At 47.5% G+C, this 60948-nt stretch overlaps 1 pseudogene; it reads right to left on the bottom strand.

Annotated features, from left to right (window-relative positions):
- Positions 1 to 13876: 13876 nt before the first annotated feature.
- Positions 13877 to 15817, bottom strand: LOC149358368 (glutamate--cysteine ligase catalytic subunit pseudogene; annotated as a pseudogene).
- Between the last annotated feature and the right edge of the window lie 45131 nt (positions 15818 to 60948).

Genomic DNA, 60948 nt, shown 5'->3' with positions numbered 1-60948 from the left:
ATCATCATCGTTTCAGAGAACGTGTATAGCACAAGACAAGCCGAGTACGGTGGGGGGGAAGTGAAAAACTAGTCTAATTTTGTCAAGCAGGTGGACAGGACACGCTGATCCTGCTGCAGCAGCTACTCTGCCGACGAAGCGTGCTATCCACACCGTTCTTTGGACAAGATCCACGTGCGCCAGAAAAAAAAATGAAACCGTGATCATTATCATCACTTCAGAGAACGTCTGCATCACAAGACAAGCCACCGCCGCGGTGGCTGGATCAGTGGTTATGGTGCTCGGCTGCTGACCCGAAAGACGTGGGTTCAATCACGGCCACGGCGGTCGTATTTCGATGGAGGCGAAATGCTAGAGGCCCATGTACTGTGCGATGTCATTGCGCGTTAAAGAACCCCACGCGGTTGAAATATCCCTCAAGAGAAAAGTATATAACATATACATGTATCTTACCGGTACTTAGCTGTGGGGAAGAAACGTGAAGGCTAACGAAAGAGGGTTCAACGACAACGAATCAATTAAGTTATGGGAAGCAAAAATGATAGGTGTAACATTAAGAGACAGGAAGAGGGCATAGAGGGTCAGGGCTCGAACACGGGTTAACGACATCCTAGTCGAAATCAGGAGGGAGAAATGGGCTTGGGCAGGGCATGTAATGCGAAGGTAAGGTAATCGATGGTCCTTAATGGTAAAAGACTGGATTCCATGGGAAGGCAAGCGTAGCAGGGGGCGGCAATAAAGTTAGGTGGGCGGATGAGATTAGGAAGCTTGCGGGGATAGGGTGGCCGCAGCTGGCACAGGACAGGGCTAATTGAAGGGATTAGGGAGAGGCCTTTGTCCTGCAATGGGCGTAGTCCGGCTGATGATGATGATTGTATTGAGGTCTTGGTTGAGTGTCATAGTAAGGGAGTCCAAACATTTATCCGACGACAAGAGAGCGGTATCATCTGCATACAAAATACACCCAGAAGCCGTCGTTACACACGTAGGTCGATCTTTGATAAATATTAAAAATAAATGAGGGCCAAGTATCGAACACTGAGGAACACCAATATTAATAATCTTCTTGTCTGAGGGGACGCCAGAAATAGTAAAAATCAGGCAGATGACGGGACTAGCAGTCTGTCGAGTAGGCGCGGACAGAAATGTCAGCCACTTCGTCCCGTAGGTCCGTCAGCTGTGCTAGTTCTGTAAAGCTAAGATATAGTTAGCGGTGTTAACATAGGCGCACTGCTGCCGCGGCCACATTCTTATGAAGCATTGCTATACAGCTGATGCTCTTGGGATCACGAATGTCCTTCCTGCGCAAATCGCTGCTCTGTTGACAATGAGCTTCAACTCGAGACAGAAGCTTCCATACAGAGAGTTCGCTATCAAGTTTGGTTCCTCCGCGTCAACCAGCACGTAGGTTTCGTAGTTTTGTTTCGTCCTTCGAATGGGAGCCCGCTTCCGTTTTCTATTTTTGCCGCTTTTTTGTTCATTTCAGGCTGTATCAACGTGGTCGTTATCAATCACCAACTGATTATGCTCGTCCAAGTCTTATTGTTTGTTACAAGGCTCTCAAAATGCTTCCTTTTTAGATACATATGCTTAAGGTGCGTATAAAGTTGCCCTTATTTCGCAAAGCGTTTTTTTTGTTTGTTTCTGCATGCTATTTGTCAGATTGTTAAAACTTTTCATATTGTAGCTGAATCTCGTAGACAGCACGTCGACAACCAGAAACCTGAATGTTGTTCATATCGCCCACTTTACTTCTTTACTTCTGTCTTTAAATGCTATTGATAAAGCAAAGGCAAGTAATGAAACCTGCGGCTTTCTTCGTCTAGATCTCTCAACGAACAGACCTGGATCAACAACCAAAATCTAACTTTTAAACCTCACCTTGGGGCAGAATTCTAGAGAGAGGCTCAACTTTGATGCCTGGAGTAAGATGAAGCATGAAACAACGCCTGCGGGTGTAGTATATCACTTGAGCACTGCTATTCAAGCGCTTGCTCGCATTTAGGTTCGTTAGGGTGGCAGGCACAGCATTTTTTTTTTCGGTACAGACCAGCAGGATATATCTGCGTATGAATGCGCTTTAGAAACTGTTTTTGAAGTGTTCTTGAGAGAAAGAGTTCCGTGTAGGGAAATTTTTTCTCGACACACCCTCACGGACCGCGTACAAAAATAATTCATTGGTGCCTTCAAAAAATTTCATAAAACATCCTTCCCGCGATAATCATTTGCACCGGGAACTGTAGAACAGCTCGAGAGCTTTTGAGGGGACCCACTCTAATTTTAGAATCGTTGTGCGCAGGGTAAGAACAGTTCGATGAGTCGGCTGGCGGGAAGAAATGCTGCTCCGACTTCCCCACCGTGCCATATCTGAATTTCGCGGCCCTGCTGTGGAAAATCCATTTCAGCGGTACTGCCAGACATCTCTTGCCAGTGAGTCGCGATGTCCAGTTGATCCTTAACAATGACATGGTAACAACAATTAGGGCCGAAGTTCGTGATAAAAATTTTAGTGCGAGAGCACTATTCCAGACGTACCGACCCCGAGCAAGAATCTTCTCTTGTGCAGTATTGTGCGTCTTATTCAACCCCGAGCAAGTGTCTTGTCTTGTGCTCCGAACTTATCCAAGTTACTCGGGTAAGCTCGGATGAGTTCGGACGGGTGTCGCGCAAGCTGCAGCCAATGGGAGGAAGCTCGGGTAAGTTGGGAGAAGCGTCGCGCCTGCTGTAGCCAATGGGGGGAAGGTGGCAGTTGAAGTAATGACTGGTGGCGAGAGGTTGCCCGGGAAGAGCAACTTGGGTCGCACAAACTCTACCGGTGGCTGATAGAAACAGCCGCCTGCCAGTCCTGTAGCGCATTGCCTAACCGCTGCGCCACTGCGCTGGTATAGTGGGACAAGGAATAGCCGCGATCTACTAATGTTAAGTAGACAATGACCAATTCTGCACATATGGGCATTAACCTACTGAAGCCCTCAAGGCGAGCTTAATTGTCCCCTGCCTTTGCACGTGTACTCGGTTTAACTGCAATAAACCTCTACCATTTTCTGTTGGTCAAGAAAGGACCTGGGGCCTGTGGTTTATCGCGGCCACCCCTTAGGAGTTGTTCTGGCAGCGTGAATACGCGCGCAACTCCACTCCGTCGAGGTTCGCGCGTTCGGCAGCCGCGCTCCTTGGCAAGGGACGCCGTCTGTAGGCGGCGTGGCTCACTCTGTCGCCAGAGGCTACACACGCACCCGACTGTGCGCGGGGAAACCATATCGAGACTGCTCTCCTCCCTCCTCATCTCTTTCTCTTTTATCCATCTTCGCTCTCCTCTCCCCGTGATTTCTGTCTTTTATTTGTTGCTGTGCGCGGCTGGTTTCTCTCTTAAAGTACTCGCCACCCCTCCCCCTCGTACTTCGTATTTGATCGGGAACCGCCTCCTCCTCCTTACCAAAGGCGGAGGAGACCTCGCGGGAGCAGGTTCTACGACACGCCACAGAGAAGAAGCATACGGAAGGTATGCGACAAGCTCTGTACGTAGAGCTGCTGATAAGGGGCCGGATCCTTGCCGGGTACGACGCTGGACATAAATTGTGCCTCGGTAGCCGCCACAGCCGGGCCCGTCCACAGACGCGAGCCCTCCGCGGCGCCGCATCTTAGTCGTGCTGCCTGCTGACCATAGCCTCGCTGCTCCTCTGTGCGGAATTTCAATTCAGGATGTTTCTCTACGCCGATTCATGTGCACGCAAGCAGACAGGCAGCAACGCACGCACGCACACACGCTGAACACGAACCCGAGCGTCGAGTGAAGTTCACAAACTCTTCAGGATCCATGTCAAGACCATTGCGCAAGCCTCTCACCGGTAGCGTTTGCGACGGCGTGGGAGCGGAAGACGGAAGGCGCACACGCAACACCGCTACCGAGGAAAAGAATCGCAGATACACACCCGCGAAACGCTTGCTGCAACTGCTACTGAAACGAGTTCCCATCGACAGAAGTTTAAGTATTCCAATAAGACTGTCTTCTTCTCCGAAGATATGCCCTACTGCTTTTTCTCTCTTCGTTAAATCTCTCCGGGATGACATGAATACCATATCCTCCTAGCTACGCGGATATGTATATGTACATGCAGTGTACGCTGTAGCGTGTACACGACTATGTGTACTTTACACGTTACTACAGAAATTACCGCACTTTATTGCTAAGCAGGTGCGATTGGATCTGGACTGCTATCCAAAGAGCTCTGTTTGCGGATGGAAAGGGAAGTCTGCAATCTCTTGATTGCAAGACTTGTAATTCATTTCTCCATTAAAAAAAATGATATGAAGTGCCGCCTACTTTGTATAAGAACTGCTGTTCCATTAACATAGCGCAGAGAGTCCGAGCATCTGTCGCCTCTGTCTCCCCCTCCCTCCCTCCCTCCCTCCCCATGCACGGTCTTCGTGAAAACGAACTCTCCAACGTGTTGCGTAACAAGAGGCTACCTGAAACGACTCCAGCGGGGAAGAGTCCGGGCAGCAACTGGGCGAACCTAATGCCAAATGCCGGGTGTTTCTTCAAGACATGCCCTGAAAGAATCAAGCGATTGATTCCGAAAAGCTTCTCATATACGTTAGATAGTGATCAGGGAATTGAATGGAAATCGTGACAGCACAAAATAAAATTGAGATGGGTGGAAGGCCCAGTCAACTGACAATTCGCTCACAATAGTGAGCGAATCGCGCTTCTGATGGTCCCAGTCCCAGCGCATGGCGGATTCCGCAGCCTTCCGACAACGGAGCACCGCCATCGTTTAGTATCACCGCAATTAGGACAGATCACAGCTTCCGCTGGTGTCAATTCCACATTTCATTTACCAAAAGAAATAGCAGAGGAGAGGATAAACGAAGCAAACGAGAAAATAAACTTTAATATTGAATTTCTAAACTTTCTCTTTTTCTGAAGTTGCTATCACTCATGCCTTCGGCATTTCGCAACGAATGATGATAGAACGATTATGTTTTTTGACGCCAATCCTGAGACACTGAGGAGTGAAATAAGCTCTCAATTTTTAGTAATTTTGCAAGAGACCTTCTCATGCAAATATGCATGCTGGAGTTTAACTGTTATTTTCAGGAGTACTGGGCTATTATGCTTAGTGGACAGGCTGGCACAAAAAACATGCGCACTTTCTTTGTATTTATTAATGCCCATGGAATAACTTAGGAGCGTATTAACAGTAACTACTCAGTAACTATGAACCTAACTTAAAATAAACTGAAATTATGAAATTTCCCTAAGAAGCTGCATGTTTGTGTCATTCCGTATATTCAGTATTCCGTATATTCCCATATGGATTATATGAAGTCAGTATGGAGTGCATGGACTCGGCATGGACTTTATGGAAAATGCCTATGGAAACTTACCGACTCCTTATGACGTCATGAAGATTTTACAGAAGTTATCATCATAATCCTGACTACGCCCACTGCAGGGCAAAGGCCTCTCCCATGTCTCATCAATCAACCCTGTCCTTCGCCAGTTGCGGCCACCGTATCCGCGCAAACTTCTCAATCTCATCCACCCACCTAACTTTCTGCCGCCGCCTGCTACGCTTGCCTTCTCTTAGAATCCACTCCGTTACCCTCAAGGACCAGCGGTTATGTTGCCTTCACATTACATGCCCTGCCCAAGCCCATTTCTTCCTCTTGATTTCGAGAAGAAGAAATGAAGGAAGAAGTGGAGAAGTTCTATGAACTTTTTATAGGAAGCTTATAGGCTCCATACAGAAACGTATAGATGTGCATATAGTCTTCCACATCATCTGGACTCCATATTCCGATAATTCCATACGAGCGACTTGAACGAAACGTTTCAGTAGGGGTGCGCATACAGCGACGCTGTCATGCGAGAATGTACACGTTCAACATACTCGTCTGAATTTTTCCGCTATAGACAAGCGTGAGCGAAAAGAAAGAATTACTGAAGAACACTGCAAAAAATTAAAAAAAAAAAACAACCCAGAGAGCCTTTTTCTAAGGCTGCTAACGCTGTGAGCCAGGCATACCGACACGTCTACGCGCGTCTTCTTCGGCCTTGAGCCTGTTCATCGGTATGCCCTGTGTCGAATCAACGACGCGCTCTTCGAATAAAATTCCAGCCGCCTCCTTTCTTCTTCTTCGTCCCTCAATGACGCCTTTCGACAGAGCCAGCTGCTAAAGCTGCCGCGGCCCGTCGCCACCGCGAAGCACCTCGAGCAGCGCGCCACGAATTCCGCGCAAGCGTACTCGCATTCTGAATTATGCCCGTTAAGTGCGCCCAGCTGAATTTTTCCAGCGAAACCGCTGCCAGCTATGCCCAACTTTCCCCTTCCGCGTTAGAACTCACACATAATTAGTTGGCAGCCGCATATACGGTGCGCAGTAAAGACGTTTACCGGTGTCATCCGCGGTCTCGCAGATTATGGAGTAGCCATTTTGGGCACTAAAACTTGCTTGGACATTATGATTTACTACAGAGTAACTTGTATTATTGACTCATGCTCAGTGTAGCACTCATCAATTTCCAAATAAGCGCATCACTGTGCCCATCAAATGAGCTTCTTCGGAAGCCAGGTTACCTACACCATGATATCATTTGGGTGTTGTAGTGGCATTCACTGAATGTTCTATCTAAGCACTCTGTGCGTAGTCTTCATGTGCCCGGGAAATACCTGTGTGATTTCCTATATTTTACTTCGCATAGTAAAAATGTGACGGAAATTAGCCAACCAGTACGAAACTCGAGAATTGAAAAAATTTCTGCCGACCGAATGACCGAAACCTCGCAAGTGACGTTTTGCCCCCTGAGCCAAGGTTATGGAGTGAACGGTACGGCGTAAGCGCGGCTTTGGAATAATATCACTCTGTTGAAAACTTGAAATCGAATAGGAGTTGAATAGATTGGGGCAGGAATGGATTGTAAATGAAATTATCTGGTAAATAATGTTAGTTCTGTTTTTCCGAAAACTCTATGTCACTGAAACTGGCGAAACTTGCGTCTACGCTCTTCATGCGTTACTGATACACGTGGCTCGCATCACTGCGGCAGCAAGTTCGTCTCCTTTTTTTTTATGAATATATATTTAATGTGTGACATACAAGTGAATAAAAAATGACTGCGTCGCAATACTGCAGGTGAAAAGTAGCCCACATTCTGCACACCGATGAATTAAATACATTTTTCCGCATTTTCCTACGTGCTCGAAAGGAATTGATGCCAAATAGCTCGACCGCAGAGCATTTTTGGAATCGGAAAAGCTCTGCTATGTTGTGAGCTGGATAGAAATTTAAACTTAATATGGAGAGAAATCTGACGTGGAATTTCTAGCCAACATTGTACTCTCCACCAGCGCTATGGGCTTAAAAGCTCAAAAATAACTGCGCCTCCCCAGGTTCCTTTTCTTTGTTTTGGAGACTAAATCCCAACATCGTTGTATTTCTTGTCAAGAAAATGATCTTAATTTTCTACATTTCTCGTAACCATAAAGGTTCCTTTTATCGAATAGCAAAGTATTCTTCGGGCCTTGCATGTCTTCCTTGAAGTAGCGCTCCAGTAGAGGGGAAATTTTTTAACACACCTGATGTCGAAGGGATCCAAAAGTTCGAAATCAGGCGGGGTCGAATTATCGAGCGTCAACTGTCCTCCAGTGTAATACTTTCACTTACCTCCGTGTTTTCAGCGCCCCCCGACAGAGGGAGGCAGCTTCCTGGCTCTCGCTTTCCACGTCTTCGTTGAAACTTCCTTCACTGCATGGCACCGATGAACGCAAGCAAAGAGTTCCGCCAGGGGGTGGGCGCGCCGTTTGCGGATTTTCGCTGACCTCTTTAGAGGTCACTTAGTGGAGTAGACAGTTTTTGTATTCAGTTTTTTTTTTTATTCATAGAGCGAATATGTGTGCATCTCGTACGTTTTATGATAAGGAAAGTCTAGTTCCTGTCATGGCAGACACCACGTACAGAGGTAGAACTCAAGCATTCGGATCAAGCATAGACCCTCGCCTCTATGCACAACAGCATCATGTAGCTAAAAGATCGGACGCATCCGATCAGTGTTTTTTAAGGCTGTGGCTATAGGCGCAGCCTTTGTAAAAAGTTTAGGGCCCAAGGGGGCTTGATTTTCGGTCATGCCGTGCAGCTCGTTATGCACCCCCAGCATTAAAAGCTTCTTGAATGGCCCACTGCTTGGCTTAGAAGCAAAACACCCTGGACTCTAAACTTTTGGAAAAGGCTTTGCGTCAGAAGGACCGACTACATTTTTTTCCCGAGTACGTGGATATGGCCAGTGTTTTTAAGTCCGCCCATTTGATTCTCTCTAGGCGGTCTGTTCGATTTTGTCTTCATGACTCTCCTTTGGATGGCCATCCACGAGAATCGTTGTTGCAAAAATATAAGCATACGTTGAACTACATGTTAGCAAACAGAGTATTTTATTTATACTTGCTTATGTGCACGCTTTATGTCTGCAACACCTTTAGTAGATCGATCCGTATGTGTGATTCAACCATAAGAAAACATTGAAAGCGAGAGCGAAGTTGAAAGGATATTGATTGCTTGTTGTTGTTGATGTCCAAGATATGACGGCATCTCGCTTGGCTTTGTTAAAAATTCATGTCAAAAAGTAAAGAAGAACGCCGACCAGTTGTTGGCGTCTCTTTTGCAGCTAAATGTACAGAGTTTCCTCGTATTTCGTTCCAGTAATTTTACATTATGCCTTAAGTTTTCGCTTGCCACTCGCTCCTCACGACATGGCCACGAAGGTCAGAGGCAGGCAAGTGCGTACCTGTAGGCACGACTTCCTTGAAGATTGTAATCACTGCTTGGAAGCAGCGTGCAGGCGCCTTGAACCATGCAGCGTGTAGCAAGCGCGGGGAAAACCGGCAGGTAAGCAATCTCTCAACAGTACAGTGATAATCAGAGAGCTCTTTCAAGATATGAGGCATTTGATTTAACGTACCGACGCGCTACCGCCCACCGCAAGGGACTCCTGAATCTCGCCTGCTGTGACACTGCCATGCGCTGTATCTCTGTGATGAATTTTCTTTTTGCATTATGTCGCCTGTTTGTGTCATGATTATGTTTGGCTTGTCATGAAATATTTGCACACCCGAATTCTGCAGCCCTCAGCGCACACTCCAAACACCGATACACCTGTATGGGAGTGAAAAGAGATGTTTTCTAGCTGTACACGTAGAGGACAGCTAAAGGAAAGAGAGGAACTGTCACCCTTTTATAAAAGGGTGTGCGCTACACTCTAAACAGAAATGAATAAAGAGGGAGTAAGCTGTCCTCTAGCCCACTCTCTTCTATAGAAGGGTGTGCTCCAGAGGACAGCTTACTCCCTTTTAACACCCATGTAGGTGTATTCGTCTTTAGAGTGTAGAGGATAACTTATCCCCCTTTTAATCGTTTCTTTTTAGAGGGAAGTGTTTTCGGAACCACGCATACCTAAAATTTGCTATAATAAACGTGATGGGAATGCTAAATCTCATATACCGTACTAGTCAACTTTTTAATTGTTGTCTAATGTCCAGTTATTGCCATTTCCTTCCTGGCTTTAGAAAAGAGCAGTGGCTTTAGTCAACAGAAGAAAATCACACAAGTTCTCGCATTGTCACGTATTTGACCGCTGCAAGGGTATTGATGGAGTCTCCATTCACAGCAGTGTTCGAACACGAGGCAATGAGGAAAAAGCTGCTTACCAGAAAGCGACGCATAGCCGCAATACAAGTCTGTCACCAGCACGTTTGGTGAAATCACGGCTTCATCGTCGGTGTCGATGACTGCGCACTCCCCGCACCATGCACCGCCACCTACCCCAAACCTCATGACTGCTTACTACAGCTGGCTATTCCAGAAATTTCAGAAAAAACGCGTTCTATGGCTTACAGGAGTGCTAATGCGAGTGTAAAAACACAAACGTAACACAGATTCACAATCTTGAACTGATTAACTAGACATCCCGACTGGCATAAGCACGCACATCGCGCCAAGGCACAGCCAACGTTGAAGGTCTTATTCGCACATTGGTAAACGCGTAAATGACCGGAGAATTTTTCCCACGCTCTCGACAGGAAGCTGTCTAATTGGTTGCCTTGGCTGCAGGTAGCAAAAACTTCTAAAGATAGAAGACGTGTTCAAAGCAACTATCCGAAACGAAACAAACGGCTAAAAACGTGTGGCAAAATCCGTTTTCAGCTGCTAGACGTCTTAAATCTGTCATATAGTTCATCTTAAGTCCGGGTCAAAAGACGATGAAGAATCTGTCTTCAAGGCCTCATCAAGAAACTTCTAAAAGTTGCTTACAGAGTACCTCTTCCAGGCTTCTAAAAAAAAGTCTACAAGTGGGCAATTGCAAGACCTAGGCAAGCTAAAGGCTACGGTAAAGGTGAGTCACAGGCACGGTAAAGGCTACGTGCGCACGCAGACGTCCACAAAAATAATTCCACAATGAGCAATGTACACAACACGAAGCAGGCCTGATGCAGGAGCCCGCAAATATGGCAGGGCTGCCGCCAACTAACAGCGGCTAGATAACCGAGTGTGCACTGAGAAAAACACCTATCCGAGACAGTCCGCCAGAATTAGAGGCCTTTTCCACAGAAACTTACATTCGGAGGTCGTGGGTTCGGATCCCACCGGCGGCATGTGGTTGTTTTTTCTTCTGATTTTCTAATCAATTAGCTTTAAGCGATAACATATTCAGTAATGTTCTAAATTGATCAACACCACAAAATAAATAAATCAACTAAAAAAAAATCCCCTGTGCCCCTTGGTTTCTGTGGCTGTTGGCTTCTTTCATATTTATAACGAGCCCCTCATTCCCCTTCCCTTGTTTGCTTAATTGCTTAGCGAGGGCCTCGGTTCTGGCAGCCTTGACGCCATAGGAAGCATAAGAGGGTTCTCACGCAGCTTCCACCCTCTCCGTTCGATGACGTTCTACGTCACACCTGCGGTAACTCAGGACATTCTACGTCCGCCGCTTATGAACGTGGGTGGCGCTGATGAACACTCTCAAGGTTAGGTTACTTGTAAACATAAATACCCCCGAAAACAGAAGATTTGACAGCCGTCGCCGTAGCTCAGAGGTAGAGCACCGGACGCGTAATTCGGAGGTCGTGGGTTCGGATCCCACCGGCGGCATGCGGTTGTTTTTTCTTCTGCTTTTCTAATCAATTTGCTTTAAGCGATGACATATTAAGTAATGTTCTAAATTGATCAACACCACAAAATAAATAAATCAACTAAAAAAAAATCCCCTGTGCCCCTTGGTTTCTGTGGCTGTTGGCTTCTTTCATCGTCTATTAGACGTCTTAGAGAGGACAGAAACAGAGCCCGTCTTCGATCCCGTATTCACTGCAAGGCCGAAAAGCCCGCCAAAATTAGACGTCGTTTCCGCCGGAAAGTCTATCCCCTATGTCTTAAACAGAATAGAGAAAGGACCGTTCTTCGAAAGCCCTTTTTTAACCGTACCACTAGGAGGACAGATTGAATCCTGGCGGTAAAAGACCACTTCGAAAAGTTTATTTTGGGGGAAAATTTGTTCTATCCTACCTAAATATAAAGTAAACGTTTAAAGACCTCGCGTGCTACCTGGGCAGGAGCTTCATCGGGAGGTCCTTGCCGTTCAATTCTTGCACGCGTTATACGCGGCCGTTTTTAAACAGGCGGCGTCCGCGAGCAAATATCGATAGCCGAAAATAGCCGAAAGTACACTCAGTGGAAAAACTGTAAAAAATGATTACCGCGACGTTATACTACCACGCCTTGCACAAATGCCCATCGACCTCCTCAAAAGCAACTCGGCCCCTGACAGCCTCACAGTTACTCTGCGTCGGCGTTGAGGGCGCTGAACGCTGCCTTCCAATAGAGTTACTGAATAAGTACCTAGAGTTGCGCGTAGGTCTTCAGAGTGGCTGCGGAAATCATCCAAGTTATGCGGCAAAACCGCAGAGCGAGGCAAACTTTCAGAGATTTTTACGCGGTATAATTTTATAAATCAGCACTGTTCACGGTAAAATATGGGGAATGGGATCGCCGAAGGTAATCGCTCGATGATTTCCCCGTCCAAGTTTCGTCGTATTGCGTCTCCTGCAAACGCGAAATGTGGCTTTGCCGCATAACGTGGGTACTTTCTGCGGCACTACGCGGAACTACGGCAGACCTACGGCAGACCTACGCGTAACTTGACGCTTATACAGCAACTCTACCCTCCGATGGTACAACCCGAACATTGAAGGTTGCCTTATACGCCTGTGCTTCTGAGGTCGGCGCAGGGCTCCGGAGGCACAAATTCTGGTGTTTTCTTGCTCACATTACAAGTAGCCCGAGGTCACAGATTAGTTGGTGCGCGAAGCAACCCAGCGAGTACGCATTTTGCTCGTGTACGCCTATGTACTGTGCGTCGCATCTCCTGCCGCTGTCGCATGCATGCAACTTAGTGCGAGTGACGGCACTGTGCTCGCCGCGCACAACCGGACGTGAAGACGCCGATCGGTGCCATCTTTGGCAGTGCTGGGAGTGTTTCACTACGTGTGGACATAATCGCGTGCGTTCATGAATACGGATTCTTCGTGCATGTCAGTGCCGTTTAAGAAAAAAGTGTCGCATGACGAGTGCGGTCGAGCTAGATATGTTTCGTTATTGTCGCATTGACTGAGCGACAATAGGAGATGTAAGAATGGGCGACCTTCTGTTTGCAGCTCCTGGAGAGACGCGAATGTGGCGTGCAACTTGCATCTATACGTACACTTCGCGGAGAAGAGCGCGTAGCAAGCAACACTGACTGAAATCTGAGGCTGCACTGCTTGCAAAGGGGGCTGAATGGCTGTAACGCGGGCTGCAATGCTTGAGGCAACGATAATGGCTGACGTGGACCATGGTCGAGAGAAAGATCATTTCTTTTTCCATTCTTTTATTTCTATCCACTGAGCGTCCAAGAGGCGCTAACCGCTGTGCAGACGGGAAAGGGGGTTAAAAGTTAAGGACAACGAAGAAGTAGGTCGAGGGCTAAGAAGTAGAGAACGCTCCATTATTTCGCCCAGTAAGCGCAGAAAGTTTAAGAAACTTGCAAGCCTAACAACTGCTGTGAAACGATGTATGTCGTTGATAAACGATGGAGGTACATGCCTCCTACAACTTAGTGCTTACACTGCCGACGAAATTCAGGTGTTGTGCCGCATTGCGCGATGGAGCCGTAAGAGAGGAAAAGATCCATTTATTACTGTACGCAATCCTGTTCGGTTGTCTAGTATTCGATCAGAAAGATGGAGGTAGGAAGTATAGGAAAAAAAAATGAATGGGGGGCCCCTAGAGGCAGTTGTCGGGCAATCAGCTATGTATTTATTCAAGAAAAGAATAAACTGTGTCCTGTTTGCGGAGGAGGTTGAAGATTAAGTAATAAAATGAACGGAATTTTCATGAACGCGAGCGGATATTTAAGACAAATTATGCTGATTTGCACACCCTAATACGCCCTCATACTGCAGCAGAGCTGGGAGTGCGTACTGATATAAAGGTGATTGACGTGATATGAGTGTCGTCATTTGTTCAAAGCTGAAGAGAGCTAGAGGAAATGTGTCGTGTGAATTTTCAAGCGAGCAGTACAATTCCGAAAACGCACAGCGGCGCCGATTTGAGCGACAGATCACCTCTTTACCTCTTGCTTGATACATTTACGCCCCTTTTTGCGGCAGTGACTATAACTAGTAAATTCGATAGGTGTGTTTACACAAACCGCAGCAAGTGGGAACATCCGCAGGAATTGCAATAATAACTCCGTCAATTGATCCGCACATTTTCTTATTGCTTTCGTTAGTAAAGAAAGTTTTGCCCGTTTCTTGCCACAATTCGTTGGTCTCAATGGGCGCCCAGTAGCTCAGCTAGAGAGCGACGACGCGGAACTGCGTCGGGCCCGCTGCTGTTCGTCGTAGTCGCGAGAAGGCGAAGACGTTCCCGACGTGGTCGGAGACGCGGGAGGCGTCGCCGTCGTCCTCGAAGCCGGCATGCCGATCAGCTCGGGGCAGCACCAGAAGTTGTGCTGCAGTCGGTTTATGCGGGCCACGAGGTCGTACGCGATGCCCTCGCTCACCACGGAGTCATTCTTGTACTCCGGGTGCGAAGTGACGAACCGGCGAATCCAGCGCGCCGCGGTCATCAGCTGACCGGAGGCGCGCCTCTCGATGAGGCCCAGGTACTGCTCCACAGTGCACCGGGTGGTCACGTCCACTTCCTCGACGCCGTTCAAGAAGGTACGAACGAGAGGCACCAGGCCCGGGTAGCCCACGCTGCTTTTGCCGTTCACAATCTCGCCGACGGTCATCCGCACTACGCTCGGCTCCGTGGCGCCCTGCGAAGACGAAGAAGCCAGGTCTTCGCGGAACCAGAACGTCTCGTTCAAGACTGCGTCCACTCTTTGGGCGATATGCATGTTCTCGTCCACTTTGGAGATTGGGATGACGAGGTCTAGGTCGAAGGTCAGGATGGCCCGGGTGAGGAGCACGAGGAACACGACGTAGGCCGCATTCTCGAATTCGGTCATATTCAGCTCCATGGGCCGGAACTCGACGCGCCATCCAATGTCTGTGTTGGGTGGTGGCGGCTTGAAGCGCAGCGAGTGCCAGCTCGTGGACTGAAGGTTCTCGAAGTGGTCGTAGTCGTTGTCCTCACCATCCCTTAGCTTCTCCTCAAATAGCGACAGCGAGTCCTTGGCGAAGACGTGCGACAGGTGCATGGCGAGACCGTGGCCGACGTCCTCGGAGCGCAGGAGCCGGTAGACTTCAGCGTTGTGGGCGAGCGGCACGTCGTTGAAGCGCTCGTTGTCGGCGCAGATGAAGCAGGGGATGCTGGAGTAGCGCGGCCGCACCGTGGACACCTCGGCGTCTGTCCGGTCGTCGACAGACATTGCGATGACGTCAAACCGGCAGTCCCTGTCCACCAGGTAGCCACGGAATACGGGGCTGCTCGCGCCCAGCGCCAGCATCACGGGACACACGTTGGCCAGCTGGTCGTACAGCCTCATAGCCTCGGCCATATCGCACGCCTGCAGGGTCACCTGGAGGCAGCAGTTGCCCATGCCGAACCCCATGGCGTCCATGTACACGTGGTCGGGCAGAGCAGCGCGCAGGGCCTCGGCGTCCGCGCCCAACTTGGTGAGGTCCTCGACGAAGGGCTGGGGGGTGCTCACGTCCCGGAAGATGGGCACATTGATGACGACTCGCTTGCCGCGCCGCATACGGATGTTGCGGGCGAGCGTAGCGAAGCGCGGGTGCGATGGGTAGATCATCTGCTCTGGCACGAACAGCGACGGCATGACCACCGAGTCAAGTGAGGGCTCGTACGAGGGGTGGGTGAAGGCGCTGCAACCGAGCCTCGGGAACACGGTCATGCACATGATCTCTTCGTCGGGACCCAGCAGTGAGCTCACCTCGGCGCGCCGCTTGCGCATGTTGCATTCGACGACGTTGCAGTGCGCAATGGTGTCCCCGTAGGGCAGCACGGGAACAGCCTCCATGGCGTACGCGCCGAACTCGGGGTGCCAGGAACAGAGGCCCGCAGAGGCGGGCGTCTGCAGCTCTCGCTCGTTCAGCTGGCGGATCATCTCAGCGCCCCGTAAGAGTAGCTGGACACGGCGGCGGTCGTGGTCGAATCGCACCAGCATGTACTCAACCTCGTCTCCCCAGAGCAGCCGGTCGTTGCGGCGGTGGCGCGTCTCGTGGTACAGCTTGATGAACTGCAGGATGCCGCGGCGCCGAACGTACTCGGAGCGACGCTTCGTTTCCTCCCAGGAAAGCGGCGTACCTTCGGATAGAAGACCCATGACGCGGACTGGGCGGCTCGCGTACCTGTTCGTCTCGCGGGTCTCGTGACATCTGCATCTTCGTTGTCATCCACCGCGAACGTTGCACGCTTGAGCAGAAAAGCAACTTCCAAGAATCGTCTTCTTCGAAACCTTTCGACACTTTTGTGTAGAAATAATGCAATAAGTAGCAGGGACGCAGCCAAGGAGATTTCAGGAGTCTTCGAGGGCTCAAGCCCCTCTTCCTTGAAATAAATTCGATAATATGGCTCCCCCGCGTTCCTGCTTGGAGTAGTGCTGAATATATTCATCATCATCAGCCTGACTACGCCCACTGCAGGACAAAGGCCTCTCGACATCTCTCCGGTAAACACTGTCCTATGCAAGCTGCGGCCACCTTATACCCGAAAACTTAATCTCATCTACCCACCTAAGTTTCTTCCGCCCCCTGCTAAGCTTCCCTCCATTAAAATCTAGTCTGTTACCCTTAAGGACCATCGTTTATATTGCCTTCGTACTACATGCTGATACACAATGTCCATAGTTATGGAAACAAACAAGCTGGGAAAGGGGGGGGGGGGGGGCAGAAGATGCCTGAGACAAATTTCGAAACCAAACAAGAAAAGGAAAGTGATGGGAGGGTAGATATGAGAAAAATGATGCCAGCGACCATGACCTGCACCGCGTGCGACAAAGTGCCCTGCTCGCCGTATCTGAACGCGTCTGTGTATGAGGCACGGAAGCGTTTCTGAAGGTAAGCATATTCGGTAGAGTCTGCTTGGTCGCGTGAAACGTTATGGGCGACAGGGACTCCATATGAATATTTTCAAAGCGTCGGCGATTTATTTTAACGCTTCTGCCCGGCACAAATACGAATCGCACTATTGAAGACGGCGGAAAGAGCAAAGAAAAAGCTATCATTGCAGACCTCGAGCGGAATGGCTAAATCATCAGATTTTATAAGCCACGTCAGGCGCCCTGTAGGGACCATCTCTTTCGCTGGGGTCCTCAGAAATATTTTCGCTGGGGTCTCCCCTCCACCCCACTCTTAATTCACGTGGACACCAAACCCGTCTGGCCCCAAACTGAGGGTCGTTCTTAATCGTGTTCGTTGAAAGGATTATCGAGCAGCTCCCGAGTGTGCTTAAAAAGCAGGATACGGGAACGTAAGGGTGATGCAGTGACCATGTGGAGAAGTATTAACGTTCATTTAAGTGTGAAACCGGAGCTAGCCGTGAAGTTAAATTGCCTAAATTTTCATTGCACCGAAGTGTTCAGGCTATTATCGACCGCAGAAAGGTTTCTGTACTGACGAAGGATCTCTACTGTTGTCTGAAAGGGCCAGTGTGTGTTGTGTGGTTATGCTCACTTTTGTGTTGAATCTGTTCAGGTATACACAACATTTCTGTTGTCACCCTCCCGTGCATCTCGTAGTGTAGCGGGAAGTCCTCTTTTCGACTTGAGGCTGAATGTCTCGCGAGGAGACGCAACGCAATGCAGTAAAGAAGCAGGAAAGTCTTATTTATTGCATTGTCATACGAATACATTTTTTGCGTTAAAATTAAACAGAACACTGTGTCTTGGTTTAAATCCAGCATCGTCTGAGTCATTGAAAACTTGGAAGCATATTTCGTTGGACCACACGAATTTCGGTACTCACACAGACACAGTACGACTTCGAAACTGCACAAGGTCTGAATTAATGCGCACGTAACGAGGAGACTCAGTTGCGTTAAATTTTGGCGCCAGGCCTGTTCGTCTAGATATGTTTGCGGAACAGGGCTGTACAACCTGCCCTCAAAGGATGGAGCGCTGACGAAATAAATAGCAGCTCTGTGCATCCACGAGAACACGGACCAACAACGAAGCGAGGGCTTCTCTGCCCGTTTGCCTGTGCTTCTCTTTTATATCGGTTATGTTCAAGCAGCTGCATGGCGCGATCGAAGGCTCAATGTCGTCGCTCCGTCATTTCAGGTTAGGTTATCCAAGCCTGTACCCCTTTACTCGCATCCATCTGTCTCACTGCTCTCAATGCCGTCGGCCTCGTTTTCAGTAAACCAATACAGGGGCATCACCCTGGGGTCAGGTTTCGCTCTTTCCCCCGTTAATAAAAACGTTAATCCATCCGTTATACATATCGCCTATCTCTTTTCGCGCCACCATCAATCCTTCTTCGTTGGCTAGATCCGCATCTCAGTAGTTCCGCTTCACTGCCGACAGCATGCAGCTTGTAGGGGAGAGGATGGAGACTCCGGACGAAGAATGACTCAGGAAACAATTAAAATGATTACGAAGAAAATTATTCAGAAAAAAGCAGACCTACGCGCCAAGTGGACAGTCTTCGGAAGAACTATCTGTGCAAAAATAAGGATTGGGGGAGCTATGCCTCCTCGCTTTACTCGGGAAGAGCAACCTGGGTTTCAGAAGCCTCATCGATGACTGTGTTTGAAAGAGCCACCTGCCAGTGCAGTGGCGTATCGCTTGACCATTGCGTCCCTGCGCCAGCAGCGCCGGAAATACAGTAAAGTTTTTATTCATTATTCATTCGTTGGTATGAGGACTCTCCGCGACCTATAAATTTGACACATTTTGCGTAGTTGCGTAGTGTGAATTGGAATAGAATCAGAATTGGAATAGATTGACGTGTGAAGACTAATGCTATATTTCCTATCCATTAATCCAATTGATCGCCCCTAAATCTCTCTCCCCCCCCCCCCCCCCCCCACCCCCCGGCTAAGAGGCTACACCCGTACTTTTTCGTAACAGGAAACAGCAACAAATAACAGAAAACATAAGTAATAACGAAAGACCTTGTCGTTTATTTTGTGCTTGTGCTGCAGTTGTGCCTGTGCCTGGAAACGGGTGCAGCGCTCGGACGGCAACAGATGTTTTTCCAGGTTTCTAATTTTGAAGATGCGGGGAAAACCCTGAGGAGATATATGTATATGTGTGCGTGATAGGGGGGGAACATAGTGAGAAAGTGGGCAGCATTCCAGAAAAATTTAGCGCTTGGCGGGGAAGGTATCATTCAGGCTGTATCTTGGGACTGTTATAGGTGGAATTAGATGCGCAGGACATAAATCACAGAACGCCTACACGAGCGGAAGTCGTCGGTCCAGCAGAATTAACGAGTTAAGCACATGCATAGCCGTGCGCGGGTCGGCCGTGGGGCGCGCATCGGCAACTTTCGGCAACCTTCGGCAACTTTCACTCACGCGACCCGTTATCTTATTTGGACGCTAGCGCAAATTGCGCTTCTTGGCAGCGGCCACAGCGGCGCGGAACTGAGCACAATAGAAAGCTGCCGCTTCAGTGCGCCTTGAACCTTGTATACCTTTGCCCCCTGGCGGCGGGCGGCGGCACTCTTTGTACTTGCCAGACGCAGCCTCCTCATCGCTCGAAGATATTGCGCGCTTTATGCAATGCAACTCTTACGCTACGAAACCTTGCCGGCACGAGAAAGTTGTCCTTATTGTATTAGCTTTCAAAGAGATAATAAAGCAAAAGGAAAGCAAGATAAAAGCCAGGAAAAACTTAAGCCTAATGCCCTCGCAAACCAACAACGCCTGAAGAGTACGTGTGTGCTGAGAAACGCCACCGGAAACGTTGTGGAGCACTCGAGGTGGTCGTAAACCTCGTCCTTATGCGAACGGTCACAGGCTAAGCGGACGTCAGGTCTCGGTATCGCCGCACAGTAAAGGTCGTTAACGATGCCTTGCTACATTCTTAGCTTGCACTTGCATCTCTTGTTCGCCTCAGGGTTTGGGTCACTAGCGTTCCTGCGTGCTTCGCTCTTGCATCTCCTACGTGTTGTACTGAGCTCTTCCTTCTTTTATTCCGCCCCACTGCGATGGCTCAGTGGTTACTGCGCCCGACTGCTGAATCCAAGAAGGCGTATTGAATCCCAACTCACGGCAGCCGCGTTTCGACGAAGGCGAAAACGCAAGACACCCGTGTGCTGTGTGATGCCAGTGCCATTTAACTACCCCTGGTGGTCGAAATTAATCAGAAGCCAACTGTCCTCTGAGGAAGGAGACAACGTGGCGCTGAATAAATATGTTCGTATCGCTGACTGCCCGAGCCGCATTTAGTTCTGTCGTGTGATCCATCAGTCCAGATCATCAGGTGGTTAACAGCTCAGATTTCAATAAATTATGCAACTCTAAGGACGTCGCCGATGCTATCGCGTGTCACACTCATTAGGCAGCATGTCGAACACGTTTCGTTTTGCAGCAATAATTCTTAGGGCTATCTCAGGAAATGACACCGCGATCCCGTCCCTTCTGCATTCGTCCTCCAGCTCTCACCTATAGATTGTCTTTCTGGTATACCTACAGTCCCCAGAAGCATTTAAATAAAAGGCCTTTAGGGGTACGCAACGGATCATTCGGAGTCCCATCTCTGAGAAGACGAGAAAACGAGAGACAAAAGGCTTTTGGACCTTAGCGACGGCAGCCACAAATAAATTATAATGACTGGACGTGAGGGAAACAACAGGTAAAGTAACTGTCTCAGTCGCGGTTGTCACCCGCATCACACTGCGAGGGAAGTGATGGAGAAGGGAGTGAAATGAAGGAGAGAGAAAGAGTCGTTATAATATGGACAGCTCGATCAATTTCGACCACCTGGCGTTCTGTGCTTCGAGCTCGCGTCACACAGAACGCGGGAGTCTTTGACATTTCGCCTCCATCGAAACGCGGCCGCTGTACGCCGGGAGCCGATCCCGTGACCTCCGTGCTAAGCAGCTGAATACCGTAACCACTGAGCCATCATGGTGGGTCCGGCAAGGTACTTTGAAGTGTGCAGAAGCGGCAGCTGAGAAGAGTCTCATTACCTCGGGTCGTAGGAAGCGATCACGCTGTGCTTTACTGACCGTAGGAAAACGCGCCTTTAACAGATTTGAACAAAGTAAAATAAATTTCGCTTACACGCACACATTACAATCGTTTCATTTCTTTACTGAGTGGTTAGCCGTTTAAATGCCGTAAACCGCCGGCTGAGCGTCATCTAGCCCGTGGAGAAGCATGCAGAATTCACGCATCCGTTCTGACCCTCATTGACTTCATGAACATTTCACAGAACCGATCGCATCGGCTCTATTCTTTGTAGTAATAGCCATACACTTTACTTGATAGCGTAAGTGTCCTATAACATTTTTCTTCCTTTTTTTTTAATGCGGCGGTAAGTATAGTTCTTCGAGGCTTGCAGCCTGGGCGCAAGGAAGGGAACAGCTCCCCGTGTCAGCTCTTATGACAAATATAAACTCCGCTTATCGGGGTAAGGACAAGTATATGCATCTTATCTTGCACCATCGCATTATACTTATACTCGCACATTTGCATCTGAAACGTTGCCAGAAGCCGATCTTCTCAGCCAGCGCTGTTCCGAAAATATCGGAGAGCAAGCCAAAGCAGAGGAAAGTGGAAAGCGTGTGTGAATGAGGGGAATTCGTTAGAGCGCCTCCGATCGCTTTGTGACCAGGAATTGAGCTCGCGCTTTGCAATGCAACATCCGCATGCCGAAACGTATAAAGAGCGAGAGGGCTTTTTCGGAAAACGAAAATAAAAAGAGACACAAAATAGAATAAAAGTCAAGACTGACCATAATGTCATCGCTAGTGGAGTCCGGTGAATAGTCGAACTCGAACGATGGACTGACAAGGTCGTACGAAAAGGACGTTAAGGTCGCCCTTTTGTAGGGGGACATTTACTCATGTTTTCACTGTATTTCACCGCTGCTGTGGCCGCAGCATGGCGCAAACGGCGACAGTTGTCACCTTTTGTTCTACCTTACGTGTGCAGAGCAGGCAGGCTTAGTGGTGTGGCGTTCGTTGAGTGAAGTTACGTTATGTTACGTTAGTTAATTTTAGGTTATGTTATATTACATTAGGCGATGCTACGTTAAGTTAGGTTAGGTTATGTTACGTTGCGGTACGTTAGGTTAGGTTACGTTATATACTTTATGGTGTGTTAGGTGATGTCATGTCATGTTATGCTGTGCTATCTTCAGTTTAACGGCCCAAGCTGCGCGTGGGCTAAGAGAAATGCAGAAGCGGAGGCCTCACGATTAATTTCGACCACATGGGGCTTCACGTGCACTGACATCGCCGAGCCAGTTTTTACATCTCGCGTCCATGGATATGCGGCTGCCGGAACCGGCATCCGATCCTGTGACTTTGGGCTCAGCAGACTAACATCATAACCACTAAGCCAACGCGGCAGTTGTTCTGTCCCATACTTTTGGCGATTTATGCTGTCGTAATGACCTCGGAGTAAATTCACGTTTTGGAGACGGGTCAAAAAGATCATGGAAGCAGTAAGAAACGGCACAGCAAGAGATTAGGAACATATGATTGAGTCATTCAGCTGTATAATGCCACGGCACCTAAGAATTCGGTATGTAGACGTAGAATATGAGATCTTTATTTATATATACTGCGTTGGTTGACAAGTCCAAGGAGCCAGATCATAGAATATCGTAGATCGTAGAAATGACCAGGTAGAACTTTCTCGGCGCACATACACATGCATTCACCGGGGGTGTGCTGGTCAAGAGCTTTCCAAAAGTCAAGAAAGGGACCTCCCCCCTTGCCTCCCTCCAGAGCGTTGAACATAACGACGTCTCTCCCCTATGAGGCCCGGTATTAAAATTTCATAAGCCACACGCCTGATCACATAACAACAGGTGGTGACGTCAGTGATACTCCCGCGATAATAGGTTCACTACTACAACTAGTACTAACACCAAGACTACTACTACTACTACTACTACTACTACTACTACTACTACTACTACTACTACTACTACTACTACTACTCTTAGTACTACTACTACTACTACTACTACTACTACTACTACTACTACTACTACTACTACTACTACTACTACTATTGCAGATGCTAATGTTCGAGGCTGAGCTTGTTGCAGTTACTGGTGGGGTTAGCCTTGCGAATTCTGTCGGCAGTTGTTCAAGCGTAGCGACACTTCAAGGCTAAATACGGTCCACAAGGCAGGCACATACCTGAGATCTGACTGATCTGCATGGCTCCAAATACAGTCACCTATAACAGTCAATAGACAACTGCGGTCATCATCTGGAGTCCAAATCCGAGTCCCGGGGGAACTTTAAAAGAAGGCGTGAAGCCTCTTTTCTACATGACTGTTTTCCGCGTGGGTAGACAATGTTCTGAAGGGAACTGCGAGGGGCTGAGAGGCTGAGGGGCTCCAGTATTCTTGATGGGAACGAACAACACACACCTTTGCGCGTTGTACCCCGGACAGCACATAAGATCATGTTCTATATCACCGCACACACCACATGTGGAATACAGCGGATACGATTCCAGACCCTTCTTATACATCCACACAGGGGCGCGAGCAGAGCCCGTGCGAATGCGGTGTAGTAATGTGGCACTGTCACTTCGACTCCTGTTGCTACTAGTGCTGTTACTGTTAGTAAAACTTCATACTACTGCTGCCACATCTATTGCTGCGGCTACTTCTACCGCTGCAACTGTTTTTGCTTCGGCTCCTGTTACTACAACTACTACTACTACTGCTGCTGCTGCTAGTCTGTTTACGCTGTTAAGAAAACCTGAAGCGCTGTAAGGCATTGTGAATTACTTCTACAACCACTGCTACTACGACTACCACAAACACTATACAGCTATTGTTACTACGCAGCTACAGCAACAATGCAAGAACAAACCGATGGGGCTGGCGTTCCGTTTAGGCATCCGCAGTTTCCATTGAACCGCAGGAATGTCCGGCGCCAAGCCACTCTCTGTGCGCAAGGCCGCGTGTGTAAATAATGAGTCTGAACGGCTCGCCCTTCCCTCCTCTCGTATACGCGAGCCAGCCGACCGAGAAAGAAGAGGCGCGCGCGGTGCACAAAGAACGGACTACGCGCGGGGAAGGCGCTTACGAGCGCCGCCAAGCAGGCCCATAAATGAGCCGTGACGTATCCGCTGCATCTCCCCCCCGCATCCGGTATAGCGGCCCTGTATTCCCCACACAACACTTGCCTGGAGGCTACGTCGACGGCTGGCACGCTGATGACGCGAATGAACGGTTTCTAGGATTTTCGCCCATGCAGGCCCTTCGATTGTGATCATACGCGTCCACGGCGTCGTTGCCTTACTTGAAGGGAGTAAACTTAGGCCCTTCTTGAGACGAATGCGTAACAGATGGAGCGCATTGAGCGAGAAACGCTCTACAAGTTTCCTTTTGAGGAGTTGCGACGACAATGCTGTTAAGGGAAAGGTGCGTTAAATAGACAGTGCATTATTCAGAACGAAATGCACAGGAACACGCAGTAGCAGTGGAGGTAACCATTATTTTTTAGGTTTGCCCGAGGAGCAATAAGGTTGGTTTAACATCCCGCCGAACACTGGGTGTCTTCTGTATCTAGCCCGGAAGTCAGTGAAAATATGACCAAGCCCGCAAGGAATACAGCGGTTTTTGTTTTTTTTTTTTTGGTTCACGTGGAAAACTCGTACGTGGCCACTAAGGATCACTGAAACCCACACAAGGAAAATTAGCGCTTGCCCTGACTGAACTGTGGATATTAGGAGCAACCGCACTTATAACACAGACTAGATAAACGCAGTGCAAAAACGAAGGAGTATAAGCGTGGTTGAATATCGGAAGCCAGGATATCTCTTATTCTAGCTGGTTCTCTCAGGAGACATCGGCGCCCAGTACACGCATGAACCTAAAATACCACGGAATCAGCGCTGCTAATTTATCACAAGACGCTAGTTCAGCGGAAAAAGATGATTCACACGGCATGCGTTCCGCGGCGTGGTTGCGTAAGGGCATTCCGTACCTGATAGCCGATGTCATCAGGTGTGGAATGCCCTTATTTCAAGGAAGCTGTATAGTACATGACATAACTGTACGAGCCGCCAAGGCCGCGTCACCATTTACAGCGCATTGTGGGCGGGAAAAAATCACTAGCGCACGAAAACGGGCGGATTTCTTTGCCCTTCCTTCCGGAATACGGATGCTTAGGCGATACAACGTGGATGGGCGTGACATCCAGGTTGCACGCAGAATCGTCCATGGTAGGACACAACGGAGTGCAAGGCACAGGAACAGAGGTAATGATATTATCTGCAATATTTGCTTTCATTCCTCCCTGTTTATTTCTTGATACGTCGATTTTCTCCTCCACTGTGCAAAAGAACGGAATACTATATGTGGGAGCAGGTTTGCGAATGAATGGAGCCAAGAAGAGATCAGTGGTGGCGTATCTGTGCCACTTAAGATTCTTGTTTGTTCCCTGGGCACAGTCTGAACGAGACAATTATTTAAACATCGAACAAAACAATACTTGTTGCGCTCTCAAGCACTCTGCCTCTTAGTGACACCTAGAAGCTTGTACCAAATCTGTTTTACGGTACCGATGCGGGAAAAGCAAATAAACAAGGTCAGTTTTGGAAGAGATGCGAGTGCAACAGCCAGCGACGAAGCGATGGCAACTTCCGTGCCGGACGGCTGCGGAGTCGTTTCCGTCAACTGCGAAATGGCACATATCCACCGCGGGGGATCGGGCAAGACTCGGGAAGCGGCGTCTTAATACTCAGGTACATCTTGCAATAATCTGATTGAAAGTGTGGGACCGGCTTATTAGAGTAAGTAGTGGATTGATTTTTGTGAGACATGTATAGCCAGATGAGGGAAGAAGGCCTTACATGCGTGAAATGAAAAAAAAAAAGAAGAAAATTTGAAAAGGAATGAACGCTGCGAGGACAACGGCACATGAAAGCGGCTTGCCCGTTTAGAGTCACTGATGTCGCACTGAATGCAATAATGAATAAAGCGCTATGCTCCAACAGCGAATGTTCGCTAATCATATACAGTAACATGCTGCGGATTGTTTGAACAAGTACTGTTAGTTAGCACAAGGACGGACAGATGCAGACGCGTCTATGCGTAGCACAAGCAATTAAATACCTTCGACCAGACGCGTACAAGGAGAGTGGACGGTTCCAGACAGCCGCCACACAAAGCTGTGGGCGCATTTCGCGTTCATGAGAAGGCAGGCCACGTACGACTTTGGAGAAAGAATGCAAGACGTATCGCTCGCTCATTCTCTCATTATTGCGCTGTAACTTAGCTTAGCTGCATAGGTTTTATAGCACCGCTACTCCGAGCTAGGAAAGTGCTATTGAATTCCGTCTTCGCCGGTCGCATTTCCATCGAAATGTATGGACGACCTTTACTCGATACTTGTTCGACATCAGGCGCGTGACAACCTCCGCGTATGTTCTCGCCGCGACCGGTCAGCTCGCCGGTGTGGTCCACCACCGCACTCGTGCTGCGCTCAAGGTTGGCGGTGTAATGAGGTGGGGAGGCGAGACTTCTCTTTCCTCGGACGAGCCCCGTTCGGCTGCTAGGTAGGCCTTCACTTTTAAAAAAACCGGCAACGCGTCGCGCTCAACGGATGGGACTTTCTGACCCAGATGCCGCTCTTTCGCAGCGTCCGGTGCTTTGCCGTCGCGGCCGTGACGGCGCTGTCCGCACCGCTCTCGGCCATCGTGAAAGAACGAGAGTTGGGGGCATGCGGTTCGCGTTCCGCAGTGTCCACGCAAGACACACGCAAAAAACCTGCACAGATCGTATTTTAAGGCGAAAGCCTTTAAAGGCTCATACTTTCGTCCGTTAACAAAGCAAGTCACACGCATTTAACTCGGGAACTAAAAAAGATAGAAGAAACCCAATAGTTGCTTCAGATAGAGGAGGAAATAATGAACCAACAAGCAAAGTTTAATGACTGTAGATTAATTAGTTAATTAATTATAAGCAAAATGCCGAAATTTCGTCGAAATAGCGCAGACGTCGATATAGCCACGGAAACGGTGTGATGTCACATCCACCGGAGGTCGCCATGGCATAGTAAAAATTGCGACAGAATGGTCGGGAAAACGTCGGATTTGTGCCAAATTAGATGGAGAAATGTGTAATTAAGCGTAATTAACACTTAAGATCCCCGAAGATATACAATTTGGGTATCGATACACCACGGGAATGGTGTGACGTCACATCCATCGGAAGTCGTCACGGCATAGTGTCCTCGGCTTTCGCCTCTCAACATTTTAGTTGCCAAAGTGTCCTCGCAATTTTTGTGCATCTGCAGTATACACTCTCTAAGCTAGGACGTCACATCCGCGGCTGTCATCGGAGATCAACGCACACTGCTGCGGCAATATTATGACAGCGGCTCATGCTCTTTGCCTGGCCTCGCGGGTTTAGATGTAATGCTTTAAAATGGCAGGTTGAGCCACGAAGAAAGCAAACTCGCCTAAAAAAAAACTTAACCTTAATTGTCACTTAAGTACGCGAAAACCATTAAACCACACGTGTAGTATCCTATCTTCCGGGTACTGTTGTCACGTACAATTTATTGAGGGAAAGATACTGAATTTTGAGAAAAGTATGCTTGTATTTGTTGCCTGTCATGAGTGCTCACCCGTACTTCCGGCTCAGAAGGGGATTTTCCGAGCATCTCCACTAATTTCTTTGCATCCTGAAGGGCACGAAACGTTATTAATGCAAGTGGTCACAAAAAAAAAGAAACAAGTAAAAGTACAACAGATAAATTATTGATAAACCCAAACAATCAAAGAACTAATGTAATGTTTAGTAACTAAGGCACTTTTGAAATGCAGGTAGTCCTTCGCACGTACACATGATTCTGGGAGGCGATTCCACTCCTCGAATGTCCATGCACGAGGAATGACTGAAAGAAATGCAGCGTTTGTTCTAGAAAATGGCAAAGTTACTACAGTTGGTGCGAGATGAAACACAGTGAGGAAGCAAGATTAATCGCCGGGTAGGTGACTATGAAGAGAATGTTTATCAAGGAGGCAGAGACAGATGAGTTTGCAGCGAGATTCGGAGGATAGAAAGCAACGTCTGGATTTTTTGGCAATTCTCGGGATAACAAAGTTCAAACCTATTTAGACGGAGATGCTTTAAACATTTACGTTGGTGCATTGGGCTAACTTAGTTTTCATAATAAACAGATGCGGAGTATTAAAGTTCGAAGCAAATTATTTTTGTAACGTATTATTTCAAGTACGAGCATGGTATAGACAAGTTGCGACAGAGAAATCCCCGCTTATGGTCGTCGTTACTAGGTATACGTCGGTGGCGCTAAGTCGTGACCTTACGTGCTTGCAGTTATTCGCTATGAACACCAAGACGTAGCAATTGTCGGAATACGTGAACGCATCTAGTTAATATTAGTCAGTCAATAGACTATTCTTGACGCACGGGGAAATATACATTTGCTAGTGTTTAATCCGATGCCCCGTATTGCGCACAGGAAAAAAATTACTTTAAGATTACATCATAACATGTAATATAATTGGTGTATAAGGCCAACCCCAAAAGGAGATATATAAGGGTATATACAAGGGTTATATAGTGGGGATGTACAAGGCCGCCCCGGCGTCAAGAAGGAAGCGCCTTACGCGCCTGCATGGCATTTGAAAGCCGTACGAACTATGTATGACGTCGCTCGCGACAAAATATTGTAGCACCTCAAGACATCTGCTCAGTTCAGTACCTGCACTTCCCCCTGATCTCCGAGCGCATACTAAGAAAATAGATGAACCCCCCGAGCACTGGTGACCTACATATGTCAGAACGTAATTGCTACTAGAGCACGTTTATCTATCTTATAACTTCAAGGCGAAATGAAAAAAGCGGAAAAAAAAGTGACCGTAAAGAAAGATGTGCAGCTCTTGGAGGATTCACACGTTTCAAGCCGTAACGACCTTGCTCGGACTTGCCGAACAGCACTCGCCGACGCACACTGCGGACAAGAAGTAAAGAAAGTTTGTCGTAGGCTACCATCTCGAAAGCAAGAAGAACGCGAGCAAGGATGGATAGAAACAAGGAAAAAAGCGCCTGCCCTGAAAGGGGCACGTTTCAAAAGAGAGGGCACGTTCTAAGATGCGCACGTCCAGTGCGACTGGGGCCAGTTGAGAGCGGCAAAGCGTGCAGTGAGGTTGGTGGAGAGGTGGCGGAATGTCGCTGCCGCGACGCGGTGGTGATAGCGTCGGACCGAGGCGAAGACGTGCCACAGCGTGCGGATTAACACCGGCTCGTCCCCGGTTAGAATTGCTAATGGCCACGAATCAAGGCTTATCGAGGGACGATGCCGCACGCGTTGTCGCCCGTGTGCCAAGTGACGGATATTTTTCCCCTCTTTTTCCTTTCACCGCTACTCGGACGTTAGCGAGGGCCTCCACAGGACGAGTATAGCGGTAGCAACTGTGCAACGGTTCTCCGGCGAGAAATACAGTTTTTGCGTTTGATCAGACTCAACACTTGCGAAAACTGCCTTCAAATTGCCGGCATCTCCTGCGTTTAGTTCCCGAGCACTAGCTGATAGCAGCGCCACCTATGAGTGTAGCTCAGTTATCGGCTGCAACCGCAACTTTTTATCTGTTGTGAACAACTGACGATACGTATATCTTGAAACTAGAGCTCGCTTTTCTCGAACTTCCGGTTTATTTGAACTGATATTGCCGCCGCGGTGGCTGAGTGGTTATGGTGCTCGGCTGCTGACCCGAAAGACGCGGGTTCGATCCCGGCCGCGGCGGTTGAATTTCTTTGGAGAAGAAATTCCAGAGGCCCATGTACTGTGCGATGTCAGTGCACGTTAAAGAACCCCAGGTGGTCGAAATTTCCGGAGCCCTCCACTACGGCGTCTCTCATAGCCTCAGTCGCTTTGGGACGTTAAACCCCATAAACCAAACCAACTGATATTGCGATCCTGTCCCGCGTTTCGTTGAGTCTGAATACTTGCGAAAATTGCATTCAAAATAGCAGCATCTATTCAGGCTAGTTCCCGAGCTTTAACTGATAGCAGCGCCACCTATATGAGTGCAGCTCAGCTATCGGCTGCGACTGCAAAGTTTTAACTGTTTTGAACCACTGACGATAGGTATATCTTGAAACTGGAGCTCGCTTAACTCGAACTTCCGGTTTATATGAACTGACGCTGCGATCCTGTCGAAATCGGAGTAACTGAATCAGCGAAAACTCGCGGTCGGGCAATACCAACGTAGTACTATCAGGCTGCTACAGGTCGATCACTTACCCCAGTGCTCTACGGCCGCATACGTGTGAAAGTGCCGAGTATGAAGGGATGCACGTTCAGTGCGATTACCCGCAGTGAATCTGCCCCCTGTTCCGATCGAGCTTCCTTTAGTACAAATTCTGCAAAATTATTTAAAAAAAACCTCCTGTTCTAATCGAGGTTTAAGGGTCATAACTCAATTCCGCAGCCGCAGGAGACGACGAGGTGGTGCGCAAGTTTTCAAATTTTAGAAAAGTCAGTGCGATGAGTATGGCCAAACGAGTTCTGTAGAGAGTTCAACGTCTTCTGCTCTAGAGGAGTTCAGCTCCGCATTATGACGGAAGCCACGATGAAAAACACTATGAGCAGAAGTGCAGAAAGCGATTGTGCAAACGAAGATAACAGAAGGCTTAAAACATGTCTTCTTGGCTTAGGCATTGGATTTTGTCTCCTATCGGGAACTCAACCAATGGTGGTTGTTTGCTTTGCTTGTTTCTTGATACAAGCTTGCAGGTTTTTCTCCGATTCAAAAAAGATTTTGAGCTCATTAATCACCTTTCCTAGACGTGAAACTGCTAAGTGCCCGCATCACTTCTACCCTTCAGCCAGCTCGTACAATACTTTTGCCGCTTCGAACTAACAAACGCAGTTTGGTCAGTGTGGTCACTATCTGCTTGTATTCTCATCGACATAATGCTTGCCGATGGCCGTATGAAAATTTCTTCGGTCGAGAAAACGCAATTTGGAACTATATCGGGAAGAAAAAGAAGAAAAAAGGAATCGTTCCTCTTCTGCTACGTGGTTCTCAGATTCTAGATAACCTGACGATAACCTCCTACACGTACTTCAGAAGGCCGTCCTTGAGTGTCTATTTCTTACACATACGAGACCGGTCCGGCAGGAGAGTATATGTAAAACAAGCAACAGCTCGCCGCTTCCGATGACATAGTCGATGAACGAGCAGGAGTCAACGACTAGATTATCATGAGTTTCACTCATTATCCTTATCTACCAGGATTGGTAGAGCGAATGAAAACAGTTATTAGCAGTGGCGATGAAGAAATGGGGCATATGTCAGCATATGTAAGATCTGCTACAGGCGCCGCAGCCCACTCTCTGCACTGGTCGGCACGATGTTCAGCACAACAGCTTCTTTTTTCTTTGTTCGGCCGGTCCCGTCCTTTCGTTTCTAACGCAGTCTAACCGCTCTGCGTATACCCTCTGTTTGGCAACAGCTCTCAACAAGCACTATGCCGGCTAACTTTGCCAATATCAACGGCTGCGATCCTTCGAGTCACTATCCTCTCAAAAGAATGAATGGTTCTATCTGAATGAAATTGGTAAATGAAAACTAACGTTTGCTGGCCTCTCCCCTGCATGATTAGTTAAACGACGGATGTAGAGTTACGCGTCGAAATGATGCGCTTGAAGTAATCCTCTATTTGTCTAAGTCTGGCAGGCGAAAAGCAGTTAACACTTATAAGCAGTCACTACAGGAAAATATATGCGATTAATGTGTTGGGGCCGCCAGCCGAAAACGTCGACGACGACAAAATGGCAGCAGCACGCTTTCACCGCTCGTGCTATGCTTAATTATTATAGGACGGGCTATCCTGGGCTTCGAACGGCACCAGCCGTCTTCGTCATCGATAAAAACGTATCGGCATTCTCGTAGTCGAAATAACAGTTGCACAGAAGCTATAGGTTTACACCATCTTGTATATAATCGAGGGTCAGTATCACATGAACAGAACGTTCTGCAGTATATTGCGCTTCCCAAGGCATCTGCACCTGTCACACTTGCTGGCCGCCATTTTGGTGGACCAGAAGCACAGACGACAGCCTCTTTGTTCACTAAATCCTCTTATCGCCCCTCACTATTAGGCGCCCCTGACGTGACGTGAAGTGTGTGAACAGTGCAGATGTTGTATCTTGAGATGAAAGCGAAAGGGGATCACACCTTCAGTCGTTCGTGACTGGACAGTCTGCACTGTACAACTCCCCACTGATCAGCGCAGGACTTCTCCACGGGAGAAATTCAGGTGAGCGAACAAAAACATATGGGAGAGCGGTGATACCATGCCCTCCACGAACCGGTCACGCGAACATCGCGTTCAAGAAGGCGCTACCTCATGCAAATCAAACACGCCTGCCATGGCCCCCGGTTAGCTATCGTCCACTTTAATCCAGATGAGCAAAGAGCGCCCCCTGTCGGCTCCCGCGAGGCATTAATGACATTCTGCGTGCAACTAAGCAAGCGAGCAGGCAAGCCTGCATCGTACACGCATGTGTCGGAAACGCGATCCCGCTTATAAGCCCGCGCCCGCTCGAAACTCGTAAAACTAGAACTCACGCATCTCGACCGGTTACCACGCGATGAATCGAGGAAAGTGAGTGAAAGGTCAGCATGTGCAACAACTGGACGAAGCTGAGGGTCACGCAGGCAGGACCCCGTGCGTTACAGTTAGCCGCCTACTTTTCGGCGTGTTCGTTTATTTTTCTGTCTTTTTTTTTCTTTTTCGGACGCCGGCGGGGTCACCGGGGGACGATGGGTCTGGGTTCTCTCGGCTCCTCTTTGAGTGCGCGGTGAGGGTAAGGACGATGCAAATGATTGCATTGTTAGAAAAGAAGAAATAAGCGAGGGTGGTCAGCTCATGCACGGTGCGAAGATACACGAACAGTATATCTCTTTCACGCGCAACAGCTGAACGATCAGCGGCTTTATTGCTAACCGGTGGGCAGTCAGGTGTGAGCACGCTAGTGTCCTCGTTTGCACCATACACGCTATGCTAACGACGGTAGCGACCTTGTGCCGTGCACGACCAATTCTTCGCTGAGTATATGTGTTCTTGCCGTTATGGACGCCTAACTATTATTCGGGCTGCAGGATGTTGCTTAAAAGGACACTAAGGACACACTGAAGTTAGTTTGTAGGGAAAGATGACCGCGTTCTAGTGACAAAGGCGCTATTATCAGTGACGATGGAGCTATTATAAGCTAGGAGGAAAACGAAGAATGAGATACAGGTTCAGCTGCTGCAGGCAGTTGTCCCGAGCAAACTGCAGGGGATGTCAAGACTGTTTTTATATCTGGTTCGTGAGGCTAGGCGCCATTCACTTCAAAAGAATGCCGCCGCGGTGGCTCAGTGGTTATGGTGCTCGGCTGCTGACCCGAAAGACGCGGGTTCGATCCCGACCGCGGCGGTCGAATTTCTTTGGAGGAGAAATTCTAGAGGCCCGTGTACTGTGCGATGTCAGTGCACGTTAAAGAACCCCAGTAGGTCGAAATTTCCGGAGCCCTCCACTACGGCGTATCTCGTAGCCTTAGTCGCTTTGGGACGTTAAACCCCATAAAACCAAACCAAATAAACTTCAGAAGAATGATCACTGAGTCCTCTTCGGTCCTGGCGTCACGATTCTGAATCGTGTGACGGAGGAAAAAAAATGCTACAGTTGCAATTGAAACCAAATATTATCGCAACCAAATATTATCAGCAATTAATGCGCTTTTTTGCTGCCAAGCAAACACGAACATATAAAAAAAGCCATACAACGGAGTTTTACAAAACAGCAAAAACTAAATGTATTTGTCCTCAGCGTCCCTTTAAACTTATGAGGACGAAATATGTTAACTCATTCTCACTGCGCGTTTCATCTGATGTCAGTCAGGTGCAAAAGCGGTCGCTTTCGCTCTCCGTTTTGATCCCGTGAATCGCGAGATGTATAGCGCTGACTCGGCTTGCACGAGTGCACGGCTTCACACGACACGCCGTGTCGTGTCACCTCTCTACTTGTGCTGTGCCGTTGTGGGCGACGCGCATCACTTTCTCTTAGCGCGTCCGTGTTTTCGTGACAAGTGTCAGACATTGCTGCGCTATATACCTGAGGAGGTGGAATCTTCACAATGTTTGACGTCTGGGCGTGTCGTTTACTTATGTTCAAGGCGTATAGCGCGGTGTAGGACTGGCACAAAAGAACGACCACACTCGTGCTGTGTGTCTACATCTGGTGGCGAAGATGGCCACCGGACAGCGTCGTTCTTGCTGTGGTACCGCAACGATGATACAATTCAAGAACGAAGCGACAAATGCCCCTCTAAGGAGCACCTCCAGCCAATGGCGTCGACCGATTCTCCCCCTGGACCTCCTAGCGCTCCGTAGCTATCTTTGGCTAATGATACCTTTGCGCCATTGAGATCAGTTCGTCGCCTTCATCGTTTTCATAATAAGTGTCCGCGCTGTCTTGGGAACCCTCCAAAAACTAGTTGCTTGTTTGAACAGTTGCTTTTGAAGTTTTTTTGAACTTCTGGGGCAGGCGTAGGACACACATTTTCCTTTTTATTACTAGACACAGTCGGATAAATTGCCGACATTCTAAGGCTAATCCTGTCAACACCTTTTCACCACCACCACAGCAGCAGCGACGGCATCGTTGCGAAGTTCCAGCATTATGCCTTCATTGTTTAACAGGCACGATGCCTTAGTAAACCCTGCGTGACTATCGGGCCATAATGGCGTAGCTGCGCTTAGCGGCGGCAACGAAGGTCAAGCGTTACCGAAGTGATTCCAACGTCGACGCGCATTGCCGACTCGACGGTGAATCATTGTTGTCGCTGTACAGGACTGCGAACTGACGAAAAACACTATCTAGAACAGCAAAAAAAAAAAATTAAAGCAAGAGCTGCGGCATCCGCCGAATGCTGTCGATCGCATATGTAGCACGCGAAAGAAGTGAAAAAGTACATCCTGCCGCGCAGATGGCCTAAAGCGACCTGTGTCGCTGTATATTTTTTCTTTTATAGATCTCTATGGCTGGACACTGTTAACCCTTCCCTTGTTCTTTTAGCCCTTACGCGTCATCGTGCCATTTCCACGCAATAAAGTTCATTGCTTCCTTCCACTTCCTTCCGTACGTGTGGCTTAGGATCCTTCTGTGACGGATATAACGAACTTTAGTGTATTAAGCTTGGATATACCGAATCTAAGTATGCATCTAAGTATGTATATGACGAAATTTAATGTGCTAACCGCGGATATAACGAACTTACGTGTCTGGACCTCGGATGTAACGAACTTAGTGTGTCAACCTCGAATATAACGAACGTTCGGCTGCTAACGCATTCAAAAGATCCGCAGACGGTCGCCTAAGAGCGTTATTTATCTGATGGTACGGTTAGCTCAGATTAGGGCCGTTACAAGGTGGATTCATTTTCACATCTTACAGTGAAACGCACTAAAATTGCAATTGCACGTATATTCATACATTTATCCCAAAGATCTCGATTGAGAAATTACATAAAGAACGGGCATTTTCCAGTAAACAAAGAGAATAAAAAAGTTTAGTAGCGATCAACTAGAGTAATACGGAGGAAATGCGATAACACGCTTCTTTCACTCGCCAATCTGATCCAGTCTTGATTCTATTCCAATTCTGAGTTTATCGTCTTTCACCTTCCAGTCTATTCTAGTTCTGATTCCAATTCCTTCTATTCCAATTCCGACCGCACAACTACGCAAAATGTGTCCACATTCAAAGATAGCAGGGAGTCCTCGCATCACTTCCGGCGCACCACAGCACTGGCAGTTGGCTGTTTCAAACAGAGCCGCCGGTAGGGGTTGTGGGACCCAGGTTGCTCTTCCCGGGAAATGCGAGAAGGAATAGCTACCGCAAGCTTCATATTCACACCTATAGTTCTTCGGGAGGCGGTACGCATTGCACGTTGGCCTGCTGTTGTATCGGTCACTTTCTTCTTAGTCATTTTCATTTTTGCTGAGCCATTCTTCGTCCCTCTCCCCTACAAGTGGAGTGGGGTAGAGGGATGGGAGGAGAGGACGGCTGACAGGTGGCAGGTGAAGAGAGGCAAATCGCCCTGACCTCGCAGGTGGAGGCTTCACACAGACGACGCCGACGCCAGACAGTTTTCCCTGTTATGGCCTTTCTAATGCTATCGCATATTGGAAATCAAGGTGGGGTTTTTCCAAGAATCCGCGTGAACGTTATTGGGTTGATGATGGTGGGAGCTTTGACGGGCAGGCAATCCCAGTGTTTCGCTGTGCGCAGGGTAAATGTCTCCTGAAAGTTATGAAAAACACTGTATTTGAGTGTCTGGCGAGGGCGATGCGGTGGGCTGTTTTAATGTAGTGGCTATCAGAAAGCGAATATTGAAAGTGGAAAACCAGCGGAAAAACCACGTTCACAAGCAGAAGTACACAGGACACTTCTCCTGCTTGTGAACGCGTTCTTTCCGCTGGTTTTCCACTTACCATGCACCAACTGGCCAAACAAGCTACGCTTCTTCGAATAATGAAAGAATTTATGGAAAAGGCGAAAGGCGTCCTATACGGCACGAAGCAAGGGCATGTAAGTATAGCTGAGCTTTTAAAACTGAAATACCCTAATTCTAGGGACAGTTGGAAGGGACGAATCTGGCAGCGCGGTCCTGAACTTGATCGGGAGTGTTAGGTTAGCTTTATGCAGGTTATAAATTACTAGCCTACTCGGGCTAAGGTTGCACCAACATTTCGAAGCCAAGTTATTTAATGTGGAGAAGAGCTAGGTCAGTATCACGGCGTATAAGCTAGAGCGCTGTTAGGAGAACTTGTGGTGTGGTTACCACGACATATGGCCAGGTTGGCATGATATGACACCAAGATCAGTCCTCCTGTCGAAACGTCGTTTAATAGACTGAGGCTCCTACCATTGTTCCGTTTCATTTGTGATGTCTAGGTCAGGTCGCACGAGATATGCACACCAAGGGGTTGCTTCAATCTGGCAGTTAGCGGTAGTATAAATAGGCACCACGCAATTGCGACAAAAGTGAACAGACGTCAGAAAAGTTTGGGTCAAGTGTTGCACCAGTCCTGTACGCCATTAAAGTCGTTTTGTAACTCAGGATGGCGGATAGAGTTAGTTATTGCTTGGAAAATGACACAGTCACCGGCGAAGAGGCGGATATCAGAAGAAATGTTGCAAGGCAGGTCATTAATATGTATTAGCAAAAGGCGAGGCCCAAGGACGGTGCCTTGCAAGACGCCGGAGTGCAAAGGGGTTAAGGATGACGAGGGGAGTTCGCGCATACGAACTGGTGACGGTTAGTTAGAAACCCTGGATCCACTTCAGAACACCTGGATGAAGGTTAAGGCGTGATAAGTTTAATAAGGAGGTAACCGCGGATGACTTTATGAAAACCTTTTTCAAAACCTAAAAGTAATGCCAGGGGGTCTGCTGTCACAGGTCGCCAGTGCTCACTGAGGAAGAACCGCGCAGTGGGTTTTGGTGCACAAACTTTCAACAAATGCTTAGCAGTCCTTTGCCCCTAGGGAGCAAGTAAGAGGCAGCCTTGAAATGGATTTAACTCAAGAAGTTGATTCAGGGCTCCCCAATAGGGCTTGTCTCATAGCCCACAGTGTTGCTTGATAAAGCAGGAGAATCACTCACTCACTCACTCACTCACTCACTCACTCACTCACTCACTCACTCACTCACTCACTCACTCACTCACTCACTCACTCACTCACTCACTCACTCACTCACTCACTCACTCACTCGCTCGCTCGCTCGCTCGCTCCCTCACTCACTCACTCACTCACTCCCTCGCTCGCTCACTCACTCGCTCACTCGCTCACTCGCTCACTCACTCACTCACTCACTCACTTCCTCACTCACTCACTCACTCGCTCGCTCGCTCGCTCACTCACTCACTCACTCACTCACTCACTCACTCACTCACTCACTCACTCACTCACTCACTCACTCACTCACTCACTCACTTCCTCGCTCGCTCGCTCACTCACTCACTCACTCCCTCACTCACTCGCTCGCTCGCTCGCTCACTCACTCACTCACTCACTTCCTCGCTCGCTCGCTCACTCACTCACTCACTCACTCCCTCACTCACTCGCTCGCTCGCTCGCTCACTCACTCCCTCACTCACTCACTCACTCACTCGCTCGCTCGCTCGCTCACTCACTCACTCACTCACTCCCTCGCTCGCTCGCTCACTCACTCACTCACGCACTCACTCACTCACTCGCTCGCTCGCTCACTCACTCACTCACTCACTCACTCACTCACTCACTCACTCACTCAATCAATCAATCAATCAATCAATCAATCAATCAGTCAGTCAGTCAATCAACCAATTAATTAATTAATCAATCAATCAGCCAGTCCTTCCCCCGACACGATGATCAATAAATCAATCACTCAGTCAGGCAAGAAAGCAAGTCCATGCTCCCCCAGGGTTTCGCGCGCTTTTTTTTTTCAGCGCGTAGAAAAAAAGGCTGCACTCCATCACTATTCGCCGTCACACGCGATGAAGGAGCAGCAACGGTAGGCTGTTTTCACGACTGCTTGGCTAGAAGAGAGCCGCCCGTGGTTGCATCCGGCTCCTGTATAGCGTTGAATACATGCTACCAACAGCGCATGCATGCAGTATGTGCGGATGCCTCTCATTTCTTCCTTATCTTCCAAGGTCATGACCTATCTTCGAAAGTGTTCCCTCTACCCAGTGTCAAGCATCTCTCCCTCATTTTCAGGCAACCGAGAGGGCCAGCGGACAGTAGCGGAGAGCAGTCCGCTGGCCGTTACGTACAGCCGCTTCCTTTTCCACAGAAAAGCTGTGGTGCAAGAACCGGCACACAGAAACTGGACCCTCAAAGAAGGACCCGCGGCAACTCCCGGGCCCGGTTTCTCTACGCCGTCTCTTTTTCTCTCGTATCCATAATGAACCGAATCGCCTAAACTTGAGGGCCGAGAGGAGTCGCTCATTGCATAAGAAGGAGCGGTAGTCTGTACTCCCTCCACACCGTGTGGGCCGATTTCGCCAGCTCCTCCGAGCAGCGATTACGCGCGCGCTTCCTTTGTTGAACCGAGAGGCGCTGTCCTTTGAGCAGCCAAATGAAAGCGACGCTTCCTCGTTGCTCATCCCACATGCTATCCCTCCTCGCGCAAGGCGCCCAAGGTCCTCGCTCGGAGAGAGTGCACCAATAGCCTCTGCTCTCTGGCAAGACCGGCTGCCCCACACCGCGCAGAGAGACACAACTCTTTCATGCCGGGAACAGAACGCGCTGCCCAGTCTAACACGCACTGGTGGCGCAACTCCATCATCAATAATAACGACTACACCCCGTATAGTCGCGGCGGTAATGAGACAAAAAGAGCCGGCATCCGGGTAACGAAGCTGTTCCCGCCCCTTTTAAGCTCTCAATATGGCGAAAGTGTGCCACTCTTTCCCATTGCTAAGGGTAGGCGCTCACTCTGAACCGACCTTTCGGGGCGGCTCACGTTCCTGTACGTAACGCGGATGCGAAGGAGGAGGGCTAAAATAAAAAAGGAGAATACTTGTACAAACAAGTCCCACAGAAACGTGAGCACAGCTACAGACATAAAAGAGCCGAAGGGGAGGGGGGGGGGATGGAACATCGATCCCCTCAGGGCACCGGGGCTCCTCGGGGCGAGCCGGACGCCTCCCAGCGCATCGACGATGACCGCAGCGGCGTGATGCGTCCGCGGTTTCCGCAATCAGGAAATGGCGCCTCCCGTCTGCCTGCTCTGTGCAGCGTCGTCACACACTTGCAAAGGTCAGGGCCTGCACCTCGCGCCAAGGTCAAGGAAAGTGCATCGGCGCCTCCACTTCCCAGATCGCAGCGGGTGTCCGCACTTCTCTTCAGCGGCTTTGAACACTGGTGTCCGTCCGGAGGAAAGGGGGAGGAGGAGGAGTGAGCCGCGATGGACACAGCCATTGACGCAAGCGCGACCCTTGCAACCGCCTCGAGTGTTCCCTCGTCCTCGCTTCCGAGTTGCCTTTCTCGGAACGCCCAACTTACTCGGGAGCCCGAAATGGATGACCGATCCGATTCTCTCTACGCTAGCCTCCACCGAGGTCAGTCGCGCACGAGACGCAAAGGGCAGCAGTTCCGGCCGCCGAAGATATCCCCGTGTAATTATACTGGACGTGCGTGAGGATCGGCGCGCGCTTCGATCTCGTTCAGCGATGAACCACGCGTCACGGACGCGAGAACGAAAAGGAAAGCTGGTGGTGGTGTTAGTTTGCGACTGGCCGTGAAACGGCCCGTACCTGGCGCGCCAGCTCGGTAAACAGTCGTCCCGGGCCGTTCGAAGCGAACCCATATATTACGCGCTCGCGGTTGACGTCTTTGTCTGGGTCAAGGAAGCGCTAGGCGTAGAATCAGTGGCGCCGAGGTGTTTTGCTCGTGTCCTTTGTGGAGCCCTGAATGCACCTGGCGCCAAGCCGGAGCTTGCTGCTGCAGCTATCTGCGCATCCAGTCGCGCGGGAGAATAGCAAATTGGTCACAACTGACGCAGATTACAAAAACGGATGTGTATACAGTTGAGTTGCAAACATCAGCGCAGGTGCATTCGAGGCGTGTTAGGCTAAATTCGTTAGTCACCCGGATGGTTGAGACTGAGGAGATAGGAGCGATAACAGCCGCTGGACGCTGAAAGGGGCGGAAGGAATGTAAGGTTAGATTGTGGAAAGGTCTTGAAGCGTCCTTGGCCCACTCGTTCCTGTGTTCCTTATTCGCATCTCTTGTGCGTCAGAGCGGCTTATCTGCGCCACTGGCAATAAGGTGCAAGCATCGGCTTGTTTTTGTGCACTAAATGAGAGGATCGAAGGCGTGCGCAGGGGCGTATCGAAGAACAAAGTTGCTAGAGACTGCACGAGGATTCATGACTGGACAACGATGGCGAGGATTGCACGTGCGACAAGCGGGTAGCCGTGATTGGCTGTGGTCTTGTCCCCCTACCTTCCAGCACGCTATCAATGCTATGAAGAGGGGCGTGGCCTAGAAGACGAAAAGAGGCGATAGCGTTTGGGAAAAGTACTTTATGGCCCCGTTAATTAGAAATCGCTTTTGTACTGCCACTTAAATTTAAAAGAGAATGTGGCACACGTGCTAAGCGGGAAGTATTCGTTAACAAAACTCCTAAGTCAGTTCTCAACGTAATAAGCGCATCATTGAAAAACAGCTGCACATTTTTCAAAAAAGCATCAAAACACCTCAAGTCTCTTTCGCTGTCTCGAACGCCAGGAAGCTCCAAAACCCACGCGCCTGTGCACGGATGAGCTCAGTACACCTTTTCCCCAAACTATAAAAAGAGTGTGAAAAGGGCAAATTCAAATGCCCGTAACGGGGTAAATTTCCACACTGTGTCCAATGAAGAACGGAGCTAGTCGAAGGTGTGTTAATGGCGTACTAAAGAGGATTCTCAGCTCGCCTTTTTGCCGCAGGAACTCTATCTACACCCTGCAAGCATTCGTAGAAACTTCTAATTGTTGTTTCGTGTGGTTGATTTCTCTAGTAAATCGGATTAATCAGCTCCGCTATTAAACTCCGACTCTCGCCTTTTTTTTTTTTTTTGAACTCACCCCCGAAAGTACAAGGAGTCAACCAACAGGTGGAGTGCCTTTCAACCAGTCGCGTGGCAGCTTGCTGCCCTGCCATCGGCGAGAGTGATACGTAAAGCGAAGAGTTCACACGTATTTTCATTTCCATGGGTTTAATTTACGGCTTTTGTCAGCGACTGAAACTATTTATTCGCGCAAACCTAAAAAACACAAAATAAAAGCGAAAGCGAAGCCGCCACGTGACTGCCTGAAAGGCACTCCACGCGTTGGCTGACTCCTTCTACTCTCGGAGGTCAGTTACAAAGAAAAGGCGGGCGCCGGGACATTTAATCCGATATAAATTAGGGAAATTGCCGCACAGGACAATAATTCGAAGTTTCTAAGAGTGCTCGGAACGTGTAGATTGAGTTCCCGCGGTAAAAAGGCGAGCACAGAATTCTCTTCAGCACACCTTTAAGCCTCTGCGTGTTGTTGTCCTCGTTCAATGTTTATCCAGTCGGACTGTTTACTTTGCTCCTCTAAATTAGCAGCGTAGTAACTCAAGACTCCAAAAAAGGGCACATGGACTAAAGAGCGTCGTGTCTCGAATGTGGTACGACGTAGGAAGGAAACGTAACCGACTCTCACGCGCGACCGGCTTGCGCTGTCGCATTTGCTCGCGTCCCCGCGGCAACCCAGAGGTGGCGAGAATGGACAGAAGTGGGAATTACTCGACGCTTCTTTCGTGAGATTCATTGTGCCCTTTTTTGTGCGTGTGTACTGAGGTCGTCGGTTGTCCTTTGTTCTTAGGGGAGTCACGTTCGCCATTCTGTGAAGCATGTTCCGAGGGGAATTACATGCTACTGCCGCTGCATTTAATCACACCACTCGGAATCACGCGGCACCGCTGTTCTAGAGCAGCTTCAACCAGCTAAACACTTTGCTACAGCGCGACTTTTTATGCATTACCTTATGTCAGATAAATTCACCGAATCAAATCAAATTGTTTTTCCCATGTTGAAAAGTATACATGACAGTACCGTTGTTAAAATACTCTCCTTGAACAGCTCGACGGGTCTACAATCCGATGTCGCGGCAGAGAGGCAACATCAAGTATACATAGCACAGATATTCAACACGCAACACACGAAATAAAAAAAAGACTTATTCGTGTTCAGAAATTTAATTTCAAAAATATGCCAAGACCAGTTAAAATTAAAAAGCTTGATGTTATTAGCCATTGCAAGGATAAAAAAGGGTTGGGTTATAACAAAGTTAAACCGAATAGACGTGCGAAAGTATGTGTTCAGCCCGGTTGGCTCATGGTTTTGCTTTGCTGGGTCGTCGGTACGTCTGGCTACGATACTAGTTGGATAGCAGTATACTAGGTGATGAAAACGACCACCTGCAATGCACAGCGCGAGAGTGTGTTGCAGTTTAACACAATGCGTAATCGGCTGCGGCGATAGCATAGTGTGCATGAGCTATCTACAACACTATGCTATCGCCGCATCATTGACATAAATACCATGTTGAAAAAAAAAGCGGCGATAGCATAGCGCTGTCGTGCAGTGGCCAGCAAAGCTGCTCTGTTCGCGCCCCCATGGATTCGAAACCCAGTCGTGGCAATATTCAATTAGTTTATTTATTTACTTTATTTAGGCTCAATTCAAGGTCAGGCTTCAGCGATAAAACGGCATTTGCAGCTTTGGTCGTGAAGTAGAGCTTTCGCTCTAAGAGACTCCATGTTTATGCTCTGTCTTCCCAATGTCGCGTCCTGCGCACGAGTGATGTCACAAGGTCAATTCAAGGTCAGGCTTCAGCGGTGAAAAGGCATTTGTAGCTTTGGACGTGAAGTAGAGCTTTCGCTCTAAGAGACACCATGTTTATGCTCTGTCTTCTCAAAGTCGCGTCCTGCGCACGTGTGATGTCACAAGGTCAATTCAAGGTCAGGCTGCAGCTGTGAAACGGCATTTGCAGCTTTGGTCGTGAAGTAGAGCTTTCGCTCTAAGAGAAACCATGTTTATGCTCTGTCTTCTCAAAGTCGCGTCCTGCGCACATGTGATGTCACAAGGTCAATTCAAGGTCAGGCTGCAGCTGTGAAACGGCATTTGCAGCTTTGGTCGTGTAGTAGAGGTTTCGCTCTAAGAGACACCACGTTTACTCTCTGTTTTCTCAAACATTGCTCACCTTGGAGTGAAGCTATATACGAGTCTGAGGCGTCGCGTCCTGCGCACGTGTGATGTGAAGTGGAGTGAAAACCTACTCATCGCGCTCGTAGTTTCCACTGCACTGAGCAGAATTCGTGAGATGGAGTGCAGGATAGGACTTGACGCTTAATTCAGAGAGTGCACGATTTTCTAAGGTGACGTGTCTAGATCTCGACGCAACGAAATTAAATGTTCGCGTTTTCCTCCGTCGACATCAGCAGTCACTGCAGTCGCAAATATAACTTGCGCGCCAGCGCTTGGGCGGAACACCCCCCTCCCCCTCCCCCTCCCCCTCCCCTCCCCCACCCCCCCTCCGCTTTGCCATTGCGAGTGCAATAGTCGCACTGACTGTTGTATACCGTGGCGCCCATTTAACGTCACCTTCGCTGTATATTTTCTCATGAAGGACGCTTTAAGAATCCGTGACACGCAAGCACCACTGCCAGAGGCGACATTAACATATTTTCAGTTTCCATGTGATATATCTGACGGGGCGAAGTTTGTCCTTGTGGGCTAACCATGATTTACGTAACTCTCATCGGCGGTCACGAGACACCCGCTCGCATTTGGTAGCTAATCACATAAGGCTCATGCGTAAGAGAAGCATAAGCAGAAATTCTGGACAAGCGAATTTTTGCAGCGGGAAGTTGTTTAGGAAAACAAATTTTTCATATATCGTAAGATTTTACTGTAATAATGAATATGTCCTCAGGTCTTATCTCGGCAGGCTTGCATTTTTTTTTTGCTATTCAAGATTTTGCCATCGATAAAAACGTTCCTCATTTGTTTTTTTATGGCAGTCTTAACTGCACTATGGGGGTGATGGACAAACATTAAAAGAAAGGTTTTACTACGCATCGGAACAGTGGACCATTAGTGTCAACGTTTCCATAACAATACTTTACAATATTATGCATTTGCCTCACAATTGTATTTCATCTCCAAGAATCCTGGACTTATTTCAACAATGTCGCTTCAAATTCGCAAATGTTTACAGAACAATCGTACTATTTTTTTAGCTCGCATTTTGCTTAAGCTGACCTCGCGGCCGCAGTCAGTGTGGCATGGGCAGCAAATTAGCCCTGACTGTTGGTCCAACAAAGTATTTGCAATGTATCGCACATAAATAAAAGAAATGGTCGTTTTTGTCTTGTGATTAATTTTGAATTGAGCTTGTCGAGGCACTTGATGGTGGGCGTGAAAATAATGCAGCACAGTGCCCTGCATCATAGTAGCTTAATAAGTATAGTGTACCTAAGCTTTATAAAAACACTAATACTCCCCTAGCAGTGGGGAACTGCAACTGCCGCACTGCGCGCCATGACCAGGAGCAGCGATGTTCCTGTGCAGGAAGAGTCGGGAGTTTTCATTCCTGAAGACCACGCTCGTGCTTTCAAACTCGGCGAGGAATCTTTGCACACGTTGCCTGAAACGAAGAAGCGCAGTTTCAGTGATCTAGAGTGCTAAAGTATTTTTATGATATGTACAACTAAGCGAAGTATGCTGTATGTTTAAAGTCTTCGTTTTATAATAGCGTTAATCTAGTCTCTTTGTTAGGTTAAACTAGTGTAAAACATTGTCTTTTTTTGCCTGGCCAGATTAGAACCTTACATTCTCGCCATCCAACCTTCCTGTTCATTCGAAGCGAAAGCGTCACTACGGGAACATGGGCTCAATCGCGGAAGTGTAAATTTGACCTTCAGCTGAGTTAGAGGTCGAAGCATGAAAAAGGGAAAAAGAAATTGAATCAGTATGCATGACTGCGAGCCGAACCCGCGGATGCGCGAACAGATCTCATTTAAGGGCCTCTCAGCGAGACCACTAGGCAATCGCCGCAGCCAACAAGCCTCGTGTTAAACTGCAGCACACTCTCTCGCTGTGCATTGGAGAGCGTCGTCTTCATCAACTTCCATCTGCTCCGTCCTGCAGCACTGCCTGCTCTCCGTCGTCTTCTACGTAGCCAAAATCCGTGCTTTCGCTCCGATTCGAATGTAGTAAACATTCTTTGTAGTTTTTATTTCTTCTCTTTATAAGCGATAAGCCAGAATTCTGCCTCAGAACCACAGCATCAGCGTAGCAACGGAATTACATAAACGTGGTGCACACTTCAGGGACAAGGTCCTGGCGATTGCAACCGGTATCTGAGGGCTCAACGCTTATTCGCCATTCCTGTATTCGTCGCACGTCAGTTAGTATGTCCTTGGTGTCGCCGCGGCTGACTCGCAACCTTCATGCAAGCTTAACACTCAGCGGTCACTTCTAGCTAACACAGGTGGCTCCTCCGTGACGACATTGGAGATATTAAATTAAACTTCCCGGCCACTGAGGGATACAAATGACGAGTTTCTCATCAAACTCGTTACTGTAACTTCATTACGCATCATTGTATTCAACGTTCTGCGAACTTCATCACAGCGAGCTCATCGCTTTAAAAGTTCCGATGCGCCACCGCAGTTATATGCTCAAATTTATGCTTTGTTCTGTGAGAAAAGCATCGTAGTTTACTAAAATATTTTGCACATTCCTCTTTTTCAATAATAAAAAAAAGCTTATCAAGATGTTGGCATGGAGAATAGTCGTAAAATGCAGCGAGAAATAACACAAGAAGACCTACAGAAGTGTGTTTTAAAATACTTTAAAGATAACGTGATTTAAGAGGGGATTTTATTGCTTCCTCAAATAAACTGCAAAGTAGGGTTATACGCGAGCGCATTAATGCGCAGCTGTATCCAGTTAGATCTGGATGCCGCCTGGAGCATGTATGACGTGATTTACCTCCGCTTCTACACTCTGCGGCCAAGGAGCTGTCTTTGATTAATAAAGCATTTATTCATTCACTGCCTCGAAGATACAATTCGCTATGCCTGCTCCGTGAGTAGCTGCGAGGCATACATGTAAGCGGAGGTCTTTACACATCGATTGCAGCCGCTGGCGAAGTGCACGCTTCCTTGTATGCTCACTATAGCTCGCTTATTGCGGAAGAATGTAATCGCGGCCTGCCTCTCGTATGTATTTATGTCGCCGTGTACCGTGCGAGCTGGCCTCATAATTCGCGGCGTCCGTGCATTCCTCGACAATCGAATTCCGATCACACCAGCAGAGCTGGCGGGGGAAGAGCGTGCTGTAGCTGGGGAGGGAAAAATAGGAGGGGGGGGGGGGGGTGAGAGAGAGAAAGAGGGTTGTCGCACACGCACTACCGCGAATTGTCACGTTAATCCCGCAGCAGGGGGAGAGGGGGAGACCGGACTCGTCTTCTTGGTTTCGTGCCATTTTGCGCGAGTGCCAGATACGCTGAGAACCACAGCGACTGTGGTGACCGCCTCCGATCGCGAGTGCGGGCGCAATGTTGGCGACAGTACACGATGTGTCTACCAAAGAGAGGAGGGTGGGAGGAGGCTTTTAATTTACAGGTGCCTTGATCGAGTGCTCCGTCCGGCATCACGCCATCAATGGGAGCTTCTTACGACTTTCTTCTGACCTATAGGGGCTTTCGGACAATCATTCTTCCAGAAACGTGCGCCAACTCACAATAGAGTGACATTAGGGATCTATTTAAAGTTAATTTAGAGGACTTAACACATGTTATGGACGGGTTTTGAAGCGAAATGAAAGGCTTTTTTATAAAGTTGACTTAATGCCTAGAGGTGAGTAGGATGCCCAAGTTACGCGTAACAGACTTTCAAAGTCATCGCCCGGAGCTACTGAAAGTGGCGCAACACGAAGTCAGTGACGCGCTGGGCTCGATGAAATATTAGCAGGGGAAATGGATTCAGCGCCATGACGGCTACCTTGTGCGGCTCCATCGTCAGTTTAAAAGCACTGTTTGATTTACTTTCTTCTCCACCGTTTTTCATACTCAGCAGTTCTGGACGAAAGCATTTTTCATTGGGGAAAAGTTTATGAACGAAATTTTTGAACATATTATAATATTTCACTATAATAATCAATGCATCCTCAGATATTCATTCGACAGGCTTGCATTTTTAGGTATTAACGATTTTTCTACCATCGAAAACGTCCCTCATTGGCTGTCTATTGCAGTCTTAACTAGTCAAAGAGGTCGATGGAAAAGCTCTAAAAAGATGGATTTTGCCACGCATCGGAATAATGCGCCATTACCTCCAATATTTCCGAAACAGTACCTTACAATATTTCAATACTCAAATTTTTTGTCCTCGAAAACTGGACTTGTGTTTGTCCACGAGGTCTCACCGTTCAAACGTGGATTTCCAAATTCGTTCTGTGTGGAAACCACCGGACGCAGCTCTGCCTGGAGTCAAGTTTGGTACCTGAGAATCAAAGTGCTTTATAAGTGCGCTTGTGGATTGTCGATATACTAAATAAAAAAAGAAAATTCAGGTTGTTATATACTGCCAGGGGGCACTCTTGGCACGAGAATGGGAGGCTAAGGAATTTTGGCAGCGGAATGGCATCCGATGTGTCACCAGCGCGCCATGCTACCGCACTGCCACCAACGGACAAGCCGAGAGAATGGTCCAGGAGAGTATATAAAGTGGCGATACGTGAATGTCAAAAAGGAAACATCACATGTTGTTTGTCAAGGTTCCTATTAACCCTGTACTCAACAGTTAATGCGACAATTAAGCAAAGTCCAGCCAAGTTATGTTTGGACAACAGCTGAGGACAGCATTAGATCTGCTGTGTCCAACTAGCGCGCCGGCCACGACACACGCGAACATTTGCTCAATCGTACCAAACTTCGTGGCGGGGCAACTTGTATTCGTCCGAAATTTCGCCGGCTTTCCGAAGTGGTTGGCTGCTAGCCCCACTCAGAAAATTGGTCAGCGCTCTTTTGAGGTCACTCCGCTCAACGGCGCTTTCTGCAACCCAGCGTCACGAGCAACGGGCCCTTTTCATCCAATCCTTCAATACTTCTTCGGTTATAGCTCGTTCTTTCCCTCGTTTCCGATTTGTTGTTTCGTTCTTCCCTTCAGTCCCTTCATGTTCCGACTAGAAAACTTTATGTGCTGGCGCACAAGCAGTTGGAGATAGCCCTATAGTGCTCGCGAATGAGGATAGTTGTATGGAGCACCGGCTCCGTCTGTTCTCTGCCCATTGTGTTCTGATAGACGCAAGAGCTCAAAGAGGTCGTTCGATGAGATCTCACGCGAATGGTTAATGACAATACGGGGCCAACTGCCGCACGAATTCATCCCTAACATCTTCAAATAACCGATGCGGGATGCGCGCTCTGACCGCCATTGGCACGAAGTACTCTTCGCAGCTTTGCGAGCTCTGCCGGAAACGTACAATTCAATAAGACCGCTCTTTCTAATCGAGGTAGTAAATCTTGTTCTATTTTCATGTTTGCACGTAAGAGAGGGTGTAAATTTCGGTGATATCACGTTGAGACGGTGTGCCTGCAAATTACGCATGCCAAGGAACGAGCTATGGGCAGCCTCAGAAGTTACGCGAGTTTATGGTAAAGGGCCGAAGTAAAAAAAAAAAGAGCAATGAAAATCCCTATTTTCTTTCTTCAGATTTCATCATAATCGTAAGCCCACTGCAAGACGGAGGCCTCTCCCATTGAATGGCAATCAGCCATACGCTACCCTCGACAACCCCATCGCCACCCACAAAATTTCCCTAATCCGGTCTGCCTACCTTCCCACTCTCTAAACAGAAAGGAGTAAAATGAGAGTAAGCTGTCCTCCAGCGCGCACTCTCCTTTATGAAAGGGAGTACGGAGGAGAGCTTCCTCTCTTTTTACTCCCATAGAGGCGTATTCGTGTCTAGAGTGTAGCTATCTGCTGCCTCTTGCTGCGCTTCTCTCCCGCTGTAGTCCATTATGTTAATCCAGCATAGACCATCGGTTGTCTCTCCTCCTCAGTACATGTCCCGGTTTGTTGATCCTGAATACGAAGTAAAGCTTTCTTAAGCGTGAAAAGAAAACGAAGACTGAAATCACACAACTGTTCCGCTGACCTAGTAAATAGTGAAAATGAACGAATATAGCCTGCCGAGCGTTGCAAACCGACAAACCGACACTCCCTTTTATAAAAAGGGATTGCACTATAGAGCACAGCTTACTCCCTTTTCACTCCCTTATAGGTGTATTCATGTTTAGAGTGATCGTACCAGACCACTAATGGTGGCTCAGTGGATGTGGCGTTCGGCTGCTGATGGCAAGGTCGCGGGATCGTATCCAGCCCGCAGTGGCTGCATTTCGATGCAGGCAGAGTGCAAAAACACCCGTGCATTGTGCGATGTCAGCGCACGTTAAATGACATCAGTGGTCGAAAATAATCCGAAGCCTTCCGCTAATGCATCTCTCATAGTCCCATGTGTCGCTTCGGAACGTTAGACCCCGCATACCAATAACAATACCATATTGGCGCTTTCGTCTGCACGAGCGCTGGCGTCAATATTTCATATGCCATATTATGATAAACGACTTATGACTGGATACATGATATGATATGTCATATATCACGTGCCCTTCGCGATGGCTCATTGATTGGTTAGTGCGCTGGGCTACTGAGCCGGAGGACACGGGTTCAATACCAGCCGCGGCGGCTGCGCTTCGATGAAAGCGAAACACAAAATGTGCCAGTGTGCTGTGTGATGTGAGCGCACGTTAAAGAATTCCAGGTTGTCTTAACTAATCCAGATCCCTCCCCTATAGTGTCCCTCATATCACATGTGTCGCTGAGGGTCGTTAAACTAAACAATAAGCAATTTACACTTGATGTATCTTACCATATATCATGACACATATCTAGTAACAGATATTACGTATCATACCATATCATACAAAATACCATGCCTTCGACACGCTAGCATTTGGAACTCGAAATGGAACGTGCTGTATTAATGAGGAAGGTTCTTCGCAAGGTCGGGCGACATTCTTTTTCCCACAGGCACAACATGCAAGTGCATGCGCCTGCCATTCTGAATGCGCTCAGCAAATAGCCAAGAAAGAGCTCTTTTGTTCCCAGGCGAAGTGCGCAGGCAGGCCACGCAGCCCGCTTAAACGAGACGGGTATTGTTTTCTTTTTTTCGCTTAATGAAGCACCTCCTTCTTCGTAGCCTCTCGGGTTCAATGATACGGCACTATCTTGAACGCTATTCAAAAAAACGTCGCATTTTGATGCAACGAGGCGCCTTCCAGCGTGCTTACACAGTCGCCACTCATCCCCGTCTTTCCTTTCTCTTTTTTAAATCTGCATGCATGTGTGGCATGTGTACAAACTTGTGCGTCCGCGTTTTCGTTTTCTTTTTTCAGCTATATATTTTTTTAGTTCTTATCGCTGGCAGGCCGCAAAAACTACACGGTACCGCGGGAAAAAACCAGGTCGCCGGTGCCAACAGATAAGGGAACTTCTTTCAACCGCGGCGTCCTCGTATAGTGAGTCCAAAAAGTAGTATAGCGGCATTTTTAACATGTAATGAGAAACAAGTTTCTTTCAGAACAAGACTGTGGATTAGCATACCTGAGCCAAGAAGACCGAGCGTCACCTGAACAGATCCTGTTCTACAGGCATCGGTATAGCGCAACGTCTATGCGCTCCTATATCTATATATAGAGTTCTTGTGGAAATGTTCTCGCTCGGAGAGCGCCGCGTCGCAGCGATAGAGCTGGCTGAATTATAACGAGACCAGTAAAATTCAGTGAGCGGAGGGAAAGGAATTTATTTATTTTTATTTCTCCTATTACCTCACAGGCTACAACTGGAGTATTATGTGTGGGGGATTAGATAAGAAATCGGGTTGGAACAGAAGGGCATCGAACATCTCATTTGAACATCGTTATACAATAGTTCATAAATCAACTGAACGGAAAATGGAACGAAGAGAAAACACTTGAGAATTTTGTTTGATTTGTTTGACTTGTTGAGCAATTCATTAAAGCGAGAAATGAAGCAAACCTCTAGACTTGTAATTTGCAAGACGTTAGGCTACCACGCAAGTTGCAGTTCTGCGAACGGCGTGGAGATACTAAAATTGCAAATATATTTCTTCATCACGCCAGGTTAAAAACAACTTCCTTTGGTTAATTTTTTTTAACGTGAAGTATTCCCACAAGGCCATAAAGATGCGAGGTCAGGAAAATAAATGGATAAGAAACAGCGTAAATTTCAAAGTTGGTTTACAGTAAGCGACTGTACACAAAACCAAAGATTAGGAAAACGGTGATGAAGTACTTAAAGCTGGAAAACCACACAGTTATCGCCTCCATGATTTAGTATTTGCTTTTGTTGCCAATAAACGAAACCGTAATCAAAAGCAGCAGCGTCAGGCTTAAATGAACTTTTTTTTTCGAGTTATTCAACTCAATGTGTGCTAAGAAAAAACAACGAAAAGCAACCCCTGAGGGTTTCCGTGCGTTCTTGTGTGTGTGTGTGTGTGTGTCTGCGAAAGCATAAAAACTGAAAATATTTGAGCTGTCCCTGAACAGGGAACAAGACTCCAGCTGCACAGGAAAGTGGATTTAGACCACATTTACTTTTATCCTTGACCCCAAAGCACAGCCTCAAAATGCTTTTTTTTTTTTCCGCAATAACACGACAACGAGGGAGGAAGCGTTGACGTTCGCACTATTTGGCACTCAACCAGACTGTCGGGCCCAGCCGACGACGGCACCGTTGAAATGAAGTGCTCATCTAAAATCCGCACTCACTGATTTCAATGCCGACTTGATCGGAAAGCATTTTATTTATTTATTTATTTATTTATTTATTTATTTATTTATTTATTTATTTATTTATTTATTTTATCTATACAATACTGCAGGCCGTTAAGGCCCAAGCTGGAGTGGGATAAACATACAGAGAACTCCGACGACCAGCAGAAGACGACGCCAACAGCAGAATTCAGTAGAAGCGATACGGAGCATGAAAATAAAACAAATCGCAACAAACAACAAACAATAGTTAACGGTCAAGTACTTGTTATAGCTTGCGCCGAGGATGACGTCACTGATCCGAGCGACTCGCTGAAATTGGCAGGAAGATAGCGATGAAACTGGTAGAATGATCCGGGCATGCAGTCGCGCAGACGACACACTCTTTGACACAATCAACTTATCACATTGGAGAAAGGCATGAAAAGCTTCCACTAATACTCTCCGTAGATCTAAAGCGGTGAGTCTTTGTGAACAGGAACAATCTGGCCTTCCTGAGAAAATACTTTAGGCACCAGGTGCAATCTGAATATGCTAAAATTGAATAGCTGAAAATTACTTGCGAGGATTGTATTGCCTGGTCGTGAGCTATGTGGTCTGAATATTTCTGACAGGCTGTGTACATGTACTACCGTGCTCAGTATTGCTTGCTACCCGTCCAAAGTGAACCACCTGAGCTTTCTGCGTTTTAGTAAATCAATACACATTCACAGAGAGCTCCCAACTTGCATAAACAATCTGTATTCTTTGTTTTTTGCATCGACGGCTGACTGCATCAATTTCCAGCACCATACGGTTCGCACTATTCTTAGAACTGAGCTCCTACCGCACCTTGAGCATTGCAGCTCATATATTGAGCATGGTACCACATTTTTACGTGTGCACTTGCCCAACAAATCTCGCGCAATGCACGTTGCCAGTAAGTTCAAGTATGAATTGCTTGCTCTGGAACAAATATAGCCATGTACCGCATTGTTACGTTAATAACGCATGCCTTGTTTAATCCACCTGGAATTAAATCATAGAAAGCTAAAAATATCCATGCCATGAAAAGAAAAAGAGTACCGAAGGAAAGCGACGAATTCTGAGAAAAGAAATATCGAAGACACGGATTCCTACTTAACGTTATGCCCTCATGAGTCAAAATACTAGACCCTTTGCCAAAACTTTAAGCCAGCTTGCGAGCATCTTTGAGAACCAACGTAATGGTGGCACTGACCTTTTCCAGCTGTGAACACTCTATCAATGCTTCCATAACTTTGATGCCTTCTTTCATTGCCAATGCACTTAAAAAAACGCACACATTTTGCTTTTCTATTTTCTTTACTTTTCTAAGGGTTTGCTGATTATCACGCCTCAATAAAACAACGGAAAAGACTCTCTTGCCAAGCAGTTATTCCCGCATGGCTCTGCGCCAGTTCCAAAAGCAGCGATTACTTGCCTGGCTAGTGCACATTAGTACGTGGAAAGTTATGCTGCGCCTTCCGTGATGACACCCCATACCGCTGCCAAGCGCTAAAAGCTGCACTTCGCACTCAGTCACTGTCTGAGTGATGATACGCGCCACTATTGAATGACCAAACAAGCAGCGGGCGGATGTAATGGCCTTCTCGGCCAGAGTAAACTTCTCCTTTCTTCCCCGGGTGCTGGCGAACAGCAGCGTTTCTATCCCTCGGACCGAAGCATAAGATGTTCTGTTCCAGTTTTTTCTTTGTTTCTTACCAAATTCAGTGTTCACTTATGTACACCTGGTAAAGCAGTGTTGCACGGCAGTTTTGCGGATTGCATGGGCGGAGGTTTTCTTGGAGAACGAAGAACTTCGAGTGAGGAACCTCGCAGCTAGAGATGTAAAATTTGTAATAAGGGAATAATCGCTCACTGGCATCCACCCAAGCGCAGCCATACTTCAACAAAGGAAAGCTCTACAGCTTCTAGAGGAATTTCGTAGTCAAAGAAAAATTAGTCCTGGTCCGGGGTGGATGCCAGTGAGTAATTACTCCCTTATTACAAATCTACTCCACCTTGGGGGATTCCCCTGAAAACATTTGACAGGATATAAAATTTCCCGGAATTTTGAATGCTGGAAAAAAAGTTTCTTTCCATAAATATTGGAAACATTGGAAACATACTTGAAACAAGAATACGCAGATAACTGAAGTCCAGCTGCGCATGAAGTTTGACGCCGAAAATACTTATTCGTGGACTCTTGTTCACATATGCGCATTATTGTCTGCTTCTTTGGCTTCCGAAAGACTGCCACTCCGTAGCGTGTAGTACCGATAGTGGATACCTTTGTCTCCATTAGCAGATATGTTGAGGCAAAGATGGCGCAAGCGGAGCAACACTGAAAGGGACGAGAAGTGACCACCAGAGAGAGATTTGTTCAGTCTGTAAATGACGGTGTTTCAAGGCTCCCTTATGGTCACAGGGTTACAGCCTTCCCAGAAGCCCATCTAGTGAGGTTGAGATCCGCGAGTATTATGTCGAAAGCTGACTGCACAAAGAAGAAGCTGACAGACAAGCCAGTCACAGTGCTTTTAAGACGAGTCTGTTGTGCAAGTCGCACCAGAGAGACTGCCAGAAGATGCCTGACGAGGCGGTGGCACAAATAATGTACACCTGTTGGACAGCCTTGTTGCTAAGAGCCCGTACTGGCTTGAAGACTTCGAGCTTTGCTTCGAAGGCTCGCATTTGAGGTGCTGTCGATTGCGCGCGCTAAGTGGACAACTCTCGGCAGCTGAATATGAGGGGGCGGTGAGGCAAACAGCAAAAAAAAAAGATAGCAAAAAATATAGTGAACTCTCACGGAGTGTCTGCATACTTTGAAACTCAGGAGAACAATTTGGTGTAATCACACTTTGTTTCTCCATGATCACCGCGCTTGACAGGCTGGCAAGCTTCTTTCAGAAATAAGAAATAAGTGCTATAATGTGGCCAAGCTCATAAAGGACTACAAACACTTATTTATAGCTGCATTGTCATGTGGAGTAGGCCTTTGCATCATTTGTAGTTAATGCATTTCATACCAACTGACAGGCAAGCGGCATGGATTGGCTCAACCTGAAATTATATTAAAACTAAAACATGATACAGAGTCTAGCACGCTTTTTGCTTTTTAATTTTTTTTGACACAGACGAGTGACTAAATTTCAATGTTCACTGTAACAATCGTTCAATACCTCATTTGCGGGAACTCTGTACAGTGCTTGTTTTTTGTCCTGTTTTGCACACAAAAAAAAACAGAAAAAAAAAACAATTATTTTCCAAAATTATCATTTTTTTTCGAGCACTCCCATCACTATAGCCAGCGCGAAAAGTTCCTCACTTAGCGCTGAATAGCATGTGGTTATTTGGGGAACTCAGTGAGACTTTCTCCGTCATGAAAAGAGCTGCTATGGCTGCTATGAATGTCAGCCCACCATTATCCAGAAACATCTTGTCCAAGAAATCTGCCCGCTTAAGGATGTTTGGATGCCTATACGACTCGTAATATTACGCACTCTGAGATGCGTTTAAGGATGACTCACAGATGAGTCATCCTTAAACGCATCTCAGAGTGTAGCGTTTCATGTGGCTGACAGAAAAACTTATAAGGCGAGGTACCGAACTCCAAGTAGTCGCCGATTTTAGGTACACAGGCATAAAGGAGCTGCCTAGTCTGTTTTGCTCTCTGACAGCTTCCACCGCTGTGGGAAAGGCCTGGATGATAAACCGCCGCTTTGTATCTAGCGTGAGAAAAAAAAAAAAACGCAGGAGCTCATAACAATGACACGAAATGCCGTGTCCAGGGGCGGATTCATGGGCGAAGGGGAGAAATTTAACAAGGAAAAACTATGCTGGAGCCCATTTTTTTTTTCTACGAAAAAAGTCTAACAGAAAAATTGTTCAGTTCGGACACCAACCCCCCACAACAGCTCCATTCAGGAGTGACTCATAAATAGGCATCCTGGCCTTATCCTGTAGTGTCATTGCAGAGCCAAAAAGCGCTTTCTAAAGCCGGACAGTTTTGGTACACATGGTATCAGCATTCATGAACTTATCGAAATAATTTCCTTCTGTACCTACCTATAGCCTTTCAGCATGCAATAAGCCCAGGTTTTCGAGCTGCTCATTGAACAAAGGTTACACTGCAGGCATTAAGCATTAAAAATGACGTGTTTAAGCTGGGTATTTTCAAGAAATGATCGGGTTATAAACTTATACGAGATGACTAGATAAAGGCGAGATTGAAGTTTAGTTTCATAAGACTCACTTCACGCGAGTAAAACGGTTCGATTAAAGAGTGCGAGTAAAACAGCGACTATAATAATGCACTGTAAAACTGAGCTGATCAGTACCTGAGCCGGCGTCGAGGGTTTGGTCGTACACTATTCAGTATGTAGAGTGGAGTACGATGATATGGTTACGGGCTGAAATGAATGAGCAAGTTATCGATCAATGCTATAACCATCATCACTATTACCGCAATCACAATCACAACCATCGCCGCCGCTACTACCATCACCGCGACCATCATCATTTTCTTCGGCCATAATACGGTCGCAGGAAAGGCCTCTCTGCCAACGTTCAATTAGCCGCGTGTCCTGCACTAACCAAGGCCACCCTAAATTCCATCATATCTCCGAACCTCACCCTCTAACCCTGAATCGGCTTCCTTCGGCTACCCTTCACTTTCCTTCCAATCTAATGTGATATCAATTTTTATGAGACAAAAATAAAAAGAACATTGAGATAAGTTAGAACGTATAGTTAATCTTTTGAGGAAATAATGAGACTGTCATAATATGCCTTACTGTTTGCTCTCAGCTTTCCACAACCAAAATTGATTCCGGTATGTTACTTTAGTTGCTGTTCGTTTTTCATTATTTGGCGGAATGGGTTAGGGGGGTGGCATTTTAGGTATAGGCAGATGGTACACCGTCGGGTTCTTTTGTAATTAAACCTGTAATGAGCAAATCGAGTCCCACCATTAACAATTGTTCAACGAGTTAGTACCACCGCTACGAGAACAAACTAAAAATAAAAGCAGTGTCCTTCGCCTGGGAATGTCACTGTCCCATTCGTATTCCGTTCGGGCTGTGAAAGAAACAGTGCATCTCGCATACCGCGGACCCATGATGCGCTCAAGGAGCTCACGCAGCGCTGTGCAGCCACTCTCGCAAACTTGTTTCTCGCCGGCACCGCTGGGGCACTTCTCTCTGATAACAGGGAACCGCGCGCCAAACTGTTCGGACCGAGAAATCCACTGTCGCGGATCAGGCGCAATACGTGCCCTGCGACTGGAAGGAGCGCGCAGACAGCGGATCCACTCTCGAAGCGGAATTTCTCGCCGTTCGCCCCGGTCGGGTTTCAATAAAGAGACGCTCCTAGACTGTCCCTCTCCGAATTAGATGTGCGATCGTATAGAAGGAAACTCATTAGAAATCGCGCGGGATGGCCTTGATCCTATTGCGTCATCCGGGATGCACTGCAACCGCTGGCTGCTGGCAGGTCCAGACAAGCAGTGCACGCAGTTCGAAAAGCGCTAATTACAACTGCGAGAGAAATGCACAAAAAAAGAGGCTGAGTCTCATTTTTGCAGCGCTTGGAGCTCGGGCAAGAATGCGCTGAACTGGAGCTCGAAGAGCAACTATATGTAACGCCATGCTGCAATGAAGGATATCTCGTAGTGCGCCACTGACGGAATACCTGAGCGCTACACTGCTACTGTGGCTAATTGTGGTGAGGTAAATCCGGGTAGACTTTCATCAGAGCATGGAGCCACTCGGTTACTTAAAACCGAGATTAAAATTCGGGGGGCACTTTGTCGGAAGTGCGTAGAGGCGAAAACGTTTTCCGCACCACTTTGAATGCCTCTGTGGCACTGGTGACGTCACCACTGGATGACGTCGCATCTAATTAATAAGTAATTACTTATGAATGATTAATACTAATTAACTGCTAATTAATGGCGCTTAAGCTTCGCCTTTAGGAGTGAAACGCGACAGCGTGTTGTAGCGCTGCCGGGGAGTCCACGGGACGCCACCACCCGTTTGGCGCGATGCCTTGCCCTTTGAACGCAACGCTTTTTGAGGAAAGGAAATGGCGCAGTAATTCTCTGTCATCTCTGTGGACACCTGAACCGCACCGTACAGGAAGGGAGGAAGTGGGAGTGAAAGAAGAGAGAGAAAGAGGGGCCGTAATGAAGAAAATGAAAATTGTATTTGAGGAAAGGAAATTCCGCAGTAACTGTCTCACATATCTCGGTGGACACCCGTCATCCGTTTGATGACGTTAGCTGCGCTAGTCGATGAGTCACCCCAGGTGCTGGATGTAACGCCGGATGAACGGGGGAATGAGCCATTAAAGGCTTTCGCCTTAAAATGGATGTCACTGTTAAGCGTCAGCAGGTGACACCATCCAAAGCCTTGCAGAGTTTATCCCAGTTTGTCACCGGTTTATCACCAGTTGTCAGCTTTGCACACTTAATCAGAATTTTTTGAGCTTCCCTCTTCAAAATGTATATAAGTGCATCATGTGTGTTTCGAAAGTATGCTGGCATCTATACTTCAATAAAAAGTGCGAGCAGGTAAACTCTTGTCTCCACACAAACACAGCCACCTGCGTCCATATGGAATTTTGCGAGGGCTCTGGCGTGGGGTTTAAGATGCCGCCTTCGTCCCAGTGGAGCGCCACATAGCGGCTTCTGTCTCTAAAATAGCAGTGCTATGACCTTTGTCATGTATGTCCTGTACCTCTGTAGCAACATAGTTTTAAAATGCAACCACCGACATTTTGTCTCTTACAGCACCGCACACTTTTCCTTGAAAGCTTTCACGTTAGTTGAAGGAGCTTTGATAGAACGAGAATAAGCGTAAAATATAAAAAAGAAACGATTACGCAAATGCAGCATATACCGCAGGAAAGGTCTCCCTTTGTGAAGGCATGCCTGAACATCGGCGATGTTCGACGCAGCAGGAATGCAGGAAAGTGGTCAGCACGTCGTCCGGAGAAGGCTTGCAACGGGGCTCCGGCCTCGCTCGTAGAAAGCGCAAAAAAAAAAATTACTCAGAAAACAAAAGTAAAGCGCACTTTTATTCATGAATTCTGGTTTCTGGAGTCTCTTTTATTCCTCTCAATAAGGAATCGCCGGCGGAAGAAGTGCTACGTGCACTAACGAGCTTTGCAGGAAAGTGACCCCTGCTGCTCCGTCCTTGAAAGTTAATAAAAGCTCGCCGAGGTTGAGAAACGTCGGCTAAGTGCGGAGGAAATTTCGGCTCGGTCATTTCCATGCGAATCAGCGTACTCAAGGTCGAATCGAAACAGCGGTAAATGACCTGGATTTGTGCGCGTGCAAAAAAAAAAAAAGATACAAAAACTCTCTTAAATACAGGACGCGAAATGTGTGGGATATTACTTAATCTTTGATTGGAGAAAATGCAAAGAATCATGACGTATGTTTTTTTAACTTTTTTGGAGATAATAAGGGCATCAAATTATTCTTTTTTTATTCCTTGATATTGGTGACTTCAATCAGCGTTGCTGGCTATAATCATTTAGTCATCAATCAATGATGCTGTGCGATGTCAGTGCACGTTAAAGAACCCCAGGTGGTCGAAATTTCCGGAGCCCTTCACTACGGCGTCCCTCATAGCCTGAGTTGCTTTGGGACGTTAAACCCCAATAAACAAACAAACAAACATCAATTATTGACTCAGTTAATCAAAATTAAGCCACTTATTCGATTAATTGTTGACTGATTAGTCAGTGAATCCGCCAGTGGGTAGGTCATTAAATCGATGCTTTTTATTTACTTGTTAACTTACGTATTTATTGATTGATGTATTTATTTATCCCTTTACCCAAAGCGCCGGGTATGCCATTGCATTGGGAGGCAGACAACTGCCAGCAGAAACATTGCAGTGGAAGGGCAGAGGACTCCAAAATAATAATCGAACAACAAAAAATGCAATACAATCATGCAAAAAAAAAAAGAATGATCGACCCTTGTAAATATACAAAATAAAACGTTAATACCGCTAGGAAGGAAAAGTTTCATTGCCCATTATGGATGAACCTTCTTGGACAGTCTATTCCATCTTGTACTGTTTTAGTAAAAAGTACATTTGAAGTATATATGCTTTGCAACTGCTTTCTTTTGCATTGAGCGAGTGTTTTCTTCTCGGTGATATGTATTCCGAATCCTACGCTTATTGATTACGATCAGTACAACTTTTGCGATAATGGAAGAATTTCAGCCCAAGGGCCTACCCGCGTCTCTGAAGTGTGTCCCATCCTGAACACTGCAATACTTGCGATAATTATTTATAACAAAATTAACATCTATATCCTGGACCTTTCTCACTTATTTCGATCTGTTTTAGATCTGGGCTCCCATACCGTACACGCGTACCCTAGTAAAGCTCCTTGTGTTAGAACGAAATAACAGTTCCTTGGTTAAACCAACGACTTAAAGTATTCCTTTTTTCCTCGCACTATAGCAGAATGGAACCATATACCGCCTGATGTGTTTGTATCCGAAAATGTTCTTTTCGCGATTGAACAAGTGCTTGATCGCTAACCCTTGTCTGTTATTTGTTGCGACTTTTTTATTTTCATTCTCCGTATTTACTACATCGCTTGTACTGAACCCTGCTGTTGGCGTTGTCTTCTGCTGGTCGTCGGAGTTCTCTGTATGTTTTATCGCACTCCTGCTTGGGCCTTAACGGCCTGCAGTATTGTATAAATAATAAATATTAAATAAACATAGTCATGAAGGCAGGCGCACTTTGTTAAGTAAGTAGGATATTAAAGGACTGAAAGACTGAAAAAGAGTGACATGTTAAGACTACTTCCTTACAATGCAAATGAAATA

This window comes from Amblyomma mixtum, chromosome 2 (assembly GCF_055824585.1).
Source record: "Amblyomma mixtum isolate Tamu chromosome 2, ASM5582458v1, whole genome shotgun sequence".
In the NCBI taxonomy this organism is placed as follows: Eukaryota; Metazoa; Arthropoda; class Arachnida; order Ixodida; family Ixodidae; genus Amblyomma; species Amblyomma mixtum.
This window is presented reverse-complemented; position numbering and strand designations above follow the sequence as displayed.